The sequence below is a fragment of the Zingiber officinale genome, chromosome 8A (assembly GCF_018446385.1).
Source record: "Zingiber officinale cultivar Zhangliang chromosome 8A, Zo_v1.1, whole genome shotgun sequence".
NCBI lineage: Eukaryota > Viridiplantae > Streptophyta > Magnoliopsida > Zingiberales > Zingiberaceae > Zingiber > Zingiber officinale.
The window spans coordinates 41548083-41609030 of NC_056000.1; the positions used below are offsets into that span (position 1 = coordinate 41548083).

Below are 60948 nucleotides of genomic sequence, written 5' to 3' on the forward strand. Positions count from 1 at the left end.
TGTTGGGGATTCATTCGGGATGGTATTCATATACAAAGGTTGAAATTTTAGCTGCAAAGCAGCCATTTTTTTCCCTCTCTTGCTTCTTCTGGGCGATTCATCAATTCAGCTGTCTAAATAATCTGATCAAAGTGCAAGAAGAACAAAAATTAGCAAAATCTATTTCGATTAGATTGTTCTCGCTTCGCCGGAAAACAGTAAACTCGCTCTGTTCCGCTCCCTCGTTCCATTCAGCGAGGGAAAGGAAACAGAAAAAAAACACATTATTATTATGTTGCGGCGCTTCGAAAGGGGAAGCATTCTCTTTCGGCCGTCATTCACGGCGGAGGTGATCGGATGACGGGCCGCGGAAAGGTACAGATCTTGGCTAGGAGGCGGCGTAAGCTGACCGGGAGAGGTGACGGGACCGCGAGAATGGAGTGGAGAAGGAGCTGGCGGCGATGGGACAAGGCGCAGCTGTACGGGGTCCACTTTCGTGGAATTAGATTTATTCACATCCGTCTATGTCGCCGTGACGTCACGCTCCCTAGGCTTAGCTGGGTTCGACTAGACTGCTTCTTTTCTCTGGGTCGAGCCCCACAGTTTGGTTCCATTCCCCCTCTCCTATTTTCCGTAAGGAATTCAGTTAACAATGTTAGTTGATTCGTGGGGTTTGTTTCCTACTTGTGCGTTACTTAACCAATATGTTTGACGATGCTTTTGAGAGGGATGGAGTCCTCTGTTTCGAAATATTTTTGTTCCTATGTCTTTTTGTCGATTGATTGAGTCAGATTATATTTTAAGAATGTTTTATATATCATGAGGATATCGATAGGATATCATATATATTTTAAAAATATCATTGTATAAAAAAAATATAAGAATATCATTGTATAAAAAAATATAAGGATAAAATTATTTCAGAGCAGAAGATCCGAATTATGGAATCGGTTAGTATGCCATAGCTATGGCGATGAATTAATTATTTGCTTTTTATATGACCGCATCCTAATGGGGATCTCAATGTGTGTATTTTTTGTATGCTGTTTTGTTTGTTTTTGATTTACTTGTTTATTTCTCCTTTTTTTTTTTATAATTTTTTGATAGCTTAAACACCACGCCAGGCAAGTTGCATACCAATGCTTCTTCTTTTGTATTAATTCTATTAATATTTACAGTTGCATGTTGGTTATTATTGCGGTGATAGGGAGGGATTCCATGGTATTGTCATGGTGAGGTCAACAAAGGTCAGAGTTAAGGTGATCGACGTTTTATTATAATTCGTCGATCAGATAAATAGTTCCAACGATCGAGATACGAAGAGGTCCGATCCGATGACCTCATTAGCTTAGCTACTAGCTAAAGCACCTAATGCTCAATATAGGAATGAACGTTAAGTGTTTAAAGAAGCAGGCCGAGCGACTATCCCGCTTGACCTCACATCAATATTCAGAACAACGGAATAGAGATATGGTCGAGCAGCCATACAACGCTTACGTCGAGCGGCTGTCTCGCTCGACCCAGCAACATGTGACGCTACAAAGGACTTCCAGCCGAGCGGCAGAAGCAGACCGAGTGGCTATCCCGTTTGGCTTCACATCAATATTCAGAATAGTAGAATAGGGATATGGTCGAGCAACCATATAACGCTCAGGTCGAGCGGCTGTCTCGCTCGACCCAGCAATGGGCGACGATACAAAAGGCTCTCTGCCGAGCGGTTATCCCGCTCGGCCCAGTAAAGACATTGCTAGTTGGATATTATCTTTTTGGGAGCATGCGCCACTGACAGGTGACATGGTCGGCGGCTGGTTCAGACAGAAGATCGTACGGCAGAAGTTTCCACTGTCACTTCAGAGATGCTCGGCTCGTTAAGGTATTGTGTCAGGGATATTTTACTGATATATCTTTTCAGCGAAAGCTTTGAGAAGTGTGCACACCTCAATAAGCGTGCACGTGCGCTATAGAAGCCCTATATAAAGGGGGGTCAAGTTTCAACGGAGGTATGCGATAATCTACTGCTACTACTACTGTTCGTTAATTACTTTGCTTTGCTTCCACACACCGTCGGTAACTGACTTGAGCGTCGGAAGGTCAACATCGGGAACCCTTTTCCTGGTTCGACACTGACACAGTTGTGGTTGCAGGGTCGCACAGAGTCAACACACGATCAATCGGAGTGCCACATCCCAGCTTCTGTCACCTCGACTATCAGACATGATCATATTTGGCGCCGTCTGTGGGAACACAACCTGTATCCGAGCCGAGAAGATGAAAGACGTTGGACTACTATACACAGTAACACTCATTCAAGAAGAGCTCGACCTGCTTGTGCAAGCTCGAGCGCAAAAAATAGTCGTGCAGCAACAACAGAAGGCGCTAGCCGATCGACAAGTGTAGTAAGCAACGCCCGCAGCAGGAGGCTGAGAAGCACGGGTGGACTGCCCGGAGCAACTCTCCATCTGGGGGCAAAATAGTTTGCCAATCAGCACGCATGGAGAGGCACCAACCGCGCCTATACCTTTTCATCGGGCACTATTCCAAACACCCTCGGAGATAGTCCTAGCCAACTAGAGAGGGGATCTTTTTCAGATGAAGCGCCCGTTCGGGACGCACGGAAAGATAATGCGCCTTGAGGCAACGCATCTCCCGAGCAGATCAATCGCCAGTTCTCCGAAGACATATTGTGAGATCCTCTCCCTAGGCACTACCCTACTGGCGATCGGGTCCTACAACAGGTCGATCGATCCAGATGATCATCTGGATAGGTTCGATAATTAAGTCACACTCCACCAGTACACAGATGGAGTAAAATGCCGAGTCTTCCTCATCACATTCTTCGAATCGGCGCAGCGCTGGTTCAGAAGGTTGCCAGATGGATCAATACGAAGCTTTAAAGACTTCCAAACGGTCTTCTTACACCATTTCGCGAGCAGCAGACGTTATCAAAAGACAAGCGTAAGCCTATTTTCCTTAAAGCAAGGACCGAGAGAAACTCTACGAGCCTATATTCAACGTTTCAATCAGGTGACCATGGATATCCTTTGAGTTTCATCCGAAACCATGATGAATGCATTCACTCAAGGGTTCGTCGAGGGGGATTTCTTCCGATCGCTCATAAGGAAGCTGCCTAGGGATTATGATCACATGATCAAAAAGGTCAATGAGTACATCAACATAGAAGAAGCCCAAGCGATCAGAAGGAAGGAGATGCTAGTCGAGCCCTTGACGCCGACCGAACGCTGACTGATGAACAACCACTAGCCTCCCAGGGGGCCAAGAGCCGAAGAAAGGTGACCACATGAGACAAGGACGCATGCCATGCAGCATGTCGCTTCCGGCCGGCCGAAAGCATCAAAGGGCTTATGTTTTGCTCTTTCCACCGGTCCGTGTCGCAAAGCACACGCGACTGTCGAGGATTGACGCTTATCATCAGTCGATTGGCTCAGCGAAGCTATCGCCATCGATCCCCCTCTCCCGATCGGCGACGTAGACATCTATCCGTTGGGCAATGAGATGCTGGAAAATCGCCCAAGCGACAACACCAATGAAGAGAGCACGCTGAGCTCGCCCGGGGCCTGGACGACCGAAGCAGGCCCTCCTCTCGGGAGGAAGATAATCGAAGCAATGTCGTCCGGGGACAAATAAACATTATCGCTGGCGGTTCGACTAGCGATGACTCCAATCGAGGTCGGAAGTCGTACGCGTGACGACTGGAGATCCATGCAGTATGATGCAGCCGGGAGAAGGCAAACGAGCTCGAGATCAGCTTCGGACCCCAGGACTTGGAGGGAGTCAAGATCCCTCACGACGACGCCTTGATCATCCGAGCACTGATCACTAATTATACCATTCACTGTATCTTTGTTGACACATGAAGTTCGGTGAACATAATTTTCAAGAAGGTGTTCGACCAGCTGCAGATCGACCGGGGCGAGCTGCTACCAATGACGACCCCATTGTATGGGTTCACCGGCAACGAGGTTTTGCCAATCGGGCAAACCAAGTTGGCCATATCGCTCGGAGAGGAGCCGCTTAGGAGGACCAGAACCACGAGCTTCATTGTGGTAGACGCCCCCTCAACCTACAATATCATCCTGGGCCGATCGACCCTCAATGAGTTTTGAACAGTAGTCTCTACCTACTGCCAAAAGATCAAGTTCCCGGTGGACGACAGGGTAGGAGAGGTCAAGGGCAATTAATTAGCCGTTCGGCGCTGCTACGTCGAGATGGTTAAAACTGAAGCTAGGTTCGCCCAGAAGACGCCACGGCTAGAAGTAAATACTGTTACTGAAAAATCTCCTACTCTAGTCTATGATGTGAAAGAGGAAATCCAAATCCATCCTCGCCGAGCGGAGGTGACTACTTTCATAGATGCGGATCTGGGAGCTGATCAGAAGGTGGAGTTGATCGCCTGCCATCAACAAAATCATGATGTGTTTGCATGGTCAATACACGAGCTTCCCGGGATCTCTCCAAGCATCGCGCAACATAATCTTCATGTTCGACCTTTACGCTCGGCCGGTGAAGCAAAGAAAAAGAGATTTTAGCGTTAAACAGAACCTGATCATCCGGGCAGAAATAGAAAAGCTGCTAGAGGTCGGCCATATACAGGAAGTTCAGTTCCCAAGCTGGCTCGCCAACGTTGTCCTCGTCTCCAAATCGGACAACAAGTGGCGAGTCTGCATCGACTTCTGTGACCTGAACAAAACATGCCCGAAGGACTTTACCCGTTACCTCGGATCGACCAAATGGTGGACTCTACTGCGGTATGTGAGCTGATCTGCATGTTAGATGCCTACCAGGGTTATCATTAGGTGTCGCTCGCCCGCGAAGATCAAGAAAATGTCAGCTTCATTACGGCTGACGATACGTACTGCTACAACGTCATACCGTTCGGACTCAAGAATGCTGGAGTCACTTATCAAAGATTGATGAATAAAGTGTTCCGACGGCAGATCGACTGTAACATGGAGGTATATGTAGATGATATCCTGATAAAATCCCTCCAAGCGGCTGACCTATGTGCGGATATTGAGGAGATTTGTTGGACACTTAGGACTTATGGGATAAAGTTGAACCCAAACAAGTGTCTATTCGGCGCAAAGAGTGGGCACTTCCTCGGCTACATCGTAATCGAGTGGGGCATCAAGGCGAACCCAGTCAAAGTAAAAACGTTGCAAGATATGCCCCCGCCCCGCAACCTGAAGGAAGCTCAGTGATTGACCAATCGGATCACAGCGCTATCCAGATTAATCTCCAAGTCATCCAATCGGAGCTTGCCATTCTTTAAAATACTGCGCCGGGCAACAAAATTTCAATTGGACTAGGAGTGCGACAAGGCATTCGAAGAGCTCAAAGAATACCTTAACTTCTTGTCTATCCTAGCCAAGCCATGTGTTGGCGAACTGCTTCGGATCTACTTGTCATCTATGGAGCATGCGGTCGGTTCGACATTAGTTAGGCAGAGCGGCGAGGAACAACCAGTGTACTTTTTAAGCCACATATTAAAAGATGTTGAGTCTCACTACACTGGTCTTGAGAAGCTAGCTTATGCTTTGGTGCTCGCCGCTCGGAGGCTCCGCCCGTACTTCCTCGCTCACTCTATAATTGTGATGACCAACAGTCCCTTGGGGAGAGTACTTCTCAATCCCGATGCGTCCGGACGGCTGATCAAATAGACAACGGAGTTTAGCGATTTCAACATCTAGTATCAATCCCGATCTGCCATCAAAGCACAGTCCTTAGCGGATTTCGTCACCGAGGTACAGAGCCCAGAGCCAGAGGTCGTTTGAAGGATATATGTGGATGATTCGTCCACTCGACAGGGGAGCGACATCGACATACTACTCATCTCCCCGCAAGAAGATCGAATGCAGTTGGTCGTTCAGCTAGACTACAGGGCCACCAACAACGAGGCTGAGTACCAGGCGCTAATAGTCGACTTATAAGCCGCCCAGAACGTCGGAGCAATCAAAGTCTTGATCTATTCGGATTCTCAGTTGGTCGCTCAGTAGATGTCCGGAGCGTTCGAGATAAGTAACATCCGACTCAAGCTCTACGCAGAGGCCTTTGAGAAACTGAAGTCCAACTTTCAAGATGTCGTCATATAGAAGATCCCCCGATCGAAAAATCAGGCTGCGGATGAATTGGCCAAGTTAGCTAGCTCATTTACGCCGATCGTCATAGACCAGCGGATCGAGCAAGTATCACTGGTGTCCCACATCGACCGTATGGAGGGAATCACCTTTCCAAATGACTGGAGGATGAGCTTAACAGAATTCTTACGTTCGAGAAGTATGCCTATTGATCCGGAGGATGCTCGCCTGATAAAGAAGAGAGTCAGTCGGTTCACCCTGATCGGTGACCAACTCTATAAGAAGACCTTCGCCCGACCCCTACTCAAATGCGTCGGACCAGAAGACATCAATTACATCCTGAAGGAGGTGTAGGACCGTTGGGTCGGCTGGAAAGGGGGTTGTTGGATATTCCTGTAAAAAACAAACGAAACAACTCTCCCTCGAACTCTTTAAGCTAACATTTGTATATATAAAGTAAGCCGATAAATTAAAAGCATAAAGAACAAGCGAGGCGCAAGGATTTACTTGGTTACAACTGATGTGGTTGTTAATCCAAGGAAGATTAAGCTCACTAAAAACTCCTTCAGGCGGAGAAGCTTCGTACAACGTTGAAGCGCAGAAAACAGAAGCTCAACTCTAGACTAAAGCTTACAAGCGTTGGAATTACAATTCAGAGTTCGTTGAAAAGCTTCTGGACCAAGACTATATTTATATCCTTGGTCGGGGTACCTGGAAGGGGTTCCGGGCGCCCTGGGGGGATAAAACTTTATCCCCAACGTTCAGATCGCGTTTGACGTGATCTGGTTAACAAGTCTGGTCCGGGCGCCCCGGAGCCTAAAGTCAATCGATGTTGACTTTTTCATCTGGGGACCACTGCTCCGGTTCAGTTCACCTCGGTCCGTGTCTTCTACTCCGGATCCGTTCGCTTGGGTGATCTCTGCCATCCGGAAAAGGGCTCACCCGAACCCAACTTCCGGTCTTCTCGAGCGGGCTTCCCTCCGGCTTCTCGTCCCTCGGAATCGCCGCGTGTTTCCTTCTCGTCCGTCGGTGTACTCATCTGCAATCTTCGTCCCTCGAACGCACCGCGTGCCGTCCTTCTCGCTAGCTGCGTCTCTTGCTCCCCGAGTAATCTTCCGCTCCGGCTTTCGTCCCTCGGAACCATCGCACGCTTCCTTCTCGTCCGTCGATATACTCTTCTGCAGCACCTCGTCCCTCGGACTGCCATCCTTCTCGCTAGCTGCGTCTTCTGCTCGACTACTTGTGCTCCTAAGCTCATGCACATAGAGCCGTTAATTTGGGTTGGGCCCGTCGGGTTGGCCCGTCCCGCCAAACAATTTAAGCGGGTTGGGTTGGAATTTTATCAACCCAAGTCCGCCGTGGGCCGACCCGCGCGGGTCGCGGGCCTAGACGGGTCGGCCCGCTCGGGCTTGGGTTGGCCCGCAGGTTGGAAAACACATGTAAGATAAGTTTTAGGCCAATTTATTATCTTTCTTTGTTATAATTTTGAAATAAAAATAATACTTTTCATCCAACATAAGTACTCGTTTGTGTTCATTTATATTTAAAATACATGTTTATGTATACATTTAATTGTAGAAAACTTTTTCGAAGTAAAATGTTGAAGATATGAAATATTTTTAAATTTTTTTAAAAATTTTTGATGGGCCCGCGGGTTGGCCCGCCAAACCCGCAACCCTCCTTAGAATGGGTTGGGTTGGAAATTTTCCAACCCGCCAAGTTGGCGGGTTGGCCCACCCCGTCCCGTCAAATGGTTAGCTCGCCATGGGCCGACCCGCCCCGCCACGGGTTAGCCCGTCTAACAGCTCTACCTGCACACTTAGACACAAGGTTAGAAACACACAGGACTTAACTTAACTTGTTGATCACACCAAAACAACCTTGGGGTTCTAACAATCTCCCCCTTTTTGATGTGATCAATCCAAGTTAAGGTAGGGTAAAAAATAGACATAGAATAAAATAATTTATTGCAATAACATGCAATAGGAGGTACACCAAGGCGCTTGCGGGGGTCACCCGGGCGGCCGCGCGTTAGCCCGGAAAATACTTCTGGCTGGATACTTCTGATCGACCCTCTAGGAGGGCACCGCTTGGATGGTGGCCACCTGCTTATCTTGCCAGAAATACCACAACATGCCGTATCGACTGATTGAGGAAATGAAAACGTCCATGGTATCGTGCCTGTTCGACCAATAGGGCATGGATATCGTGAGACTTTTCCCTATGGCAATTGGTCAGCGGAAGTTCTTGCTCATCACGGTGGACTACTTCTCCAAATGGGTCGAAGCCGAGCCCCTAGCCAAGATAACTGAGCAGATGATCATGAAGTTCGTATAACAGAACATCATCTGCCGGTTTGGCATCCCTCGCCGGCTCATCTCAGATAATGAAAGATAATTCGCCGGTCAGAGGTTCAGGGAGTGGTGCGAAAGATATGGTATCCAACAGACCTTCACGTCTGTGGCCTATCTGCAGAGCAACGGGCAAGCAGAAGTCACCAATTAGGAAATCCTCCGAGTCTTGCGCGCTCGACTCGACCATATGGTAGGCAACTGGGTCGATGAGCTCCCGAGCGTGATGTGGGCCCTCCACATGACGCTAAAGGAGGGGACTGGTCTGACCCCATTCCACCTGGTGTATGACGATGAAGCGGTTGTCCCCGTCGAGGTCGGATTAGAGTCTGATCGGGTGTAGCATTATGATAAAGGCAACGTCAAGTGGAGGTTTTTGGAGTTAAACTTGGTGGATGAAGCGCGCGCCAGAGCAACCGTTCGGCTAATGGCGTATCAGCAATGGATGAGGCAAACCTACAATGGAAGGGTGATCCTGAGGTCCTTCTAGGTCAACGACCTCATTTGGAAGAAAGTCAAGTCAGTCGGGGACGTCACCAACCTCGAAACTCCATGGGCAGGCCTTTCAAGGTCGTGGAAAAGCTACGCTCAGGTGCTTATTATCTGGAGGACGAGACGGGGAGATGGCTCAAACAACCATGGAGTACAAATCATCTGCAACCCTATTGGGTCGGATGAGAGGTACGCAAGTGTAGAAGTGTATTTATACATTTTTGTACGCTCTCTCTAAATGTATGGTCAAAATAAAAGATTTCTAAGTTACATGTCGAACGACACATCAAATTGTCGAGCGGCGACGCTAAACGCGTGCCCCCACCAACGGTCGAGCAACGACCTTAAACTCGGGTCCACATCAAACCATTGAGCGGTGACGTTAAACGCGTGTCTCCATCAACGGTCGAGCGGCGACCTTAAACCTCCGGCTATATCAAATCGTCGAGCGGTGATGTTAAACGTGTGTCCCCACCAACGGTCGAGCGCCAACCTTAAAATCGGGTCCACATCAAACCGTTAAGCAGCGACGTTAACGCGTGTCTCCATCAACGGTCGAGCAGCGACCTTAAACCCCCGGCTACATCAAATTGTCGAGCGATGACGTTAAATGCGTGTCCCAACCAATGGTCGAGTGACGACCTTAAACTCGGGTCCACATCAAATCGTCGAGTGGCGACGTTAAACGCGTGTCTCTACCAACGGATGAGTGGCGGTAAGCTTTATAATTAAAGGCGTCCGAGCGGAGGTAAGCTTGCTTTAGAGCTTCAAACCGGCTCGGCTCGGCCTCTTGGTATGTCTTCAAAGCTGCTCAGGAAGCTGTCAGTTCATCCTCAACAACCATTAGCTTTCCCCAGAGGGAGGCTTCACCAGAAAATCCTTGGCCTCCTTCAACTTCTAAGAGAGAGATCGGGCCTCCTGATTCTTCAGTTCTAAGTCGACGATGGCTCAGTTCTTCCTCGCAGTAGCCGACTCGATCTTCTTGTCGAAGGTGCTGACCTGCTTGTTAAGTCGCTCCAGCATCACCTCCTAGCCAGCGATTTTCGCCCGCTCGACCTCAAGGAGCTTGGTGGCCTTCTCCAGGTCGGCCTTCAGCTTATTGACGTTGACGGTCGATGACCCCTGGGAAGAGGATGGGCCGCTTGAAACTTGGAGTTTCCTGAACTCATCCTCCCGAAATGTGAGCCTGTGGAATATGGCCAGACTCTCCACCCAGTACTGCGGACAAGCGGAAAAAGGTTAGAGCCGAATGGGGGTAAACCTCGAATTTATGATTAGAATATTTACCCCGGTGGCCATTTGAGTGTGACTATTGGCAAGCGCGCCCGGAGGCATCATTGCTGCACGGGCTCTTGCCTCCTCCCACACCTCGGCGAGCGGACCCTTGATGAGGATCTGATGTTCGGGGGTCTTGGACCGGGCGATCGACTCGCTGTAGTCCTCTGTTGGCAGATAGAGGATCACGATAATTGACCGCCTCCCGCTCGGGGGAGAGTGAGCCGATGGTGCCCGACCGGAGGCACGGGATGCGGTCGTTGGACGAATGCCAGACCTTAGAATCCTCGGTGGTTGTGTGGGGGCGGCAAGAAAGCGACGGGTGATGCGGTGACAGTGCCCTGCGGCAGCTCAATGAGGGAGGGCGTCCGGTTAGATGACACTGCATCAATTTCTGGAATTGGTGTTGGGGTCGATGTCTCAACCCGCTCGGCGACCACCATGGCAGAGGTAACAGAGCAGGATGGAGTGTCTGCTCGACACCTCTTGTGCTTATTGAGGGGTTCGCCGGATGAACCGGAGCCCTCAGTGAGTGGGGTGGTGTGGCTCAAGTGGAGCAAGCGGTTGACCGACCTCTTCCACGCTGGTCGTCTGGCTGGTTGCCCCCTGCTCGCCACGATGGGGGTTGCCCCATCCTCGCCTTACAGGTCTTCTTGTGAGCCGACCGGAGGGAGGTCATGACTCGCTAGTTTCTCAACGATCGCCACGTTGATTTCGACATCCTTGAGCTTGGTCGGGCCGGATAGACGAGCTCGCAACATGATTTTGGATGCAAAAAAGTAAGAAAAAACAGTTAGAATCAAATAGAACAAGTAGAGTAGCTCTATTACCTAGGCTAGCCGGGAGTCTGACTCGGATCGGACTTAGGCCAAAAATATATAATACACCCTCTAGCAGCAACTTGTGAATATGATATTTCTGATCAACTAGCATGGAAGCGGCGTGGTGGTAGTTTGAGCGGCTCTTGTATTTCTTCAGATCGGGTTGAGGTGGAAGGCCGACCTGCCAGCGGGTTTGGAAGCTCGGCCGTTCAGGGAGACGTATAAAAAAACGTATTCCTTCCAATATTTATTGGAAGTCAGTATTTTGTCAAAAAACACCAGCCCGATCCGAGATTGAAACAAATAGGTCCCCAGTTCGGAATGTTTGGGGTAATAGAAGTAGTGGAAAGCCCGAGGAGTCAGAGGGATGCCGTGTAGCCGAAACAACACAATGATGTCGAACAGAAGGCGAAAGGAATTCGGCACAAATTGCGGAAGGGGAACACGGAAATAATTATAGACTTCAACGATGAAGGGTGGATAGGGAAGCGGAGACCGACCACAAATTGGTCCCTGAACAGACAGATGATGCCAGTCGGCGGTTCATTTGGCTGATCGGATGAGGAAGCCAAAATGATCTCGTGATCGGGGGGAATCTCAAAAACATTTTTGAGGCTTTCAGCGTCGTCCACATCGAACCTGATCTCCATGGCAGTGTACCAAAGTCCAAGTGGGGAGTTTGACAGTTGAGAAGAGCTGGCCATTGCAAAAGAAAGCAGAAACGACGGAAGAAATGCGATTGAAAAGTATAAAAAGACAACGGGAGGGTCATCGGGAATGAAGAAAAAGGTCGAAAATCGATGATGAGCAAGATAGGGAGGAAAGCTTACGGGGAAGGAGAAGGAAGTTGTCGGAGAAGGAGCACCGGAGGATCGCACAGACACAAGTCGATGACAGCTCTCGAGGAAGACCCAATCGTAGAGAGGAAGCCGGCGCTGCGGAGTTTATAAACTTCGAGCTTGGCTGATGGGGAGCGTCCAATCTAGGGTGCGGAAATCAAGATGCAGATCCGATCGTAGAATTTAAACCATCAGGCGTCACATCAACGCCTGTTGCTTCGAGCGTGCGATGGCAGCAACGGCGACACGTGGCGCCCCCCCACAGGTTAGCATTTAATGGGTACCATTAACCAGCATGGGGGCAGGCTCGACCTTAATGGAGGAGATTTGCACGAATTTCAAGATATTTGGGTGACGTAACCCTGAGCCCTCGCTCGCCCAAGACAGCCATAGGAAAAAATTCTACAAGGATAAACCTTTATCTTTCGGATCGGATCAGGGGGGGCATGTCTAGTGACGAGCGACAAGCTTCAGAAGGTTGATCGACGAGGATCGGGTACATCCCGACCGGAGACCCAACAGTGACGGAGGTCGATCGAGAAGGAATTTGCTCACACTGGTCCAGTCAGTCGAACTATATTCTCCTTCGATTAGACTTGAAGGGGAGGCTTGTGATGCGGTGATAAAGAGGGACCCCACCATACTGCCACGATAGAGGTCAACGAAGGTCAGAGTCAAGGCGGTCAACACCCCACTATAGCTCGCCGATCGGACAAGTGGTTCCAACGACTTAGATACGAAGAGGCCCGACCTGACGACCTCACTGGCTTAACTACTAGCTGAAGCACTTGACACTCAACATAGGAATGAACGCCAAGTGTCTGCACAAGCAGGCCGAGCGGTTACCCCGCTCGACCTCACATCAATATTCATAACAACGGAATAGAGATATGGCCGAGCAACCATACAATGCTCAGGTCGAGCGACTGTCTCGCTCGACCCAGCAACAGGTGACGCTACAAAGGACTCCCAGTCGAGCGGCAGAAGCAGACCGAGTTGCTACCCCGCTTGGCCTCACATCAATATTTAGAGCAGCGGAATAGGGATATGGCCGAGCAGCCATACAACGCTCAGGTCAAGCGGTTGTCTCGCTCGACCTAGCAATGGGTGATGATAGAAAGGACTCTCAGCCGAGCGGCTATCCTCTCGGTCCAGTAAAAGACACTGCTAGCTGGATATTATCTTTTTGGGAGCATGCACTACTGACAGGAGGCATGGTCGGCGGCTGGTTCAGACAGAAGATCATACGGCAGAAGCTTCCACTGTCACTTCAGAGATATGCTCCGCTCGTTAAGGTATTATGTCAGTGACACTTTACTGATACATCTTTTCAGGGAAAGGTTCGAGAAGCATGCATGTCTCAGAAAGCGTGCACGCACACTACAGGAGCCCTATATAAAGGGGGTCAAGCTTCAGCGGAGCTATGCGATAATCTACTGTTGCTACTACTGTTCGTTACTTTGCTTTGCTTCCACACACCGCCGGTGACTGACTTGAGCGTCGGAGGGCCAACGCCGGGGACCCCTTCCCTAGCTCGACATTGACGTAGTTGTGGTTGCAGGGTTGCGCGGAGTCAACACACGATTAATTGGAGTGCCACATCCTCAGCTTTTATCACCTCGATTATCGGGCAAGATCAATTATGTTAATTTGATAAGTGGTCTTCCTTTTCTTATTACTTTGTGGATCTAATTGCATTTTCACTCAACAAGTTCATTTATCTTTACTTCAAATCCTTTGTTATACATAAACAAAACTCTGATTAATCTTTTGGTATTGTCGACATCAACAAAAATCATAATTTTGCATAGGTAAATGAATGTAATTGCTACATTTTGCTTAGAGAAGACAACATTTGAATTTAAATTATACAGAATAGTGATTTAATCAGTTGATTGCTCTTTACTAGCCGATTGGTCTGGGTCTTCAAATAGAAATGAATAGAATTATTTTGTTCATTATATTTTTTATCTGAGCTGACTGTACCATTGATTGTTCTATTAGTCGACGGCTAATCAATATCAGTTGACTATTGTATAACTTTGAATTCAATCAAATCATAATGTTTTCACTACTTTTCAAATGGATTGACACTGTGATTCTAACCTTATCAAAGCTGAATTAGTGTTGGGCTAAGAAATTTCACATCTCCATGGCTTCCCCATCTAACTTGTGCTCATTGACTTTGACTCATTGGAATTTCACTTACTTGGAGACTACTCTTGGACTTAATCCATATTTAGGATCTAGCCGACCTTAAGTACGACATGCCGGTATTTCTACTATTTAAAGAGTTGTTCTCCGAGTCTTTCCTTGCTTAGGGACACCTTGTATTTGAAATTTAACTTACCTAGAATTCACTTCTTTGGGACTTTAATCTTTTTAACTTCTAGTAAATCTTTTCCTACTGAAATTTTATCATTGTCAAATATTTATTTAGATTCATATATTTATGTTGCCGACATAATAATCAGTTCTTCATGACTTAGGACTCTCGTTGCTAAGCTTCCAGTTATCATTGAATTGCCTAGACTTTCACTACCAAACATCTGGTCATTGTTAATATATTAAGATTTTTGTTGCCTAATATTTAGTTATTATCGACCTTTTAGGACTTTCACTGCCAAACATCTTGTGATTCTTGATCCACCTAGATTTCTACTGCTTCACATCTAGTCATTGTCAACTTGTTTGATTTTTCATCACTTGTTAGACATCCGACCCTTCTTAGTCTACTTAGACTTAGTTGTAAACACTTTTTGAACTTCGCATCATTACTGAAACATCTAATTTATCTACTTCTAGATTGTTAAGTGTCCAATCTACCTCAACCTATTTAGTTTTCTTCAATAATCAAATATCTAATCAACATTAACTTAACATAATCAATATATTTATTGCCCAAATATCTAAATACAAATCTTGATCAATAGGCTGCACCTAGCAAAAGCTTAAGAGAAAATACAAGGTTTCTAATAACTTTGACCGACACTTTCCTCAACCTTGAAGCCTTCCATAAACTCTTTTATAGCCTTCAAAATTTTATTGCAACTTTGTGTACTACCCAATCGTCTATACCACAAGTCAACTGCTCCGTCATATTTGACCGTTATCAGGATCATATGGTGTGCTAAAGAGAGGTGGGAGGTTGAATAGCGCTCACACTTTTCTCATTTTCATTTTTATATTATTCTTATTTATCAAGTTAGTACGTAACGGAATAATAAAACAAACAAAAAAAATACAAGATAAGAACACATTGATTTTTTACTTGGATCACAAAATCCGTCAAGGTTGCTAGTCCAAAGCCTAAGTGTTGAGAGTGAGTGACATCGAGCAGAATATAGATTATTCTAGGGCGTGAAATTACAGAGGGATTAAGAAGAAACAAGAGAGAAATAATGAAATAAGAAGTAACTCAAGATAAGTTTTAAAAAAACCTTCTTGAGAAAATAAGAGTGGGAAATAAAGAACAAAAGAGATGTAGCCGTAACGTGACTTAAGCGAAACCAATTGATTCAATATCAAAATAACTTGTCCCCAAACATCATTTAAGCATAGGTTTATATAGCATTCAAAATCCTCAAAAAAATTTGAACAGAAAAATAACCAACTAGACTTATTTCCTAAGATTTATGATAAATTAACTATCAAGACTCGGTTCCTAAGATTTAGGATAAAATTAAATATAAAAAATAAACTAAACTTAATTAACGGATGACTACTTAAAAAAATCCCAATTTTGGATTCTCTCTTGCATCAGTCGCCTGGAGTTGAAGAGAACTCGTCCTCGAGTTTAGGGTGGGTGTATCCAGTTCCAGAGCACAATGACTTAGGTGTTTTACATTAAAAATATTAGAAGTTTTTAAACGTCTAGGAAGTCGCAACCTGTAGCCATTGTCATTAATCTTTTCTAGTATCTTGCAAGGTCCAATCTTTCGATCTTTGAGCATGTTGTATTCACCAATAGGGAAACAGTCACGAGTTAATACATCCCAAACTATATCACCAATATCAAAAAGAACCTGACATCGATGCCGAACTGCCCTGATCTTGTATTCGGTGTTGTTTTCTTGAATAACTTGCTTAACCTGCTCATGAATAACTCGAAGATGCTCAGCCATCTCCTTAGCCATCTAGTCAGCCTTGGGGATGCTGAAGTTTAGCTTTGTCCTTAGCTTTTCCCATAAAGTCTTCTAAAATTGACTGACAAATTTAGTATCATGATCCGAAGTAATAGTTTGAGAAATACCGTATAAACGCACAATCTTTTTGAAGAAAAGGGTGGCAATCCGAACAACATCCATGATTTTTTTGCATGTCACAAAGTGAGCCATCTTGGAGAATCGGTCCACCACAACTAGAATAAAGTCTGCATTGGTGAGGTTTACCTTAGATTGCTGACAAACAAAGCAACGGTCCACGAAATGAGCTACGTCACTAGTTAGCTTGGTCCAATAGAAGTCGGAAGAGATGAGGGCTAATGTTTTATCTCGGTCAAAGTGTCATTCGTTATGCAATTCACTGATAATGTGTTGTATATCTAAGAAAGATCCAAAGTCGACAACCTTAATGCTCATGGTAGTAAGCAGGGAAGAATGACAGCTTAGAGCATCTACAACACAATTAAGACTCCTAGATTGAAGCTTCAACGCGAATGTGAACTCTGGAAGTGCTAGAACGGGTGCTTCGGTCATCTTTTCCTTCACTAGTTGAAAACTAATTGTAGCCGCTTCAGTCCACTTGAACCCGTACCTCTTGAGATACTCAGTGATAAGAGTAATTAAGGTGCTGAAATTCTGGATGAATCGACGATAAAAAGAGGTCAATCCATGAAAATTTCGGATGGCGTGAATGGTTTTTTGGCTGCGGTCACTCTAAAACTGCATCTATCTTTGATGGTTCTTCACGAACACCATCGGTAGACACTATAAATCCAAGAAACAAAACTGAGGTTGTGAAGAAAGAACACTTCTTGTTGTTGATGAACAAGTGTTCTGCCTTTAGCTTCTCAAAAACAGTGCGAAGGTGATCAAGATGCAATGCTCGCGTCGGGCTATAAATGAGAATGTCATCCAAGTATACAACCACGAATCTTCCCATGAAAGGTTGTAAGACTTGATGCATGAATCTCATGAACGTGTTGGATGCATTGGATAGTCCGAAAGGCATGACCATCCACTCGTACAACCCATGTTGTGTCTTGAAGGCGGTCTTCCATTTATCTCCGGGCTTGATTCGAATATGGTGGTATCCACTCCTAAGATCAATCTTGGAGAAAATCTTTAAACTGGAAAGTTGATCTAACATGTCATTTAAGCAAGGAATCGAAAATATATACTTCACCATGATTGTGGTAATGGCTCTACTATCATTACACATGCACCACGAATCGTCTTTCTTTGGCACGAGTAGGGAAGGGACTGCACAATGGCTCATACTCTCACGAGTATAACCTTGTCAATAGCTCCACAACTTGTCATTGTAGTTTTTTAACATTCTTAGGGCTAACACAGTATGTCGGCCGGTTAGGTAAGCTTGACCCCAGAACGAGGTCAATATGATGTTGAATGTCTCTCCTAGAGGAAAGTTTCAGAGGAAGGGCTTCAGCCATCAAATTAGCAAAGTCGGATAGGAGTTGTTGCACCTCAGCTGGTAGATCCAAGTCTAGGTCTATTTTATCATGTTTGTAAGGAAGCAAAGTATAGACCATGTCTTCGTGCTTCACCTTGTTTAAAAATCTGGACATAGAAAGTAGTATAGAGTTATTAGTTACCAAATCTGAAGGGATTCCATCTCGTCTAGACTCCGAATAGAGTGCAACCACGTTAGAAGACCACGAACTCATCATCTTTCTTGTAAGTAGCCTCGATCGTCCTTTTTCTAGATTCAAAATGAAAGTTGGTAGCTTTATTTTCTTCTCGTAACAACTCCAAGGGGAACATAGCCATGTTGGATGGTACGAGATGATTGTGTCACTGGATGCTCCTACATCAGACGCCCCAGGTTGAAAAGAACTCATCCTCAAGTTCAAAATAATGTCTTTAACATCCATAATCTCCCATTTCTTCGCATTATCTTCCGATACGGCACAAACTGCATCCTCAAATAAGACCAAAATCTCATGGTCATCACCATAGAGTACCTCGTCAACTTCATCATCAAATATCGGTTCACCTAGTTCTTCGATCTCGTCTTTATCGTAAATTGGATCACCAAATAATTCTATCTTGTCGTCGCCTTCGCTGCCTCCTACAACTGAATGATCGAGAAAGTAGGGCTGGTCGTACTCGATGTTGTCGAGGTCCGTATCCTCATGGTTGTCTCCGCTGTCGCGAGAGGAAGGGGGGATGTAGAGGCACTGGGGAGTTGGTGTTCTCTCGAAGTTGTAGGTGGTGGGGTGGTTGAACCCGTATTTCTCGAAACCAAACGTGTGCTTGGACAACTCTTCTCGATTGGAAATTAGAGATTTTTCAAAAGGGGAATAAAGGAACTTATGATATTTACGTTCTCGTGTCGCTAGACATTGAGATAACTTTGTAACTTGTCTCTGTAGATACCGAATCTCGTCTTGGGTGCTACGACCACAATGTGAGGCTTCCTCAGTCGAAACTTGCCTAACGATCATGACTACGTCCACAATGACCCTCCATTGGATCTTAATGAGCTTTGATACCAACCAACGCTGAGCAGAATATAGATTATTCTAGGGCATGAAGTTATAGAGGGATTAAGAAGAAACAAGAGGGAAATAACGAAATAAGAAGTAGCTTAAGATAGGTTAAAAAAAAAACCTTCTTGAGAAAATAAGAGCGGTAAATAAAGAACAAGAGAGATGTAGCCATAATGTGGCTTAAGCGAAACCAATTTATTCAATATCAAAATAACTTGTCTCAAGCATCATCTAAGCATAGGTTTATATAGCTCTCAAAACCCTCAAAAAAATCTAAATAGAAAAATAACCAATTAGATTTATTTCCTAAGATTTAGGATAAATTAACTATCAAGACTCGGTTCCTAAGATTTAGGACAAAATTAAATATAAAAAATAAACTAAATTTAATTAACGGATAACTACTTAAAAAAATCCCAATTATGGATTCTCTCCTGCATCAGTGAGTCATTATCGTTTTCCTTTCCAGAAATCTTCCAACGGTAGACAAACCTTCGACAATTTTGATTAGGCACAAACAATCAAAATATAATACTACAATTATGAAATTAAAGCAAAATACAAACAAACAAATTGTTTATTCAGTCTGGAAGTCCTGAATATCACTGCACTCCTCGTGGCGAGAACCTTTTCGAACGTTGAATAGGAAGGATTGAATGTGAATGAGATATCTTTTCCTCAAGCTTTCGACTCCCTTCTATAGAGTTTGATTTGGACTTTTTTTTCATTGATGGAAAGCTATCTAATTGATTGAAAACTTAGTTAAACTTCTGTTATGATAAAAAGAATTTATATATCTCTATAATAATTCCTTATGAATTTATTTATAAGCTCTATCCAAAAGATTTTATTCCAATAGAGATATCTTTCATCTTATAAACTTAATCTATGATCTTTTTCATGTATTTACAATATGAGATATTGATTGTATTCCTAAAAATCCTCCCCTCAAACAAAGGATCATTGTTATTCTCATAATCCGGGTCTCCCCTCAAATATTCGGCCACCCTTGATCTGCTCTGGGCCTCCCATCAAAGCATCCCATCAGTCTAGGCACTCCTCTTTAAGACTATTTCACCACCTAAGGTTTCCTCCCAGGATTTTCGCCAAGCATTTGGTCACCCTTAACCTACTTGGATTTTTCACCACCTAAGTTTCACTCTTTCAGGATTTTCACCAAGCATCCGATCACCTTTAACCTGCTTGGACTTTTCGCTTTGAGTTCACTCCTCTGAGAGCCCCCATCTCCTTTGTTCAAGGTTACTATTCCATCCACATGGCTTGATCTATATTATGAATTTGATACCACTTGTTAGGACCAAAAGAATTCATATATCTCTATAATGGTACAATATATGATATTGCCTACTTTGGGTCTAAGTTCTTATACATTTATTTTGGGCTCTGATACCACTTATTAAGATAAAAAAAATTTATATATTTCTACAATGATATAATATTATCCATTTTAGGTCTAAACCCTCATGAATTTATTTTTGGGCTCTACCCAATAAATCTCATTCCAATGAAAATATCTTTCATCTTATAAATTCATGATTTTTTTTATATATTCCCAATGTGAGATTTTCATTGTATTCCTAATAATCTCTCTCAAATGAAGGACCACTATTATTCTCATGGCCTAGACCTCTCCTCAAGTATCCGGTCACCCTTAACCTGATCTGAGTCTCCCCTTAAGTATTTCGTCACTATTGATTTGCTCCGGACTTTCTCTTAAACATCCGATTAATATAGGTCACTCATCTCCTCTAAGACTTTTTCACTATCTATGATTTACTCCCTTAGGATTTTTGCTAAGCATCTGATCACTCTTGACCTGCTTGAACTTTTTATCACTAGGGTTCACTCTCCCATGATTTATGTTAAGTATCCGGTCGTCCTTGACCTACTTAGACTTTTCGCTTAGAGTTCATACATATGGGAACCCCATCTCCTTCGTTCAAGGTCACTATTCCACCCATGGCTCGATCTGGACCATGTATTTGATACCAATTGTTGGATTGAAAGAGATTAGGGGAGGTGAATCTCGCGCGTTTAAAACTTCTATTTTCTTTTGTTATAATTGAATTAAAGTCGCATCGGAATTAAAAAATCTAAACAAGAACATAGTTCAGTTCTTTTACTTGGTTTATGGTCGAACAATTACTATTCTAAGGTCTGTGATCCTTGATTACTTTCAAATGAGCAATCACTAAAGTTCTTCTCTCCAAAAATTTTCGAAGAAAAAGCAAACTAGTATAAGAATAAGAAGGATAGTAACAACACTACTATCTCCTTAAATGTAAATGCAAGTAGAAAGATTATACTGATGTGGATATACAAATTAATCGTAGGTTGTTGGAGAGCCTCACGATGTCATAGTTGCGGAACTTGCACAAATAGAAGCACAAGAGCAAGATAGAACATTGAGAGAATTGATTATAGAGCCTCAAACCTTAAAACTTCTTTTATAGGCTTCCATCAGTCGACTGAACAACTATCAGGCAACTGGTTCCCGCTCTCTTCGTTGTTTGCTCCGATACAATCTAAACCCCATTCAATCGACTGGTCCCAGAAGTTTCATTTCCTACGATGATCTGATCATATTCGTATCATCTTTCCAAATGGGATTCAGTCGACTGATCCCCCTGATCAGTTGACTGAACTAAGATCAGTCGACTGAACCAAGCTCCCTATGCTTATCCACTTGGATTAATTAATTGAACCTCCATGATCAGTTGACTGAATCCCTCGATCAATGAGAACTTTATTTTTCTACAAAATAAAATTAGCACAGTAATAATACATATAATGATCTTGTAAAATAAAGTTAGAAACATATAATAAGACATGAATAAGCTAGACAATAGGACTATCTTGATCGTGACTTAGAAATCCCCGTTAGTTTCTTGAGTCGAATTAACACCTAAGGTTTGTTCGGACACAACCTCACTGTTCTTATTCTCAAAGGAACCACTCTACTCCAAGAGTTTGCTTCAAATTACCCGCCAAATATTTGATTCTCTAGACGTGTTTGGACTTTAATTGCTTAGCATATGATCAGCCTGCTAGAGCTTTCTCTTGATTCAATATCTGATCCTCTCTGACCTATCAAATCCATCTTGCCAGATATATGGTCTACTAACCCATTTGAACTTCCTGTTTGGTGTCCACAATCTATCAAGACTTCTATTGCTTAGTATCTGGTTCAGCTAACCTACTAGGACTTTCCAAGTCGAGCAATTTGCACACTTGATCAATCTACCTAATTTTGAACCTTTGACAACATCAAAACATAGATTTGATTCTGGTGGTTCATGCACCAACAACTTTATCTGGAGATTGAATCATACGAACTCGATGTTATTACATTTTTTTGGTTAATTGAAATTTTTTTGGTCGACTGAACAATGTTTGATTGCCCGGAGCACCTTAGGCTTGATCACTCGAACTTGATTTGGCAGTCCGAACCACTTCGGGCGGCTCCAATTTTGTTTGGTCTCTGGATGCCCTCTAATTTTTCGAGTATTCGTCCTGCTTCGATTTCCTGCAAGATAGGCATACAAGTATATGCAAACAAGTCTAGTTCTTAGTCTACTTGACCAATTAGGTTTACTAGCTTGAAGTTTCCTTTTTCAAGACTTCCTATACCACCTAGAGTTCACTCCCTTAAAGTTTTCCTTTTACTCAGAGTTCACTTCTTTGAGTCTTTTCACCACCTAAGGTTTATTCCGTTAGAGTTTTTTTTTTCCTTTGTCAAATATCCGATCAGACTTATTTGGACCTTTTTCTTGTTAGACATCCGATCATCCTTGACTTGGGAGGAGACATGCGCGTCCATTGGCGCATGGTGATTCTTGAGGGTCGCGACAGAGAGGTGTAAGCCCGCAAGCATGCAACGGAGAAATGTGCACTATAGCGCTTGGCGAGCTGCTCCGTAGGTCACGATAGGATGCCCATGATTGTTTTAATTAAAACTTAAGTAAAATAAAAAATTAAATTAATAATTTTAATCAACTTCTAACTTAAATAAAATAGTTTAAACACTTAATCAAACTTTAATAAATCTATCTCATTAATTTAATACACACGTATATATATTTTAAAATATTTTTTTATATATTTTATTTTTAAAAATATTTATTTATTTTTAATTAATATATTTTATATTTCAAAATATTAAAACTATATCGACATGACACAATATAATATTTAAATTATATCATTCATTTAAAATTGACTCTTCGATATGGATCGAGATTTTAAATCACAATCATAATTTAACTTTCATAATTCCTGTGTAGACAAAATGAGATAAGTGGAACCGACTAATCTTACCAGCAAAAGTTATGAACTAATCACAAAACAGAGTGAAACCCCACCTAAACTCCTGGTAACTTATGCTAATGAAATGTGTCGAAACATACAAATTATCATCTTGTAATGCAAAGATGATAACGCCCATCTTTAGTGCCCTTCCACTGTCCATCCCAAGATATTGTGGAAAGGAAGTAAATCACCTCCTAGATAGAAAGAACTTAACGAACCCCAAGAGATTTGGGTCTTGCCCATATATAAATCTACCACCTGAGTACAATCTATGGGGGCATTTAAGTCATCATCCTCACACCTGTTGATGGAGCACCTAGTACCAGCCTATCATCTCTGTGTTAGTCCTGGGACGAATTGACTGGGGCGCTCGGGACAAACATATTCATCTTTTTACCACAATCTAGTACTGGACTATCATCAAAAATAAATAGTCAAAGGCAAATTTAATAATTATAATTACTTAACCATAATGGAATAACGGTTAGAATTTTGAACCAATAATTATATTTATAAATATCTAATATCATCAATTAAAGAAGTCATAATTTAATATGATCAAATTTATAATTAAGAAATATAACTTAAAAGTTTAATTGTTATGAATAAATTAATGTAGATATCATGTATAAAGGTCAAATTAGAAATAGACAAATTTATGTTTCTATAAATAAGGGTTATGATCCTAGTTTATAGATACTAAGAAAAATCTATAAATTAAAAATCTTGCTCAGAATCGACAACATACTATGAATTTTGGTATACTTTCATAATTTTATTTATCTAATTTATAATTTCTTAATAATCGAATAGAATACATAAAATTTGCGTTGAGATTTCTCAATCCATTTTTCTATCAATAACCCCAACCACAGCGATTCTAATATATGTATGATGAAAAACAAGATTAGACAGAAGACATGCTTGTAGGCACGAGTAAAAATAACTTAAATAAATAAATCACATCAAACAACAAGATGTCCCACCGTAGCAAACTCTTTAGGGAAAAACTAAGAGAGAAATATACATGTTGGTGAGAACCATAATAGACACTTACGATGGTAGATTCATAAGAGTCCCAATATGATCTTGTGATGAAATATGTTGAGACAGAAAGGGGATGAGATCCTCTGTCCCGAAAATGGTGTCCCTTCCCCGATCGGACGAACTAAATCACATCTCTAGGATGCAATGTACATCATGAAAATATCATAACCGTCCGATCGACGAGGAGACACGGAGGCATACCATTTTCGGGACAGAGGATCTCATCTCAACAGAAAGACACCTTTATCTATTTTGTTATTATGTTTCAACTTCGAAAAAACATTTGATCCGCACAAGTAATCAACCAAACACTTAGCATCCTTCTTAAGAAAAAAACATATCACCCCTAACAAATTTCGCTTGTTACCTAAAGGAAGTTTTCACTTAGAATGTCCAACTTAATTCGGATAGCTATCAAATGGTAAACACACTTGTCGAGGTAAAAACATATTAATTACCTTTATTCTATTTCAAAAGATAAAAAAAATTCACAAATTCAACCATGTCAAAACTTATGCAAGCAAATTGACTAGAAATGAATAAGCATAAAGAAAAAAAATAAGAAACAAACTCAGTTAAAAAATCAGAGTCATATGCAAATAAATAAGCATCACATTAATACAGAATTATAGAAATTTATACTAATTTTCACCACAAAATAAAATTGCTTCTTGAGTATTTATTTTACATGAGTACTAGGTAAGAGACATGTAATTTTATCTCTTTTTTTTTTTTACCACGCCTCAGCAAATAAGGTAGATCAGTCTAGATTTTGCAAGTAAAATGACAAATACACAGACTAAATTCCAAGCAAAGATTATAAATGATCTCCTTTAGAATACATATATACTGTTCTGTTATGCTATGAGCATATAAGAAAAACAAATGTCTTCACACAAAAGTAACTATGTAAACACGATTTAACAAAACAAATCCATAATCATCTCCAATCTCCGAGTTTGTCTAGGACAAGCCATGTAACTTTGCAACATTTGGCAATAACGTCAGTGTCTATATATTCATCTGAGACCATAATTTGGATTAGGTAATCAGTCTTATGAATATTGGTTTATCTTGAATGATTCTTCGGCTGCTCTATTGATTATTTCATTCTACAAGAAGAAAATATAGCTCAGTGAAATGTTATTTACAGAGTGTAACAAAATATAAGGGAATTATTATCTAGAACATTAAGAAATGAAAACTAATAATCACACTTTTGAAGTGCAAATAGTAAATATCTAAATTTATGATAAATCAGGCGGACCCATCCAAGAAAAGCAACTACAAAGGATATGTATACCTTGTCATGCACCAGAATAACTGAAATAAAAATAAGGACATAATCGGACAGACAAAATTATTAATTTTAACATATTTAAGATCAATATGTTATAGGTGAATCCAGACGCATAACGAAGCTTGCTCACATCAAAGGCAAATGGAGTTTTAGACATGAGATTTTAGCTGAAAGAGGTCAAAATCAGACATATTTGACTAAAGTAAATATGGTTCGGCCAATAGAGCATAACTCTAAGAGGTCGGTATTAGTGGGGTTGACCTTATTGAGCAAACACTCTAAAAAATACGTTTAAAATGGTATGGATTTATATTTGGGTGACCAATAAATACCTCAATTAGATAATGTGAGATCATGATAAATATACACATTAATTGAGGAAGAAGAAGATAAAAGAAGACTTGATTAGCAATAATAAAATAAAATAAAATTCATTTAAATATATATGAGTATATAATAGGGGATCAAACCCAATAACATAGGAGGATTCATATACCCGACTTCGTTTAGTGGAATAAAGGCTTGATGGTGGTTGCTGTTATGAAATTTATAAAAAAATATTAATGTATTTTTAGAAATTTGATATTTGAAACCTTCTCTTTTTAGTGCCCGAGTCAACTGTTTCAAAATTCTAGTCAACTAGACTTGGTTCAATCACCTTAAGTCGGTTAATACTTTAAAAAAGAAAAACAGTTTCATTTTGTTGATCTTGTTTCGTTGTTAACATTCTTAAATTGTAAAGGATGCTTATGTTTTTGATAAATGGAAAAAGGGAAAATGGCAAAGGGGAAAAGTAATTTGAAATTTGGTTATTCTTCCTAGTATATCCTGCTTAAGGGGCAGTTTTAGTGCAGCAGGAGCCTATTTAGAGTGCTTACTTTCATTTATACCTCATTGATTCTTACCTAACATAAGCATATTGTCAGCCATCAAAAGAGGAAGATTAATGGAACATTTGGTCCTTTTAGGATTGAGATTTATCATGACTTTGATGATTATGACAAAGATTATAAGATAGACTTATTATATTTGATGTGTAAAATCATGCAAGACTTCGGCAAAAAACATGGATACTTGGTGTTGATGGCTCAATGGCACGAGGTCCATTGGAGTTGGAAAAAGGATAGCGTGGACATTTGAGACACTATAGGACAAGGAGCATTGGAATGTTGCTGAGTCGAGGAGGTGAACTACATAAGCAAAAATGAAGTATGACATTTGGACTACATTTAAAGGATGAGTAGCTTGACGGAGAAAGACCTTAAGATGGTGAAACTCCATGAGAGTTACAAGTTGAGTGACCCATATGCATGGGGCGAGAATAGTACTCACTCTAGGCAAATTTGGCCATTAACATGCTAATCGACTGAAGGAGTTCCTCTATCAACATGGTAATCTACTAAAGGAGTTCCTCAGTCGGTTCAAACACAAGAATACTAGTCGACTAGCGAGTCAACTAGTGATAGTCCTATCAACTGGTGCCTATGATGTGAAGTTTAGATGAAACAGTCGCCTAAGAAACAATCATGATCTAATGGATTCAAACAACCAGTCAACTGTTGGCGTTGAGTATCAAAAACAAAAAAAAAAAGGACGTAACAGTCCCACTGCCACTACCATACCCACCAACGTGCAACCATACCTCCTCTTTTTCTCCCTCTCTTTTCTTCTCTTCCCCACCGCAGATTGACCTTCTCCCCATTTCTTCTTCTTTTCCTCCTCCCACACCTTTCTCGTCCTCCAGCGAAGAGCAGAGCAGGCAGCCTTGCTACCTTTTTCTCCAGCCACCAGCCCTTGCGGAGCTCCTTGGAGTGTGCCGGAGCTCGCCGGACCACCAAAAAAGAGGCGAAAACAAAGCCTTAGTTGCTGCCCTCTTTTCTAGCCAAGCACAGCAGCCACCAGAGCTAGCTGTGGCCTTTGCTGGAGCTCGCCGAGACAACCGGTGAAAAAGGGCAAAGGTTTTTCCGTTCCCCTTCACTATCCCAGCAGCCTTCTTTGTTTTCATCCTTCCCTAGCTGGCATTGTTACCTTTTGTTTTCTCCAACAGCAGCCCTAGTTGCTGTCCTTTTCTTGGCAGCACTGCCGGAGTTCACCGGAGCTCGGTGGAGCTAACTGAGACGACCAGCAACGAAGGGGAAAAAACCCTAGTTGCTGCCCTCTTTTCCAGCAACTACAGTAATCCATAGAAGGTAAATTTTATACTTTATGTTAATCGGTGGTTAGGATGGGTAAATAATTAGATAGTAATGGAGATATCTTTTAGGAATGTGAAGTTGTACGAAATAGCGAGATCAAAAATAATAATCTATCGGCTTCAAGTCGTAGATAACGTTTAGATCTTATGTTATGATTTTTATTATCATTTGAGTTATTGTTGTATTATATATGTAGATACAAGTTTTGGGGGGGGGGCACGGTGACTTGCCGACACTCGAAGTTTTGCTCTACATAAAGTGGGTAACTTCGATCCTTTGACTCTTTAAACATTACCTTGTGCATGAATAAATAGAATAATTGATTATATGTATATGCTTGTATAACTATTTTCAAAAGAGGATTCAAATGATATTTAAAATAGTGAAATGAGGGTTTAAAATAATTAAATCATTAGGGGGTAAATAATTGATATTATTTCATTTTCACATGTGGGTTCATATGGGGATTAATATGAGAAGGGTTGTTTAAAAAAAATTAAATAAATATTCTGAATTACTCTTTCGTTGATACCTATCTTTTTTACTTGCTTGACCTTCCATACTCCATGCTTTTGATATTCTACTTGTTGATATTTGTAGCTTTTTGATTGATAATTTTTTCCTATGAAGATACTTAAATGAATTAATATATTTATATGAAAAGTTGACTTGGATTAGTCATCTAGACTAACCAATAAGACATGAACTTAGAATGAAACAGTAAAAAGGATTAAAGTGAAATAATAAAAATGGTAGATGAAGAATACTAAAAAGTGAAAACTATGAGCCTAGTTTTATACTAGAGCTTTATACCCGAGTACTGGACCACCCACATGTTATTGTGGTAGTGTGGTGGCCCGTGGTCTAGAGAACCTAACCGTACACCCGATGCATGATGTAGTCCTCGGTCAGTGTTTATTATGTCTTCCACCGGTGAGGGTTGGCAACCCATACATTAGATGACGTATGCGTTAGTTTTATACTCTGAGGAAGCTTTTAGCCTATACATATGACAATACACTCTGATGATATTGGTTCCAGTGATTCATTTTTTAGTTGATTTATCAAATTTAGATCATTGATATACATGTTGATAGTACCATGGATGACTTGTATACCGACTGATTAAATAATGAGATTGGAGAATTGATTTTAGTTGATAATAACAAATGATGATAAGGTGAAGATTCTAAATTCTACTATAAACAATATTACATGGTTATAGATGATGATAACTGAAGATGATTATACATATATATTTATGTATAAATGGAGAACTTTAAGAATAATTTAAAGTTGAAATAAAAGATTGTGATTTACTTTACTTCTTTGACTTCTTAAACAAAATTAAATTTATGCACATCTTTTTTGATTACCCACTTAAGTCATTTCGCTTATTTTCTGCATTCCTTAGCATCCAGTTTTGCAGGCACAAGGATCTTTTTGATATTATAGTTGGTCCCGACTTTATATAGTGTTGCTTAGAGATCTCGACGTGTTGGTTTGCTTTAATTTCGTTTCGTTGTATTTAAGTTTTGTTTCACGTGTAATGTTACTTGTATAGTTTTGTCGTCTAAAAAAAGAAGATATATATATATATAAAAGAATTGATAAATTTCCTGATTATTCTATTTAGATGATTTTTAGGGTTTCTTATATTATACCGTCACCAAGTAGGGTATCAGGAATTATACCCCGGGCGTGACAATTTGTACGTAGTAGTTGACTAATGGACACCAACTTAGCAAGATTGAATCAAAGTTTCATTTCATTGAAGAAACTATTTTAAGGGTTCAAAAGACCACGAATTAGAACAAGATTAAAACATTTTACATGTCAACACTGTCATTTTGTGTGCTTTCTTGTTAACTCTATTGTAACCCTGTGTTATCTTTAATCAACTTGTAAGAGACTTCTTCACCTTTACTGTTTAGAATAGAAAGTATAAAGGATTACGGAAGTAATCTACTAAAGGATTATAAGTCGTAGAGTAGGAATTTGGAAGTTGGCGAATCACGTTAAAATTCTAACTAAAATTCTTTATCCCAAACATCAAAACTTATGATAAATCACTTAGAGCCCAATTGCATTGACAATTTATAATTTATTGTATGCATTATTTTTTTATATAATATTACTATGAACTTTCTAAACATTTTCAATCCAATATCATGAAGCATAAATAGCTATATAAAAAATAAGATTCTATCTTTGCATTTAAATATATAGAATGGATTATAACGATAATACTTTAAATAGATTTCTTTAACTAGCAGTTATTTGTTATAGTAAATGTCTATCTTTAAAATATTTAATTGAATTTATATATATTCCATCAAGTCAAGTTTGTTGAGATTCGGATCCTATGTAGAATACGCATAAGACCAAATCTTGTGTTTGTAAATTTCTAACCCTAGATCTCGCCTGGTATTTGAGCCATTTAGGCCAATTTAGATCACAACAGCATAAGATCTGGATCACAATATTGACTTCATGGTGTGGTCCACTAATCAAGGCCAATGGGTTGTAAGGTAAGGCAAGACAAAAGTCATAAAATGTCATCAAGTTGAGCCAATGATGTAACATGGTCCAGGGCAAAGGGTAGGCAAGTTGCTAGGGTTGTTAGAGGGCTATTGGAGGTATATGTTCATTGATAGGTCGAGGGGTTGATAGATAAATCAGGAAGGCAAGTCACAGAAGGGTTGCAGCTGTTAGGACTTAAGTTTTTGAGAATTTTATGTCTTTTGATCATTTGATGTTGTAGCCAACCCCACCTAGTGGGAATGATTTGATCGTTGTTGTTGATCATTTGATGTTGTGGGAGATAACTTAGTAAGATAAAGTTTAAAAGACTTATTTACCTAGTTCATATTACAGTAGACAAGTGGGCATGCTTGGTGTTCTCAAGAGAATTGCAAAACCATTCGGAATTTCTATTAAACTGATTGGTTCTCTTGGTTTTCTGAAAATTGAATGTTCATCCACCTAAATTGCATATTTTACACTGTAATAGGACCAAATCAGATCAAGACTGTCTAGTTTTTCCAGTCATTTATCCTGATCCAGTTTAATTTTTATAATGACACATATAATTGTCATGACCACCAAGAACAAATGATTGAGAAGATTTGCAAATACTTTTCCTATTTAGTGCATAACAAAGCTGAGGTGTGGTGACATCACAAGTGCATCTAAGCAATAAGATATCCATAATTTGTTTAAAAGATAGCATTATCAGGACAATGACAAGGTCACCTGGTGAACCATTCCTGCAATTTAGGCTTGATTTTAGATCTTAAGCAATCAGTTTGCCAATAAAATGAAATTTATGCAATTTGCATTATTTGCATAAGGTTTTAGAGGAGGTAGAAGAAAAAAAAGGTGATTTTTTTTTTATTATACACATTATACTATGTTCAAGTATAAAATGCTTGTTTCGGACAAAACAATTCAGAAATCCAACCATTAGCTTAATAGATAAACTTGTTTCAGCAATGTTATATATTGTGCTAAAAAAATGATTTAGCAAAGAGAAACATTATTTAGTACGATAAACAAAAAATTGAATACCTGAATGTGTCTAGTGATATGTCCTATTCCCTGATTTCAGATACACAATTGAAGAAAACAAATCAGATGCTCCAGAAGACAAGAAGCAAATTATAATTACTGATGAAAATCTCCAAACAGAAAGCACACGTACTTGAAACTGCTTTGTTGCCCATGAAAATTCCTGAAAAGATCTCGTGTGCAATATCTTTGATGAAGTTGGAAACTGGATTGTCTCAACATGTTGTACAAGCCTCAAACTACCTTCAAGATACATTAGACCACATGCCAACCAGTTAAACATCTTTACCTACATAATGTCAATCTACACATTATCAAGTAATAAACTTAATTATCAAAGTTAAGTGATGCAATAATTAGACTTTCCAATTAAAACTACACCTAAGTTGGTAAAATTTTATTTTTAGTTAGCATAACAAATTAGGAATTTCTTTATTTATTGAAAAGTTTGGTCAAGTTATTGAAGGAATCAATTAACTAATAATATGTTTTATTGAGAATTAATCATGGTTAGTGCTTTTAAAGAGGTGTCCATCCCTTTTGTTATTTCATCTTTTATCCTTATAAAATTTCATTTTTCCTTTGTGAGTTTTGTTTGTCTTGGTGTTGAATCAAATGTTATCAAAGTCAAAGTTAATATGACAATTGATACAGGTAAACGAGAAGCAATTTTTCCGCTCATCCTAATTTATTCCTTGATAATGAAACTACCTAAATGTGGTTCTCACAGAACAATTTGTCTTCACTTCATGCCAGTGATGATCTGGCAGCCATTATGCATTGCCTACTGACGAGTCCCTCTTAAACACCGGCTGCAACCACGTGTTATCGTCCAGCCCACTAACACCACCCCCCCCTGTTGCTGTATAACAGGCACATTCTTAGCCTCCCACCCCACCCCACCCTACTACTGCACAATCTCTTCCTCTCTCAAATCAATAGGACCCGCTTCCTATCATTTTAACTCCAAAACCCAATAAGCAACTAAGCAGTCCTTCCTTCTTAGGCCTACTTAACCCCAAATGCAACCTTCTATAGCAACAAATCTAATGGTCCGGAGAACAAACATGTAATTTGGAGGAGGTTGTCAATGAGTTTGTGGTATATTTTCAAGGGTTGTTGAGCGCTAGTGAACCTTGTATTCGGCTGGACAGTAGTAACATGGAAGGGAGGCATCTGTCCGAGGGCCAAATGAAGGAGCTAATCATGCCCGTGGCTGATGAGGAGATTCACCTTGCACTATTTGATATTGGGAAGGATAAAACCCCCGGTCCCAATGGGTTTAATGCCAAGTTCTTTACTTCAGCATGGGACATGGTAGGAGTAGAATTCTTGGCTACAGTTTGTGAGTTTAATGCCAAGGATATCCACTTTCACCCTTGCTTCTCGCATTATGCTTGGAGGCTTTTTCTAGAGAACTAAAGAAAGCATCATGGCAACCCGATTTTCACTTTCATCCTATGTGTGGAGGTGTCCAAATTACACACCTAGCTTATGCCGATGATCTATTGATGTTTGCAAGGGTCGATACCTCTACTATCTCTATCTTGGTGGAGTTGTTGAGGGGCATTGGCGACAAGGCGGAATTCCGAGCCAATCCATTGAAGTCCAATATTTACAAGGTCGGTGTGGATGATCACGCTTGGAATCATATACTTTAAATCACCAGATTTCAACAGGGTACTTTCCCATTTAGATATTTTGGCATTCTCCTAGCCAAGGAGAGGCTTCACATTGCTAACTATAGTTCTTTACTTGATGAGATGACAAAGAAGGTTGTATCATGGCCTAAACATATCTTATCTTATGCTGGCCGGTTGGAGTTGATATGTTCTATGCTAAGGTGTAAAATGCTATTGGCTTTCTATTCTTCCAATGCCTTGTGGAGTGATTGATAAACTCTATGATATGTGCCGATCTTTCATTTGGTCTACTAAGCACCCACTGATCTCTTGGGCAACAATATGTTTACCGAATAAAGAAGGGAGTCATGGTCTTCGGGATTTGCAAGCTTGGAACAACGCACTAGTATGTCGGATGCTCTGGAATGCTCAAAATAAGATGGATTCACTTTGGATCTGATGGGTGCATCACCACTATCTTAAAGGTGCAGATTTTTGGCACTGACAAGGAAAACCATCATATTCTCCTTTGATCAATTGCTTATTATAGATTTGGGATGATCTATTGCAAAGAACGGGGAGCGAGTGGCGAACATGAAGATGATAGAATGGTTTGTGGGGGAAAAGAAGGGGCGGTGAACGCATATGAATTGTTTACACCTCGTGCCACCAAGGTTTATTAGGCACCGGTTGTTTGGAGGGCTGTTCTGCTATCTAATGACTGGTTCACCCTTTGGTTAATGCCCACAGACGTTTGAGGACAGCAGATAGAATGCTATATGTAACCGACAAGCTGTGTTCTTTATGCCGACAGCAAGAGGAGTCCAATTCCCACTTATGTTTCCGATGCCCGGTTGTGAGGGAGCTTTGGGACAAGGTGCGGGGTTGGTTGGGCTTTCCCCATCAGATTTTTCGGTCCAGCGATTATTTAGGGTATTCCGAAGGCTAGATTGAGGCAACGAACGACTTACAAAAGCCTGATATTTTGTGGTTTCTTGTATGTTTTTTTTGGTGTGTCAAACTCACAACAAATGTCGTTTTGAGGGTGATGTTCCTTGTGTTGAGAGGTTGTTCCGCAAGGTTCAGATTCATGTTTTTCGTTTCATTGATTCCTAGAGTAGTAGTAGCTGCTTGATGTTGCCTATCAGTTTGCAGATGTCTAGAGTGTAGTAGCTTTGCGATGACGTCTTTAGTTTCATTTCATAAACGTCTAGAGTTGTAATGATTTTATGATCCTTGAGATCTCTTTATATATATTTTCCTTCCCATAAAAAAAATATCTAATCTCAGAAGAGCAAGCAGAGTCCTCTTTGCAAACAGCCTATGCCATGTGTTCCTCCTAGAAGTGTATCCCCACCAAATTTGTTATTTGTTGATCCTCTCTTTGATCAACCAGAAAGCCCTTTCTCCAACTCTTTCCACCACCATATTTTTTTTTCTTTTCTATGACTATATAAATAGCTTAATGATAGCTATATCTTAAATGATTTTTTTTTCTTATGTGGCTTGATAAAAATAATTTCTAGGTCATAAGAGAGGAATTCAGCATAAAAGAGATTTGGTTCAAATTGAATTTAGATCAGACACAAATTAAATTATGCACCTTTTGAGTTAAATTGGAGTTGAACTAGACTAAATGAGAGATTTCTATATGATCCTGTCCGAATCAGGGGTCAACGAACGCTGGGGACGTGGCGCTCCCTGCTGGACCCTCGAGCGCTCCGGCGAACCTGCAACAAAACCGAGCCGGGAGGGGTGTCCCGGCGACGGCCCTCCGACGCTCAAGTCAGGCGGGGAATAACAAACAGATGGCCTCAAGATGAAGACTTGCATACCTCCGGTGAAGAAATGGAGACCTTATATAGACCTCTCGAAGAAGCCTGGGCGCGCCAATCAAAGCAACTACCTGCTTTTGACCATGCCCAGGTATGGGTCTGTCAGAAGGGCCATGCCCAGATATGGATCTGTCAGGAAGACGTCCATGAGGCCATATTGCTACTGTATCAACCTTTCCATGATGTGACGGCAAGATCCTCCATCGTGCGATCTTGTGTACGGCCTAATCATCAGACATGCTTCTGCTGATATCCCATATCCCGAGCCGAGCGCATAGGCCGCTCGGCCACCTTTGTACCCTCGCCCTTATCTTGGCCGAACGGACAACCCGCTCGGCCCTTTGGTCCCAGCCGAGCGGACTCCCGCTCGGCCTTTCGATCCTCCTGCCTTGGCGTCGGAAACCCAAGCCCATGGATGGGTTATCTCTAGCTCCGCTTGGACCATTACCTGCTTGGCCAGCCCTCCATCCGTCCTTAGGCTGGGACCCTTCAGAAGGTGGGCCCCCCATTCTTACCGCCGAATCACTTGCCTCTCTTTCAAGTCTAGTCGAAGGAGGCAGTGAGTCCGACTGACTGGACTATGTGTCCGAACGGAGCGGTCGTCGCCTTACCGTCGCTTATAATATCCCTTGAGCCGTCCGGCCCTTACGCCACATTCAGCCGCTCGGCTCTTTGTTTTGGATGTCTTGGCGTTCAACGTGGATGTTCGCTTGTCTAAATCTTCTCGAACATCGCGCAAATCCTTTTCATTAAGTCGAAGCATGTGCGGTATGGGCGCATTAATTGCGCCTGGTGACAAAGCGCCACGTGGCTCCTCTTGCGTGGCGGTGATGATCCGTACGATGGGACGCCGATTGCTTTGAAATGGACGGTTAGATGATGACCTTGTCTCTCGTGACCTGCATCCGACGGCGGAGGCCGACCGACCTCTGCCGTATAAAGCCTTCGTCTCCTTCCTTCGCCGCATATTCGCTTGTGCGTTGCCTTCTGCTTCTTCCTCTGCCGTGACCTCCGACGATCCAGTTCTTGTTTTTCGGCGGCTACCATCTCACCGGTGATCCTTTCCGTCCGTTTCCTTCTCAGTGAGTCTTCTCCCTTCGTTTACAAGGTCTTCCCAACTTGTTTTGCCTCTTTTGCTCCCATTCCTTCGATTCCTCGCTATCTTTTTGTTTCTTCGAGATGACAAGCTCCTCCGAACCCGCTGTTGGTGTTCATGGTATATGGTCACGGAGAGTCGGTTTGATGAGGAGGGTGCTCGGCGCCTTGTTCGGACGTATGGGATTCCCGATAACTATGAAATAGTTGTAGCCGACCGGACCGACCATGACCCCCGATCGGCACCATTTGTTTTTTCTAGACCAATTCCGTGGCCTTAGATTTCCTACCCATCCCTTTATTTTAGGGTTTGTAACTATTTTCGCATCCCGCCCGGCCAACTTGTGCCGAATTCCTTTAGGTTCTTTGGTAGGGTGGTCGTCCTCTTTAGGCATAGTATCCCTCTTGACCCCAAAATATTACACTTCTTTTTCTACCCTAAACAATCCGAGCTTATCTTCCAAAGTAGAATAGGCTTTAGATTTTTTGATAATACCGACCTCCAACAAACACTGGAAGGAGTTTTTCTTCTATATCCGACTTCCGGCCAAGATTCGAACCAAATGGCGGACATCATTGCCGACTCGTAGGAGCTCGCGAAGTTCGAAGCAACCCACTATCTTCATGCGAACTGGTTATCCCAGCGATACAAGATCGACCATTGCTTCTCAGGGGTGTTGTATATTTTCGGATTGTCTCCCGTTCGGGCAAATCTCCCCTTCCGCATGAGTAAGGATTCTTTACTCTCTTAGTCTTTTTTGTCTAATTGATTTTAATTTCTTTTACTGCAGCTGAAGTCATGTGGCGCTCCAAGGCTACCACTCATTTGAAATTAAAGTCCGTGGAAATTGAAGCGGCCACCAAAAAAGAGCTCGCGGCAGATGCAGGAGAGGGCGGGGCGCAGTCCGCCCCTGAAACAGAAGCTGCCCCATCCGCTTCAACGGAGGTTGAGGCGGATCCGGTTTCCTCAGCCCCCGCCGAGCTGGGCGTCCCCCAGGTCGGAGATCCACCATTGGAGGTTCGGCGGAAACGTCGAAGAGACTCCAGCCTTCCGCCGACCCAAGAGGGGGCACCACAGGCGCCGATCGGCGTAACTTCGCCTGCTCGCACGCCATCACAGATCGAGACACCCCTCCCGGCTCGGTTTTGTTGCAGGTTCGCCGGAACGCTCGAGGGTCCAGCAGGGAGCGCCACGTCCCCAGCGTTCGTTGACTCCTGGTTCGGACAGGATCAATTTGGCGCCGTCTGTGGGAACGCACCTGCATCCGAGCAGAGGCAATGGACGAGGCTGGACGACAACACACGATGACGCTCTCGAACGAGGAACTCGACGCTCTGATCGAGATAAGGGTCGCCTAGCTTGTGGAGCAAAAACAGAAAGTAACAGCCGAGCGGCCGAAGAAGCAAGCAACGTCAACGTCTGGTGGTCGAGCAGAAACACCATCGGCTACCGTTCTATTCCTTCGAGCCCTATTCCGGACGCCTCCTGATGCTGTGGCAGTGAATCGCAATCGGGGATCTTCGTCAGATGAAATACCGGTACGGGACAACAGAAAAGGCAAGGCCCTCCGAGCGGACGCTTCTCCCGAGCGGAAGCACCGACTGCCACAGTCCCATCGCCCTCAAAAGCAGATACTTCATCTCCCGAATTCGACTTATAGCAAGCCCCTCCTTCTGGAGCCTCAATAGCGGAAATTTGATGTCAGGCGATGAATCGACCACATACGAGGAAGTTGGGTGGACGAGCAGCCGAGCGGATAAAGATGGATTGGCACTTGGATCCACCATGGAGCGCAAACCACCTCCAGCCTTACCGGGCGGGGTGAAAGGTGTGCCAATGTAAATCATCCTATGTACTTTTTTCGACTGGATACTTGAAATGCAGAAATGAAAAATCAAGAGAACAACTACAAGATCGGGCCAAGCGCTCTAAAATTGAAGGCCCCGTACCATTCGGACGGAGGTATATTATCCTAGCCAAAATGCTCGACGAAGCAGACCCTGAGCCATTCGGCCAAGAGTATGTTATCCAAGCTGGGTGAAAGGAACGAAAGGTGATAAAAAGGAGGGCAAAAAGCTTCGCCGAACGGAAGCGTCAAAAATTAGCCAACGTCGTCTAGCCCAGACGTTAAACCGTAGAGCCACGCCGACCCGGCTATAAAAACCGAGCGGAAAATCGACGAGCACCGTCGTTAAAAATCGAGAGCCGCGCCGATCGGCTATAAATATTCGCGCCGTCGAGCTCCGACGTTAAAGATCGAGAGACGAGCCGGCGTCTATAAATGTCTGAGCGGAAAATCGACGAGCACCGTCGTTAAAAATCGAGAGCCGCGCCGATCGGCTATAAATATCCGCGCCGACGAGCACCGTCGTTAAAGATCGAGAGCCACGCCGATCGGATATAAATATCCGCGCCGTCGAGCTCCGACGTTAAAGATCGAGAAACAAGCCGGCGTCTATAAATGTCCGAGCGAAAAACCGACGAGCACCGTCGTTAAAGATCGAGAGCCGCGCCGATCGGCTATAAACATCCGCGCCGACGAGCACCGTCGTTAAAGATCGAGAGCCGCGCCGATCGGCTATAAACATCCGCGCCGACGAGCACCGTCGTTAAAGATCGAGAGCCGCGCCGATCGGCTATAAACATCCGCGCCGACGAGCACCGTCGTTAAAGATCGAGAGCCGCGCCGATCATGATCGTTCGCAAGTACCAGACTGATTAAGGCCGATCGGCTGTCGGTTGGCCAACACTTCGCATTCACTGAAAGCAATCCCGATCGGTCGTTTAGTAGGAAGGGGAGTCCAAGTGATTCTACGAATAAGCAGCAACACACTAAAACGAGACAATGAAGGGCAAACAAATGCAAGCAAAGGAACATAAGGAGGCCGAACGGCACGTACAAAAATTTTTGCATCCGCTGAGCGGATGAAATACAGAAAGCACTTGAAAGAACTCGCCTCACTCCGGGTCTTCAAAATTAAAGAAGGCGTCCGGGATATCATCAATCATGGCCGCCAGGTCGGAGGCGGGAATATGCATTCCCTCGGGAAGGTGGCCACCCTTCTTCAAGTACGTCATGGTGACCTTGACCGCTTCGGCGAAAGTAGAAGAGACGTTGCCGCCGAATTTTGCGCCGAACCTCTCCGAGCGGAGGTATTCTTGGCGCGCTGCTGCTAGGCGGTTCGGCTCTCCCTCCTTATATTTTTTGAGTGCCGCTCGGGAAGCGGTTAAGGTATCTTGGACAGCCTTCAAGTCCACCTCGGCCTTTGTGCGTTCTGCCGAACGGTCCTCTCGCTCGGCGTTCAGCTGGGCCTCCAGATCCTTGGATCGCTGATCTAGCGCACGGACATCTACTTTCATCTTGTCCAAATCGGCTACCGCTCGCTTCTTCCGGGCAGTAGCGCGTTTGGCATCCGCTTCGCGCTTCTTGACTTGGCCCTCTAGCCGAGCCACCTCTGTAGCCAGGTCGGCAGACTTCTTCTGTTCGGCCTCGAAGGCTTGTTTCTCTCGCTCAGCAGACGGACCTCCCGACACTTGGAGTTTTTCCAGGAGCTCCTTCAGCTCGGCTAGCCGATGGCTAGTGGCGATTTGCTCAGCCCAACGCTGTAAGGGAAATAATGAAATCAGGGACCAAACAGTAGCATGGTGCGGGAAGAAAAATGAATTTACCTGAGTGGCCTGCTGCATGTTGTTGTCGCCGAGCTGCTTGGGCGTCATGAGGGCCACTTGAATCTGCGCGTCCTCAAAAAGCTTGGCGAGCGGACCCGTCAAGGTTATTTCGTGAACAGGGCTCGAGGGCCGATCGGCGGACAGTAAATATTCCTCCGATGGGAATCGGAGGGTAGTTTTGATGGTCGGATGGTCGGACGGCGTTTCTTCAGTCGCGGCCGCTTGATGAGAGGACTCCCCTATGGTGGAAGTTTCGCCCAACCGACGTAAGCGGCGTCGAGTCCGGGGAGGAGAGCCGGAGGGCTGTGCGGTAGGCGAAGCCACGGGGGTCCCGATCTGTGATGGCGTGCGAGCAGGCGAAGTTACGCCGATCGGCGCCTGTGGTGCCCCCTCTTGGGTCGGTGGAAGGCTGGAGTCTCTTCGACGTTTCCGCCGAACCTCCAATGGTGGATCTCCGACCTGGGGGACGCCCAGCTCGGCGGGGGCTGAGGAAACCGGATCCGCCTCAACCTCCGTTGAAGCGGATGGGGCAGCTTCTGTTTCAGGGGCGGACTGCGCCCCCCCTCTCCTGCATCTGCCGGGCGGCTGGGGATGAGACCCCGCTCGGCGAGCTCTTTTTTGGTGGCCGCTTCAATTTCCACGGACTTTAATTTCAAATGAGCGGTAGCCTTGGAGCGCCACATGACTTCAGCTGCAGTAAAAGAAATTAAAATCAATTAGACAAAAAAGACTAAGAGAGTAAAGAATCCTTACTCATGCGGAAGGGGAGATTTGCCCGAACGGGAGACAATCCGAAAATATACAACACCCCCTTGAGAAGCAACTGGTCGATCTTGTATCGCTGACCGGATAACCAGTTCGCCGCATGAAGATAGGCTGGGTTGCTTCTGAACTTGCCGAGCTCCGGCTGAGTCGGCACAGCGGTCTGCCATTTGGTTCGGAATGTTGGCCGCTCGGGAAGTCGGATATAGAAGAAAAACTCCTTCCAGTGTTTGTTGGAGGTCGGCATATTATCAAAAAATCTAAAGCCTATTCTACTTTGGAAGATAAAAGTGCCCAGCTCGGATTGTTTAGGGTAGAAAAAGAAGTGGAATATTTTGGGGTCAAGAGGGATACTGTGCAGCTTAAAGAGGACGACCACCCCGCTCAGCAGCCTAAAGGAATTCGGCACAAGTTGGCCGAGCGGGATGCGAAAATAGTTACAAACCTCTAAAATAAAGGGATGGGTAGGAAATCTAAGGCCGCCCTGGAATTGGTCTAGAAAAAAACAAATGGTGCCGATCGGGGGGTCATGGGGCCGGTCAGTCGGGTTGGCTACAACTATTTCATAGTTATCAGGAATCCCATATGTACGAACAAGGTGCCGAGCACCCTCCTCATCAAACCGACTCTCCATGGTCAGGTACCAAGGGCCATGAACACCAACAGCGGGTTTGGAGGAGCTTGCCATCTCGAAGAAGCAAAAAGATAACGAGGAATCGAAGGAATGGGAGCAAAAGAGGCAAAACAAGTTGGGAAGACCTTGTAAACGAAGGGAGAAGACTCACTGAGAAGGAAACGGACGGAAAGGATCACCGGTGAGATGGTAGCCGCCGAAAAACAAGAACTGGATCGTCGGAGGTCACGGCAGAGGAAGAAGCAGAAGGCAACGCACAAGCGAATATGCGGCGAAGGAAGGAGACGGAGGCTTTATACGGCAGAGGTCGGTCGGCCTCCGCCGTCGGATGCAGGTCACGGGAGACAAGGTCATCATCTAACCGTCCATTTCAAAGCAATCGGCGTCCCATCGTACGGATCATCACCGCCACGCAAGAGGAGCCACGTGGCGCTCTGTCACCAGGCGCAATTAATGCGCCCATACCGCACATGCTTCGACTTAATGAAAAGGATTTGCGCGATGTTCGAGAAGATTTAGACAAGCGAACATCCACGTTGAACGCCAAGACATCCAAAACAAAGAGCCGAGCGGCTGAATGTGGCGTAAGGGCCGAACGGCTCAAGGGATATTATAAGCGACGGTAAGGCGACGACCGCTCCGTTCGGACACATAGTCCAGTCAGTCGGACTCACTGCCTCCTTCGACTAGACTTGAGAGAGAGGCAAGTGATCCGGCGGTAAGAATGGGGGGCCCACCTTCTGAAGGGTCCCAGCCTAAGGACGGATGGAGGGCTGGCCAAGCGGGTAATGGTCCGAGCGGAGCTAGAGATAACCCATCCATGGGCTTGGGTTTCCGACGCCAAGGCAGGAGGATCGAAGGGCCGAGCGGGAGTCCGCTCGGCTGGGACCAAAGGGCCGAGCGGGTTGTCCGTTCGGCCAAGATAAGGGCGAGGGTACAAAGGTGGCCGAGCGGCCTATGCGCTCGGCTCGGGATATGGGATATCAGCAGAAGCATGTCTGATGATTAGGCCGTACACAAGATCGCACGATGGAGGATCTTGCCGTCACATCATGGAAAGGTTGATACAGTAGCAGTATGGCCTCATGGACGTCTTCCTGACAGATCCATATCTGGGCATGGCCCTTTTGACAGACCCATACCTGGGCATGGTCAAAAGCAGGTGGTTGCTTTGATTGGCGCGCCCAGGCTTCTTCGAGAGGTCTATATAAGGTCTCCATTTCTTCACCGGAGGTATGCAAGTCTTCATCTTGAGGCCATCTGTTTGTTATTCCCCGCCTGATTTGAGCGTCGGAGGGCCGTCGCCGGGACACCCCTCCCGGCTCGGTTTTGTTGCAGGTTCGCCGGAACGCTCGAGGGTCCAGCAGGGAGCGCCACGTCCCCAGCGTTCGTTGACTCCTGGTTCGGACAAGATCACTATATAAGAGAGGAAAACCTCCTCTCCTCTTACAACCTACCCACCCTCCTCCCTCCACATGCACTGTACTCTCCTATTAGCTTTTTCCACTTCATTGGGACGACATTAACCCCTTTCTCCCTTTGTTTGTGTCAGTGCAATCATTCCCTTAGACTTAGAACTAAGATTTAAATTAAGGGGTGATTGGTACAATCATGTCATAAGTATAAATGGTTTTGAAGAAGTTAGCAAAAGGTTCAAGTAGGATTAATTTATATTATTCTAATGGGTGTCAAGTATGTAGGTGTAGGAACTTAACATAGGTTGGAAAAATCTATTTGGGTCAAGGTGACTAGATACTTAACAAATGAAAAACTCTAAATGAGTCTAAGTAATTGGAGACTTGGTAAAGAAAAAGTTCAAGAGCTCTTTATCAAAAATTGAAGTTCCGGAGGAGTAAACACCCAGGAAATTGATTGTGGAGCAGGTAGCTCTTGATTTGACAAGTGTCAAGGAAGATACACGTCTATAAAGATGTTAGCTCGATAGCTCAAAGACCCGGATCAAGTAAGACTTGAAGTTAAACGTGAAGAGCTTTAACGCTTCTAAGGGCTAGAGGCTTGTCAAGAAGAACTCGAGGGAGGAGCTGAAGAGAGTACGAGCTTATGTCAGTTAGGTTTTTAGGTAGTTTTTCTACTTGTGTATTTGACTAAAGAAAAGTCATTCTAGGTCGAAGTCGATGAATACATACGAGGTCGAGCAGATTCAATTGATTGAAGGTTTATTCAGTCGATTAAATATTCAAGTAGTCAACTATAGACTGGCTGCTCGTGAAAAGAAACATTTGTTTTTGTTTTAGGTTGAATGAATTGCACTATAATTTAGTTGACTGAAGTCGCTTGAGTCGGCTACTTAGTCGACTGTTTTGCGTCATTGTATTATGCCAAGCGATATGATCATCAATAAACTCAAGACTTGTTCTTGACTAGATAAGGTTCATGGCAACAAGATTTGAGTTGACTGGACAAAGTATAATGGAGTTGCTGCAACAACAAAAAGGTCACGAGGTTATCTAAGTGAGTTGGCTAATCAGAGATTGAGTTGATTGAAGACACAAACAGCAAGAGAAACAGTCACAAGTTTATCTAGTTGAGTATTTGAATATTGATCAAGTCGACTAAAAACACAAACGCCAAGAGAAGAAGTCGAAGCAATATCCGAACGCATTGGCTGATAAAATTCAAGTCAACTAATTAATTTACAATGAGTCAACTAAAGATACAATCGTTAAACAAAAAACTCAGTGGTTATGTCAATTGATATTGCTTTGAATCCATTGATAACAATTTGAGTCGACTGAATGGACTTTGAGTAGATTGGAGACGAAACAATCTTGCAGATAAGATTCCAAAATTGGTGTTTCAGTTGGCTGACATGCAAATTTGAGTTGACAGAAGTACTATAGATTGCGACCATAACTAGGGGAGCAAGGCAACTTCAAAACGCAACAATTTATGTAATTACAAATGCTCATTGTTCTTATTGTTCACAAGTATTCTTAATGACCTTGAAGAAGATTGTCTCTAAAGGGTTTCTTTTTCTTGTTTACAATTGTTATTCTCTTAGTGTTTTCCTTTCATATCAATAATAAAAGAAAAATATTTTTGTACAAGATTTCTACACCTCCTGGAATGAGAACTTATTTCATATTAGGGGATTTCAAGGGATAACTCAACTTAAGAGTCATACCTTGTCAAATAAGATCTGGAATCTAAACAATGTTAAATAGCTTTGTGTTGGCATTGTGATTGTCTTATTTTCCATTAAATATCTTTCATATTAGTTGCTAACATATTAATTAAGTTTTGCAGTAAAAGCAAATAAAAAGAATTTTAAATTCTAGGTTGTCTATTCATTCCCCATCTAGCCACATTGACCCTAACAGAGTGATGGCTTTCAACGGCCTTCCCACCTGGCCTCCCTTTGCCGTCCCTATGCAGCAATGCTTAGGTGGTTGTTCTTTAAGAACGATAAGCAACAAAGCTAATCAATGGCGTGAGAGCTAATTCTAGGCATTCTTGTAAGGGATGTGTTATTGATGCATATTGCAACAAAAAATGATGATTGCCCATCCCTACTGAGCCATGCTCTGATCAAATAAATTTTTATATATTTCTATCAAGAAATGGAAGGGGAGCCTTGGCGCAATGGTTATGTTGTTGCCATGTGACCAAAAGGTCACGGATTCGAATCCTGAAAACAATCTTTTGTAAAAAAACAGAGTAAGGCTGCGTACAATGGATTCTTCCTCGGAACCGCGCATGGCGGGAGCTTCGTGCACCGGGCTACCCTCTTTTCTATCAAGAAATGACCATACTTTGTTGCTTACATGTTCATTGTGCATCTGTTGAATTTTGCCACAATTTTCAGTACCTAATATGTGTTTCACGTGAGGGAAGGATAAAAGAAGGAAATAAAGTGACCAAGAGCACCTTCCACAGTTGCTTTAGTGGAAAAAGGTTAAAGAGAGGGAAAAGAATGAGGAATTCTTTCCTGCATTCTTCTTTTATATTGTTTCCATCCTCATCTTCGAGTGCAATGGAGCTCAAATCCGAACTTGTGAAATTCTAAAACAAATTTATTTTTATTATGTCTTTTTTTTTTTGAAAAATAGAGCCTTGAAATTTAAGTTTCCTTCACTCTTTCCTTCCCTCCAAAAAAAGGGTTAGAAAAAAAATATTTTACATCTTTTTCTCTACCTCTTTCTTTCCCTAGATATTTCTTTCCTTTGCAAGAAAGGAAATGTTACAGCACCACAAGAAGCTTTTTAAGTCCTCTGGCAACTAATGCAACACAAACAAATCATACCAACAAGAAAAAGAACTCATCGAAGGGAAATATTATTAAGTTGAAAATGACCTCATATAGATTGTAACCCTTTCTATAACTTCAAAATAAGATCTTGCTCTCTGTAAAAATATAATTTGGGTCTCTTGAAAGTTTTAACTTTTAACAAACGTCCAAACAATTATGAACAAAAAATAAAGTAAAATTCTAAACTATATCATTCTCCCCTTTTAAGAAGAATTCGACTTTATTGAATAGGGAGATCAAGATGTGTGGGCATCTCATATACATTCAAAGTGAGGGCACCTGTGTAGATTGGTTAATTATTGTTCTATTTCTTTAAGTAACTTGAGAGCAAGGTGTAAAAATTTATACTTAGTAATCCAAACTTCATCGATTTTCAAGAAGTCCTCTCCAATGAACTAGGTACCTCCAGCTACTATCATGAAGAAGTAGCATCATTTAAGCATCCATAATGCATTTGATTCAAGGAGTGAGCTGTGTCATGGATGGTGTGCAAGAATCTAAACTATAGGGTGTAACCTTTAGGCAAATCAAGAAACAAAAAGGAGGTCTTGAATCTCCATTAGTACCGTAGTAAATCCTCTATATAAACTCATATTTAAATTAATAACTAACTCAATAACATGCATTTAAACAAGTTTCCTCACATTTTTTGAAGGGATTAAATGAACAAGCATGAAGTTTTTTTAAGGAGTTTTTAGGAATGCGTTCAAAGCGAATAAACAAAGAATTCAATGTTAGGGATCACTAAAATAATGCAATTAAATGTCCTTATTGACTTAGGATTCTTCCTACTCTAGTCTAGATCATCAGAAGACATTTTAAATGATTTAAACATGTCAAGATATAGTTTTTCTTTAAAAAAAAAAAGATAAAATGGTTTTACAGGCCTTCATGAAGTGTTTGTAGAAGGCTATAACTAGCCACCTAAAGAATATGGGATTTGGACCTATCTATAATCACCTAATTTGCATTAGGTCTGTCGAAATACCTTCAGCAGATCCATGATAATTATAAACCCAATGAAGAGGACATAGGATTATAAAGAACACTTCTTTGGATCATGAGTTAAAATACTGTTCCGTGCTAGGCGAAATGGGCATGTCGCCCGGCACCACAAAAACAACCTCTTTATGTTGCGACTGAGGCGCACATGCCACAACCATCTCGGGTCGCGGTGAAGACACGCGTGGGTCGCGTGCGCGATGAAGGTAGGAAAACACATAGGAAAATTAAAATTATGTTAATAAAATTTATATTAATAATTCCAATTAACTCCTAACTAAATAGATAATTTAAATCAACTTAATCAATGATAAGATATCACATTAATTTAACACACACACACATATATATATATATATATATTATTTATTTTAATTTTAAAAATATATAATAAATTATTTATTTATTTATTTACCATATAAAATACCTCGATCTCGTATTTTTTTCTTTTTAAAAAAAATATTTTCTTTTCATTTTTTTAGAATTTTTTTATTTTTAATTAATATATTTTATATTTAAAAAAAATATTGAAATTATATTAGCACGGCATGACACGGTACCGAAATCGTATTGTTCTGACTGGGATCGAAACCTCAAGATTTTAAACTATGCTTTGGATTAACCAACAACTGTTTAGTAGTAGAGTGTCAAGGATAGAATGGATATGTTAGTGGGTATCGAGTGCCTTACTGTAAATTAGGATAAAAGCAACAAGGAATTTCCATTGAAATTTGGTTCATAACTCTCACAAAAGTACTAAAAGTGTTCAAATGTTTAATGGGTATGGCCAACCACTTATACAACTCATCTTGTGCTAAAAGTAGTTTCTGTTGGGGTTGCAAAGTTGCAAACATAGTCCCATATTGAAAACACATGGAAAAGATCATGGGTTTATAAGAAAAAGATATCTCTATTGGCATGAGGCCTTTTGGGTAGAGCCCAAGAGCAAAACCATGAGGGCTTAGGCCCAAAGTGGACAATATCATGTCATTGTGGAGATATCTAAATTCTTTTCGATCCTACAATTGGTATCAGAGCCCGGACTGTGCACAAGAGCTATGGTCTGATTGAACCATGTGAGTACAATATTGACCTCGAACAAAGAAAGTGGGGGCTCCTATGTTCGGATCAAGAGGACCAGACACCAGGCAGGAAGTCCTAGTAGGTCGGGTGGACCGAGGGGCAGGAAGTCCTAGTAGGTCGGGTAGACCGAGGGGCAGGAAGTCCTAGTAGGTCGAGTAGACTGAGGGGCAGGAAGACCTGGTGGGTCGAGGATCGGACGTGGGAAGCCCATGGTCCTTTGTTTGAGGGGGGGATTGTTGGGGTTGCAAAGTTGCAAACATAGTCCCATATTGAAAACACATGAAAAAAATCATGGGTTTATAAGAAAAAGATATCTCTATTGGCATGAGGCCTTTTGGGTAGAGCCCAAGAGCAAAACCATGAGGGCTTAGGCCCAAAGTGGACAATATCATGTCATTGTGGAGATATCTAAATTCTTTTCGATCCTACAGTTTCCACTTGTCACTAATATTGATTTCAATTTGGTGATATTCACTATGCAAGTTGATTTTGGAGAAGCAATACACTCGGGTCATCAAGTTTAGTTATAGAAAACTTATACTTGAGTGATTTTGTTTGACAACAAAATATGGATGCATATGCTCCAACAGTCATCTTTTTAGGGCTCAATAAGGCAAGGATGGATCCTCTTCCTAATGAAGCCTCTTTTAAAAAACCCTTCAACTTATTTATTTCAACACGTTACAGTGAGTTCAAACAATAGTGTGGTCAATTCAGTAATTATGATCCCAGAACCAAATTTATGGTATGTCGAATCATGTGCATAAGCAAAAGCTAATAGGTAACTTTTCAGAAATATATTCGAACCCATCTAAGAACATAACTTCTAGGGGTGGTTATTTAGTGATGTATTATGGCATACCCTGATGTTTTAGGCCACTAAAGCTATCATCACCCTTGATTCCTCACATTCTTTCTCAAATTGCAATTACTTGACAAGGTAAAGAGGGAGCTTTTGAAGGCTATAGTTTTTATTTCAAGTTTGGTATCGTTTGGGTTGGTCAAATACAACCAAAAACTTCTTCACAAAAGTGACAAAAGAAATAGGTATTCTTACTCTCATAATGAGTTACAGAGACATCATAAAGCAAACATTGAATAAGGATAACATGAGTTGCGCTCATAGTAAGGACATTACACCATATTTTAGCTGCATATGGGCCCATTTCAATAGGGACCAAATGCTACAATGTAATGTTTGGTACATATGCCATATTTTAGAAGTTTGGTATACATGCCACCACCATGTAAGGACTTGGATGTACATATGCCACCATAAATTTGTAGATCTCCTAGGGCCTAATGTAGTTACTAGATGATAGTTCCTGAGCAAGTCGAGCTAGTTGATTTTCCTAATTCTGGTGACACTCCATTAGGAGGTGTGCCACCACTCAAGGGGCCTAATGGTCAAAAGATAATGTCTCATGTATTGCTCACTCTACGGTCTTACAGCAAGCTTCTTTAATTGAGATTGAGGCTATTTTGCAAATTAGTAAACTCTAGACTAGGACCTAAAAAATAGTAAAATAGGGTTGAATAAAATTTTAGCTGGCTTGCTCAAGCAAAGGCATATCACAAGAAGAGGCAGGAGCCAAGTCTCATGCAAATGAGGTGGCATCAGGAATCGCATTGGAATAGGCTTAAGGACTTTCGGTTGTGATCTAATTGGGCGTGTTATGGAAGTGAATGAGGTGTCTCCTAGGAACACTATCGCAAGGACATGACGGCACGCAACATTAGGGGAGGGGGTGGATGTTGTGGATGTCGGCATGGAGTCTTTAAAGAAGTGTAGGAGCATATGCAAGGTCACGCGATGCCCCTTTCTATTTCATCTCTCAATTTATTAAATTTAGCAAACTATTATACTAATGTTAAGTTGTTCTCCGAAAAGAATGTGGTGTAGAGTCTGATTGCAACGTCTCGATAAGAACCGCTATATCTCTATAAGACTTAGGTGTAGTATTAAATATATAAGAATTCTCAGGTTGAATAAGAACAAACATTATAAAATATTGATTGTCTTATATTTGAAATATAGAACATAGGAATGTTCACTAGTAAAGTAATGGAGGTAGTAGATACAATAATTAGAAGAAGAATTAATATTTTATCTTTACAAGAGATAAAATGAGTAGGTAAGGCAAAGATGATAGAGAACATAGAGTTTAAGTTATGGTACATAGGAAGAAGTAAAATAAGAAATTGAATAGCTATTGTTATCGATAGCTCGTTAAAAGTAATAGTTAGAAAGGAGATAGGATTATAACTCTTAAAATAGTAGTGACCAAATAAACTATTAATATAATTAGAATAAATGCATCTAAGTAGGATTAGACGAAGTCATCAAATATAAATTTTGAAAAAAAACCCTAAATGAGGTATCCAAAAAAATTTATCCTAAATGAGATGATTTTAATAAAAAAAGATCTAAATTGACATGTATAGTAAGAAATGAAGAATATGATATGGTACGTGGGGTTATGATTTTGGAATAAGAAATGAAAAAAAAAAACTATATCAAATCTTGCGATAAAATATGAACTAATATAGCCAATACGTATTTCAAGAAAAGAGAAGAACATTTGGTTACATTCAAAAGTGAGAACAATAAGTTGAAAATTGCTTTTCATATGGTCAAGAAGAATAATAGAAAGATTTGTAGAGATTGCATAGTACCAATAAAATGAAAACGTAGATGACTCCTAGAATCATGCGATGGAAGTTAAAGGACGAGAAGTAAAATATCTTTAAGGAGAGGATAAGAACACAAGTATTAGGAGAAATACATAACAACTCGAATAAAACATGAAATAAAATGACATTAAATTTGAAAATGATGGCTAAGAGCATACTTGATGAGTCTAAAAGGACGTGAACTTCCAAGTAAAGAATCTTAGTGGGGTAATGAAAAAGTATGTAACTGAAAGTGACAAAAAATGAACAGCTTAAACACACTTGTAAGAACGAAGAAAATTTTAAAAAGTATGTGACAACTAAGAAAGAGGCAATGAAAGCGTTGAGTAAAATAAAAAATAAAACTTTCGAACACTTATATCGGCAGTTCGATACAAAAGAAGAGAAAAAAGACATCTATAGAATAGTTAGAGCAAGGGAGGAAAAAAAGAGATCGTATCCAAATAAGATGCATTAAAGATGAATACAGTAGAGTACTAGTGAATGATAAGAAAATAAAAGAGTGATTGAAGAGAATTTTCATCAACTTTTTAATGAAGGTTTACATGACCGACTTAAGTAATTTAAGTAGGTAAAGAAGTATAAAAATTTAAATTTTTATCAAAGAATTCAAACTTCAAAAATATAACAAGCTTTAAATAGAATTTAAAATGAAAAAGTGATTGGACTAAATGATATTTCGATAGAGGTATGGAAATGTTTAGGAAGTAGAGAAGCAGGGTATTGAATGCTTACGAAATTATTCAAACTGATATTGGAAACAGAAAAAAATGATGATTAGTGAAGGATAAGTACTTAGATCCTCTGTATAAAAAATAAAGAAAATGTACAAATTATATGAATTATAGGAGCATTAAACTAATGAATCATACCATAAAATTTTGGAAAAGAATGATAAAGAAAAGACTAAGGAAATATGATGATTGAAAACCAATTTGGATACATGCTTACAAGGCCAACAATAAAAGTTATGCATCATCTCAAATAATTAATTGAGAAATATCGAGAAAAAAGAAAGAGTTACACATTATATTTGTCGACCTAGAAAAAGCTTATGACAAAGTCCTGCGAAAAGTTATATGAAGAATTCTAAAAAAGCAATGTGCTAAAGTAGAATATATTGAAATAATTAAGAATATGTCTAGGATATAATTGCAAAATGGAAGACTTTAGATGGATTGACCAAAGAATTTCCTATAAAGATAGGATTATATCAAAGATTGACTTTAAGTCTCTATCTTTTTATATTAATCATGAATGAACTAATTGGACATATTCAAGACACGCTACCATAGTGCATGTTATTTGTAAATGATATTGTTTTACTAAATGAGACACGTGAAAGAGTAAATGATAATCTTGAATCTTAGTAGGATCAATGAAACTGAAAGGTTTCCAGCTTAGTAGAGTAAAAATGAAATATATAGAATTTATGTTTATAAATATTAAATGTAGCAAGACAATTATTGAATAAAAGATGATGAATTATTTGACTAAGAGCTTTAAGTATTTAGGATTATTTTTTTAAAAGGATAGATGGCTTGAGAGATATGTATTATATAAAATACAAATAGGATTATTGAAATGGAGGAGAGAGTGTTAGACGTTCTTTATGATCATAAGGTACCTTAAAGAGAAGTTCTACAAAATACAATTAGACATGTTATGTCATATAGAGCTGAATGTTTGTCTATAACTCGAGCATACGAGCAAAAGATGATAATCACAGAGATGAGGATGTTAAGGTGGATGTGCGGACATACAAGAATTGATAGGATAAAAAATGAAAACATTTGAGAGAAAGTCAACGTTGCAACTATTGAGGGAAAATTCCAAGAGACACGTTTAAGATGATATGAATATGTACTTAGACAATCAATAAATGTTCTAGTAAGACAATGTAAAACTATGACAAATACACACATTAAACGAGAAAGACTAAAAAAAACTTGATTAACAATGATAAAACAAGATAAAAATGTATTTAAATATTGATGATAATATAATAAGGGATAAAGCTGACATAGGAGGATTCATATAGCCGACCTCACTTAGTAAGATAAGGCTTATTGTCATTGTTGTTGCTATACAAAAACATGAATTATGTTATTTTAGTGTTAGAAAGTTGGGTTGGTTGTTTTGTTAAGCCTTCAATCATCATTTACATAAGTAACATTAAAGTAAATATATGAAGGAGAAGCTTAAAAGAGAGAAACAGTAAAAAAATCATGAGAAGAAATGAAAGTACTAAAACAAAATAGAGATGAGATAAAGAAGAGGAAAAAAATAAGAAGGTAAAAAAGGTGGCAAGGAGTAAAGAGAATAGAAGATAAATAAATACCAACATGTGAAATCAAATTATTAAGAGATACTGTCTTTGACTCAACTTGTAATGAAGGCCTCTTGCCAAAGCGCATGGTCTGACCATGATGGTGCAACCTCCTCAATTGGTATGTTCATGCTAGAGCAAATTCTGCACAATGGGAAGAAACAAACCAAAAAAAATCACCAGCATAGCAACTTAAGTAGTTTCTACTGTTACAGAAATTTTAAGATTGGAATGTGCTATATAAGAAATTGGAAGACGCTGGCCAATCATGGGATCAAATCTAAAATGAAAATCAGTTCAAACCCTCATAAGATTTTGATGAGTATGAAAAATATATGCATTCTTCAAAAATCAAGAAAAAGTAAGGAGAAATTAACCTTACATTTTAAACCAGTATTTCATTAAACAAGATAATGTGACGAATATAATGGCTCCTGCTACTTAAATTCTGTCAATAAATCCTGTAATAACTCTAGACAACAAGTTTACCAGATTGGTTATTGTTTATTAAACTAAATGAGAAATTCATGTATGGCGTGTTAAGTAAAGGCACCAACAATATTATATAATGTAATTAATAAACTTGAAAAATATAAATGAATGACAAAATCGAGCACCAGCTAGATTATTACTTCATTACAAAGCATGTTTTTGGAAAGTCACCAAATAGTTGGTTTATACTAAGTTCAAAGGCTATCAAGATGAAGATGGGTAAGAGTAAAAGATGGCAAGGAGAAAATATCATGTTTGCTGCATGATAACTGTGCTTTAAATGAACATCCAATAGCCCAGCCTCATGGTTCATATAGGACTTCAATCTGAATGTGTTTTAATATAATAAAATTTGTTCATCCAAAACAAACTTATATAATGTTTACATCAAATCAACGTAAAAAGGTAGATGAGGGAGCAAGAATTTACTCAATCACTAACTGGCGTATAACTCCTGGAAGTATCCCATCACTAATTGGAGCTGTTTGCACTACAAATGAACATAATTCTTGTTCAGTTGGAGGTGGTTCTGTGAAATCATGAATGACCTAGTTGAAGAATAAAAAAGGTATTATCAAGATAAAAATAAAAGAATGATATTAAAACAAGAAAAAAGGAAAAAAAAAGAACAAGTATAAAAATCCAAGGTAGGGCTATGGAAGTTGTTTGCCAAGGTCTTGGGGATTAAATCCTGCCCTCACCTAGCGTGTTTATCATGATCATAAAGCAATATTATATAGAATTTATCAACTGGTGTCGTTCCTTCCCAAAGAAAAGTGTGTGTGTGTGTGTGTGTCCACACATTTGCTTTTTTAATTGAATAAACACATTCATAAGTTATTTAGAGCAACTTGTGACAATTGGTATCAAAGCGGACCTAATCTTAGAGATGCAAAACTGTTGAAAAGCATTGTCTACATGATGGAGCAACCACCATGAATGATTCTGTCTGAGTTAAAATTTTGAATCTTGATGGGATGTTAAACCTTAAGTGAAAAAGATTGTGTTGCTAAAAATTACATCAAACTTGCTCTAATATTAATAAAAAAATGCTATGACGCCAAGTCAAAGCAGCTTTGATGCAGTCAAAATTGCTCTGACTTTGGTCAAAATTATTCCAACACTGGTCAAAATTGCTCAAACATTATCAAAATTGCTCCAGTCTTGTCGATTAGAGATGATTTTGTCTGGAAGTCAAGGCTTTGGATCTTGACAGGATGTCAAGCCTTAAGTTGAAAAGGTTGTATGGGTCAAAACTGCTTCAACACTAGTCAAAATGTTCAGATGACAGTCAAAACTGTTTTGATGCAATCAAATCTACTCTGATGCCTCCAACATTGGTTAAAACCATTCCAACTTAGTCAAAATTGCTACAATTTGGTTAAGTGCTCTAATATTATGTTAGCAGTTTTGGCAAAACTATTACAACATGAAGCAATTTTGATTAGAAGTGCTCCAATGCTAGTCAAAACTGCTCCAACGGTATAGCAGATCAAAACTAAACTGTTTTAACACTAGTAACTCCAACTTGATCAAAAGTGCTACAAAGTAGAGCAGTTAAAGTAATTTCGACCAACGTTGCTACAATGTGGAACAGTAGAAGCAATTTGGCCAAATCTATTACACATTGTAGCAATTTTGGCTAAAATTGCTACAATGATGATTGATAGATTAAATAAAAAAGGTAATTTGAGGAGAAAATTTAACATGAGGCACAATTTTGAGTTTTTTTTGAAACATAGAATGTCCTATTAATGATAAAAAAAACAAGGGGTGCTCTTTTGATGTTTACCCATAATTAATCAAAATTAATTGAATTACTCTAATTATTTGGCCAAGATTACTCTCAATAAATTTAATTAAAATAACTAAGTAAAATTTCATTATTTTAATTAGAATCAGATTAATTAAAATAAAATCTGATAAACTTAATCAAATTCAATTTGATTAAAATATCAGCTCTAAAAATTTGATTTAAATTAATTCAGTTTAAGTACTTTAAGTTAAATTAATTTAATTGTAATTAAGTTAATAAATTTTTTAATTAACTAATTTTCTGAGTTAATGTAATTAATAAATTAAATTTAACTAGAATCAAATTAACTTAATAAAAATATGATTTAAATTAATTCATCTTGATTTGTATGATTTAAATATGATATAATTAATTAAATTAAATTTTTTAAACTACAATTATAAAAATCCAACTATCATGAACATTAATGAAAATAAATAATATAAAAATAATTTTAAAATTTTTAAAATACTACAATTAATTTCTTACTAAACTATTAATAACTATATATTTAGTATTTATTATTAATTAACTTATTAAGTGTTATAGTTTATTATTTACCTCCTAACCTCCCACACACAAGGCATCTCCTTCCTAGAGCCACAACGGAAGGCAAACACGAGCTAACATAAGCGCCACAACAAGTCGAGCTAACATAAGCGCCACAGCAAGTCTCCTCCGTGCCTCTTCCTTCAAAGATTTTTGGCTTTTAATCACCTACTCCTCAGCAATCCAACCCTTCAGTAATCAACTCCAATGCCCACTAGGGTCCTAGCAAACAATGGTGCATCATTTGTGCCTCGGGTCGGTAGAATTGGGTGATTCCTTTCAATATTCCTTCAATTCTATCAATTTCTTCTAAATTCTCATTTACTTTCTATTATTTCAATTAACATTTGAAAGGATCTCAAAAAACTCTCCAAGAAATAGGCTGGAATTGGATCAGCTACTGTTGATCCTGATCCAACTCGGTCCATCCATATTAGGATCGGTGAAGTTTACCAACCATGTTTCTGGCATTCCAATGCACTCTTTTCCTTTTTTTTTTGGGGATAAATAAAAATTTAGTATAGCTTAAACCAAGATTACAATAGCCGGTCGTCTAAGAGTTACTTATGTCTGACAGACCAGAGTAAACACCCAATGACCGGTCCAGCATCCAGAATGTGACTGCATGACTTGGTTGCAAGTAGTTCTTCCACACTATCCGGGCCCATGACTTCTTAGGACTAGGATGCCTAAAAAAATCATATGCCTTAGCCACCCTGCCATTGTCTTGAGCAAACCACTCTTCTTGTTTCTGTCCAGCAACCTCCGATGACCCAGCAGCTGATAATATAAGATCCCTTATCTGAAGCAGGTGCTTGATCGGGGGGAATCTGTGTGGGTCACCTCCAGGTCCATAGCAGGAAGTTATTGGCCAAGTGACTCACCAATGCACTCTTTAGTACTGGCCAAGTGACTTATTGAGGATCTTTATGCTTTGTAGAAAGCTTCTTTTTTGAAGGAATGGTGATATAGACAAGTCTTTTAGCTTGATAAGTAGGAAGCTATTGTCACTCGGAAAGTTATGGGAGGTCATGAAGTGAAGGATGTTAGGATGTTGAAGTACACCATGAATGATAAGAGAATTCTTCCTGTTCTCAATATGAAGAGTGTTTGTTATATAACATTTGGAGAGGAAAGCATAGCCTCATCCTTGGAATTTGAATATTTTAGCTAAGTCTCCTTTCTAAGCTTATAGGAGTATTCAGAACACAATTCTAGAACTCTGGGTTGATTGGATTGATGTTATTCCTTCAGAGGCAATTTACATAGTGCAAAAGGTGCCAACTACTATAATTGATGTGTTAAACCATCTTGTTTCAACTGTGGAAGGTGTATGGAGGGTAATTGCCCATTTGTTGTGGATCTGTGAGACCGACTCTCTTGAGAGGTTAAAGGGGTGGATATTCTAATTTAGGTGGATGGTGGAATGATAAGAATGCTTGAAGAGGGAGTTGGTCTTGGTAAATAAGTTGCCGCATTTATGAAGTTTCTTATTAGAGTTGGTCTAGAACATATTTTGAAGGATAGGAATAGCAGAAAACATAATGAGGTGCAGTGCTATTCTACAAATAACCTTGTTCAGTAAGAATAAGGTGCAAGAGTTTTGCAAGCTTTCTGGTGCTTGTAATTATGTGTAAGGGAAGTTTAGGGGACTGATTTATCAGATGTTGGTAGATTGCCTGTAGGTATTCTGTGATGTAGCATGGGTGTCAGATTAATGGATGTACCTATTGTCTATTGAGGTGAGGTGGTGGTGGTCCCTTTAGTTGTTGTGGCTGTAATGAGGAGAGCCTCTTCGGTGGTGCATGGGGAGCTGATTTCAATCAAAGCTGGGTTACAATATTGTTTGGACAATTTTATTGGGTTTTGGGTTGTAGTTTTGATTCTCAAGTTCTTGCTGAATGTTTAAGAAGGACCTGCTTCATGGCAGACCATGAATCTAATGAAGGACATTAAAGCATTGGGGTGGTAGCGTTATTGAGTGACAATATTGTGGTAACTTTGTAAGGAATATTGGCGCGAAGGGTGTCAATATTGGCACATAGCTTGCCGAGGTTTTTTGAAAAAGGGATATTGGCGCGAAGGGTGTCAATATTGTGGTAGCTTTTTAAGGAATATAATGAAAGAGTTGGTAGTGTTGTTAAAATGGGAAAGGTATATTATATTGAATAGAATGTTTTTAATTTATTCATCATTAATGTGCTATTGAAATATATGAATTTACAATATTCTCTACAATCAAATAACATTTTGTAATTTTTAATTTTAAGATAAATTTTTATTTTCATCTACCAAAAGTATATGTAAACCTTTTAAGGTTTGAAAATTGAAATCTACTTTTATTTTTCAATTTTTTCTTTTCATTGAAGTGAGCAGATTGGGTTTGAATCCAATAATAGCACTAGCACCGTTGAGAGCCAAAGATATCCCCAAGCAAGGCTTAAAGTTTTTCTCCACAATTAAAATGAGCTTAACCTTTTTAAACCCCTATCAGTTGGGTAAATAACATTTGCAGATAACATACACAAAGTATTTGGCTCAGATATATGTGTGCATGCATGTACATAACTATTTATGGAATTCATTCCAAAAGGTCATATGTTGACCCTGGGCGCCCCACACGGCCGACCCACGGCTATATGTGAAGAGGTAAACCAAGAAACCGAAGAGGCCACAACATGGGAGGATATTTCCATCGACTTCGCCGAGAATCGGCCCTTGCCCCATTTCTACAAATCTACCTTGTGGTGACCAACTCAGCTATGCCTTGAGGGAAACTATATATGGAATTCATGTGGCAAACGGAGATTCGCTCGCCCCTAGTGCCCCCGCCAACCCATCCCTAAGCCAACACGGAAGAGATAAATCACGGGTGGCTACTAGTCATTAGTGCAGGTGGCAAGGCATGGGGGGAGGCATGCTTGGACACGCCGAGTTTTGACTCCAAGACCTCATGTGGCAACACCCCTTGCCTTAACCACCGCACCACCCCGAGGGGACACTATTTATGGAATGCATGAAAATATGTAGAGATGTATAATGAAAAAAAAACAGCTTTCAGTTAGGTTCTCAGAGAAGGAAAAAATTGATGAATTAACAAATCAATTCATATCAAGCTTGATTAGGGCAGAATCTGTGTGGGCCACCTCCAGGTCCGTAGTAGGAAGTTATTGGCCTAGTGACTCGCCAATGCACTCTTTAGTAGCTATGAAGAGTGTTTGCTATATAACATTTTGAGAGGAAAGCATAGACTAGCTAAGTCTCCTTGCTAAGCTTATAGGAGTATTCAGAACACAATTCTAGAACTCTGGGTTCCTTGGATTGATGTTATTCCTTCAGAGGCAATTTACATAGTGCAAAAGGTGCCAACTACTATAATTGATGTGTTAAAGCATCTTGTTTCAACTGTGGAAGGTGTATGGAGGGTAATTACCCATTTGTTGTGGATCTGTGAGACAGATTCTCTTGAGAGGTTAAAGGGGTGGATATTCTAATTTAGGTGGATGGTGGAATGATAAGAATGCTTGAAGAGGGAGTTGGTCTTGCTAAAGAAGTTGCCGCATTTATGAAGTTTCTTATTAGAGTTGGTCTAGAGCTTATTTTGAAGGATAGGAATAGCAGAAAACATAATGAGGTGCAGTGCTATTCTACAAATAAGCTTGTTCAGTAAGAATAAGGTGCAAGAGTTTTGCAAACTTTCTGGTGCTTGTAATGTGTAAGGGAAGTTTAGGGGACTGATTTATCAGATGTTGGTAGATTGCTTGTGGGTATTCTGTGATGTAGAATGCGTGTCAAATTAATGGATGTACCTATTGAGGTGTGGTGGTGGTGGTCCCTTTAGTTGTTGTGGCTGTAATGAGCAGAGCCTCTTCAGTGGTGCATGGGGAGCTGATTTCAACTAAAGCTGGGTTACAATATTGTTTGGACAAATTTATTGGGTTTTGGGTTGTAGTTTTGATTCTCAAGTTCTTGCCAAATGTTTAAGAAGGACCTGCTTCATGGCAGACCATGTATCTAATGAAGGACATTAAAGCATTGGGGTGGTAGCGTTATTGAGTGACATTATGCATGTAGAGCTAAAAATGAGCAGGCACATAGCTTGCTGAGGTTTCTTTGAAAAAGGGATATTGGCGCGAAGGGTGTCAATATTGTGGTAGCTTTTTAAGGAATATAATGAAAGAGTTGGTATTGTTGTTAAAAAGGGAAAGGTATAGTATATTGAATAGAATGTTTTTAATTTATTCATCATGGATGTGCTTTTGAAATATTTGAATTTATAATATTCTATACAATCAAATATCATTCTGTAATTTTTAATTTTTAAGATTAATTTTTATTTTCATCTACCAAAAGTATATGTAAACCTTTTATGGTTTGAAAATTGAAATCTACTTTTATTTTTCAATTTTTTCTTTTCATTGAAAGTGAAAAGATTGGGTTTGGATCCAATAATAGCAATAGCACCGTTGAGAGCCAAAGATATCCCCAAGCAAGGCCTAAAGTTTTCTCCACAATTAAAATGAGTTTAACCTTTTTAAACCCCTATCAGTTAGGTAAATAACATTTCCAGATAACATACACTTAGTATTTGGATTTTATTTGTCCAAGATATATGTGTGCACACATGTACATAACTATTTATGGAATTCATGAATATATGTAGAGATGTATGATGAAAAAAATCAGCTTTCAGTTAGGTTATCAGAGAAGGAAAAAATTGATGATTTAACAAATCAATTCGTATCAAGCTTCTTATTAGAAAAGAAAGTATTTGACTCAGAAAAATTGTAATGCAAATATAATTGAACCCTTTTAACAACCATCAGTAAGGCTATAATCTAATTTTGGTTTCAGTGCTTGCAACATCTACTTGTACCAACCAAAAAAAAAAATCAAGTCAACAAATAATTGAAAACCTTTTATCAAAATAAGGCATCGAGAGTAGAACACTTATCAAATCAAAGCAAATATCTAAGAAGATATGGTCTAGAGAATTAGCACTCACCTTTCTACGAACAACAAAGAAGTTGGTCACAGTTCCTTCTAGGATGCTATCACCATCATTCGTCAACAAGAGCTCCGTCACTGATGGAGGCCTCATCTTCTCCAGCCCCTGTCTTACCCTGGCATCAGACACGAGCATGTAGCATCGTGAACAAAAAATAAGCGGAAAGAAAGCTGAAACACTGGTTGATAGATCCAAAATGAAGATATCGAGTATAGTAACTGGCTCCTCACCGCACCCAATCTGAGTATTTGGCCTCTGCCAAATCCCTCCCTGGACCAGCGACCGCCAGTCGCGCTCCAAAAGCACCAAATGGGGGCGGAATGAAGAAACCTACATGGAGTAGCACATCCAGGCCGTCAGAGTCGCAACGGCCCCGGACCAAGGCCGTGATGGCCAGCTCGTCCGTGCTCCCAGAGCGGTCTCGGTCCCGTAGAGCGAGGCGGAGGCCAATTTCAAGCGAGTCGTGGATCCGATGCGGAACGGAGTCGATGAGAGGGAACACGGCGGGGACTGATCCGGCGGAGAAGAGGCTGGGTCGGGACTGGGAGAGGAGGCGGGCGGAGTGGACGAGGCGGCGGATATGGCGTTCCAAGAAGAGGACGAGGGAGGCACCGCCATAAGTGCGGGTGGTGGTATAAGCCCCTGCGAGGGTGAGGAAGAGGGCCAGCAAGGGAAACATCAATACTCATACAATTGGTATATAACGACGGGGAGGCAAGTGAAGTACCAGCAGTGGACTGCAGGAACGTGGCGACGGGGGGAACGTCGCCGGCCAACGGGACGCCATTCACCAATAAGAGCTTCGAGCTGCACGGTGCCATTTTTAAGTTAATTGAATGTTACGCCAGAAAACTCGATCGAGAGTCGGAGTTGGATGGATCCGGCCGGCCCACGGAAGTTTCAACCGGGCAGTCGACCCAATGATCCTAATGGTTCAAACACGAGATATAAATTTCTGGATTTTGAATACAGCGCACGGGGAGTCACTCCGTTATAGCCCGAGGGGCTAAGGAGATGCTCACATGAGTTCAGACCCAAAGGCACGTAAATGGGAAAAAATAATCTTGTAAAAAATTAAATGAGTACCAATGTTTTAATATATGATAAAGTATTTAAAATTAGATTTTAAAGTGTGCAGGTAT

General features: G+C 40.9%; 2 protein-coding genes and 1 long non-coding RNA gene across 6 annotated transcripts in view; 2 read left to right on the forward strand and 1 right to left on the reverse strand.

The window, feature by feature from the left end:
- Positions 1-75, forward strand: part of LOC122008607 (fasciclin-like arabinogalactan protein 4) — a 1551-nt gene extending 1476 nt beyond the window's left edge. The window contains exon 1 of the mRNA XM_042564394.1: positions 1-75. This exon is cut by the window's left edge and continues 1476 nt beyond it. The gene's annotated coding sequence lies outside the window, so the exon portion shown is untranslated.
- A 24626-nt stretch (positions 76-24701) lies between these two features.
- On the reverse strand, positions 24702-60721 carry LOC122008608. Of its 4 annotated transcripts, none has more exons than XM_042564395.1 (8): positions 60534-60716; positions 60037-60448; positions 59804-59921; positions 52884-53002; positions 52021-52106; positions 31100-31209; positions 30967-30996; positions 24702-25013 (listed from the first exon to the last, which is right to left on the reverse strand). In XM_042564395.1, the coding sequence occupies exons 1-8, from the start codon at positions 60625-60627 to the stop codon at positions 24957-24959; spliced, it is 1026 nt and encodes a 341-aa protein (XP_042420329.1). In that variant the 5' UTR covers positions 60628-60716; the 3' UTR covers positions 24702-24956. The 4 variants fall into 4 exon arrangements, 1 of the variants encoding a protein (XP_042420329.1); XR_006119324.1 differs by lacking the exon at positions 24702-25013 and adding an exon at positions 44277-44384 and having other exon boundaries at positions 60534-60721; XR_006119325.1 differs by lacking the exon at positions 24702-25013 and having other exon boundaries at positions 31100-31205; positions 60534-60721.
- On the forward strand, positions 26676-31145 carry LOC122008610. Its single transcript, XR_006119326.1, has 4 exons — positions 26676-27159; positions 27249-27390; positions 27593-27654; positions 31007-31145. It is a non-coding gene; the product is annotated as an uncharacterized LOC122008610 (long non-coding RNA).
- Positions 60722-60948: the final 227 nt, after the last annotated feature.

Bases quoted from the DNA above. Each gene is read 5' to 3' on its own strand.
- LOC122008608 (XM_042564395.1), bottom strand. From the start codon at position 60,627: ATGGCACCGTGCAGCTCGAAGCTCTTATTGGTGAATGGCGTCCCGTTG. The intron at 31,210-52,020 runs GTTGAGTCAAAG...TGTATCTTGAAG, and splicing joins GCAAGAGGCCTTCATTACAA to GTAGTTTGAGGCTTGTACAA. The intron at 30,997-31,099 runs GTACGTGTGCTT...ATCTGAAATCAG, and splicing joins GGGCAACAAAGCAGTTTCAA to GGAATAGGACATATCACTAG.